The 66168-nt window shown below is 40.4% G+C and overlaps 1 protein-coding gene across 4 annotated transcripts; it reads right to left on the bottom strand.

Moving 5' to 3' along the window:
- Window positions 1-22109: 22109 nt before the first annotated feature.
- CTXN3 (cortexin 3) lies at window positions 22110-42831 on the bottom strand. 4 transcript variants are annotated; one of them, XM_029941844.1, is made up of 2 exons: window positions 42784-42831; window positions 22110-23349 (listed from the first exon to the last, which is right to left on the bottom strand). In XM_029941844.1, exon 2 carries the CDS (start codon window positions 23248-23250, stop codon window positions 23002-23004), a length of 249 nt encoding a protein of 82 aa, XP_029797704.1. In that variant the 5' UTR covers window positions 23251-23349; window positions 42784-42831; the 3' UTR covers window positions 22110-23001. The 4 variants fall into 4 exon arrangements, with proteins under 4 accessions (XP_029797704.1, XP_029797701.1, XP_029797702.1 ...); XM_029941841.1 differs by lacking the exon at window positions 42784-42831 and adding an exon at window positions 31422-31894; XM_029941842.1 differs by lacking the exon at window positions 42784-42831 and adding an exon at window positions 28023-28100.
- Between the last annotated feature and the right edge of the window lie 23337 nt (window positions 42832-66168).

The raw sequence follows: 66168 nt of genomic DNA, 5'->3' as shown, positions 1-66168 counted from the left end.
AACCCATGAACGTGAGATCTGACCTGAGTCAAAGCCGGAAGCTCAACCGACTGAGCCACCCAGGCGCCCCAAAGCCTTTTTAAAAAAATTTTTTTTAATGTTTATTTTTGAGACAGAGACCGAGTATGAACAAGGGAGGGGCAGAGAGAGAAGGAGACACAGAACCCGAAGCAGGCTCCAGGCTCTGAGCTAGCCGTCAGCACAGAGCCTGACGCGGGGCTCGAACCCACGAACGTGAGATCTGACCTGAGCTGAAGTCGGAGGCTTAACCAACTGAGCTACCTAGGCACCCCATAAATCACATTTTTTAAAAAAACCCTGAAAAACAACCAAGTAAATTTAAAGACTTAATTGGCTTTATTCAGCGATTCATGAATTGGGAAGCATCTCTGTCTAACCAGAAGGAGCTCTGAGGAGCTGTACAAAATAGAAGATTTTACTAGGCAGAAGGAGATGGAATAAGGAATGACTGATGAAGAATAGATTATTTCCTACAAGGTCACCTTCCTTCAGGGGACTGGAGGGGTCTATCTGGTGGATTACCTCTCTGTCACTGACCAGGAAATTCCAGACATACTTGTTAAGATTATATCCCTTGGACTGATACCAATAAGACAATGCATGAAGAATATGTGGTATATATATGCAATGAAATATTACTCAGCCATTAAAAAAATGAGATCTTGCGACAACATGGATGGACCTAGGGGGTACATACTAAATGAAATAAGTCAAAGAATGAAAAACAAATACAATATCATTTTACTTACATGTGGAATCTGAAAAGGAAAACAAATGAACAAACAAAAAGGAAACAGACTGTTAAACACAGAGAACAAACTGGTTGTTGCCAGAGGAGAGATGGATGGGGGGATGGGCAATGTATTAACAGGGCTTAAGAGGTACAAACTTCCAGTTATAAAATAATTAAGTCATGAAGATGAGAGGTACAGTCTAAGGAATATAGTCAGTAATGTTGTAAAACGTTGTATGGTGACAGATGGTGACTACACTTAACATGGTGAGCATTGAATAATGTATAGAACTGCCAAATCAGTATGTTGCACACCTGAAACTAATATAACATTTTATGTTAATTATACTTCGATAAAGAAAAGATTAAATTCCTTGCAGAAATTAGGTTAGGTGTTAAGTTTTGGTTTGAAGATGTGGCATTAGCACAAGTGACCCCATTTCTTGCCTCTTGTCTCTTTAACACTAACAGTTATGAAACAAATAATAAATAACTCAAAATAGAAGGAATTAAGTCTTAGCAAGTTACAAAAGAAAGATGCTTTGGAAAGATGTCATAAGGTGCTTAAAGCTGACCTTACGTCTTATAGATAAGATCCAGAAAAATAAAGGGAAGTTGTGAGCATGTAGAGACCTGTCAACAGAAGGGAATGCACATTTAATTATTAAAACCAGAATACTGGCCCGAGGAGAACTAGCGATGCTTTATCAGAGTAGTGTATGACATGCTAGAATCCTTTTTAGGGTGCCCTACAAATTACTGTCAGCAGAGGTATGATAGAAGGCAGGATTTCTTTTAGAGGCCAAGTTAAACCTAAACAGCATTCACTTGTCAGGGGAAGAATTTGAGATACCAATTTGTTCTTTCTTGCTGTATCCCTTCCGTGATGGATCTTGAGAGATGGGACTGCAGTTTATCTAGGATCTGATGGCGCTGGAGAACAGATTCCAAATTCATGGCTCCTAAATTCAAAAACAATGATGTGAGTGTAAAGTATGACCAAAAATATTTGAAAGGAAAAACAATCTGGTGAAGTACATCCATCCTCCTCTCCTCTCCCTATACCAGGAAACCATCCAAGCTGTGCAGGAAAGGAAACAAGTGTTGAAGAGAGTCGAGAACCTACAGACTTTTGTCTGTCATCGTGCCTTATCTTGAACTTCCCCATCACTCTCCCCACACCCAAAGGTTGGCGAGGATGTGATGGAAATATTACTTAAATTTTGGTTTCTGATGCCAAAAGGGAACCTCTCTTGCATCCTAGGTGAGGTTCAATGAAAGAGCAACTTCATGGAGAAGTCCCTGGCAACATAATGGTGGGAGAGAATATCTCACTGGTGCAGTCTGATTTCCAAGAGTTAGTCACCAAGTCATTGTTCTCTCTGAGAACAGAGTTTGCTTATAATAGAACAGAAATGGGTAAGAGTATAGGGACGGAATAAGAGCCTCTAAACATCCCTGAATCTTGAATCTCATGATTGGTGGGGATAAGAATTAGGCCAAGAGAAAGAAGAGCAAAAGAAACCTAGAAATTGGGCCAATGAAAATATAGCATGACAACCAGAGACCATGGCAACATCACAAACCTCTAAATGGATAAACCCTGGGCATAGGCTGATGAACAAATGACCACACTCCAACTGTGAAATTGTACGTTCTGGCGGATGCTAAAACATGAGGTGTGCCTGAAAAATCAAAGCAAATTAGTTACAGCTCAAAGGACATCTGCATAGGATCAAAACACATCAAAACTAAAAAGGAACTGGCTTCCTTCCCTATAATATTTCATGGCTTTTGAGCAAGTTTCTTTACCAACCTACCTTAATCCTCCAACTTAGACTCAAATCCATGGAGAAAAGGGAGAAAAGCCAAAGAAAAGGTTTTATCCAGAATGTGTTTGGATTATAATTATTATAATGTGCTAACATTGCCTGAGAAATCACTGTATTTTCAGTGACTTTACCTAGAATAAATTATGACTATGTTTGTGTGTTTGAGCAGATGAAGATGTGAAGGCTCAAAGTCAGAAAATGTATTCCATTGTGATTATAGGAAATTGTGTTATATTTTTGAACTCCATTCCATGCCCTTGAAATGCAGGCTTGCTGAATTTATCTTCAGGGTCCTTCAATTGCTGTTGACTTTTCTCTCCCCTTTGGCTTTCCCCACCCATCTTTCAGAGGACCAGGGTTCAGAATTATTTGACCCAAAAAATCAATAGTGCTGCTGTTGAGAAACACTGATATAATGAAATTCTTCTTATTTCCTGAGTGATAAAATGAACATATTAGTTCCACTTCTACTTGTGGGCAGAGAAAACAGAAATCATTTTGCTGGATTCATTCAAGTTTCTGCAGTGTTTGAGTTAAACCCTGAAACTTCCAAGATTCATCAAGCTACAATCGTTGCCCTTAAACCACAGAATTTGACTATTACCATGAAAATCTTTTCAACATTTTCCTTTTATCTGCCTAGTTACTCAGTGTCTTCATGGAACACCTGCTTGGATGTAGCCTGACATCATCACCATTATCTTGATATAAACAAAAGCCATTCACTGAATGCTTTCTCTCTGTCTTGCTTTTGATCTACATTTCTTCATAATAACTCTATGAAACAGGTTTTACTACACTAAACCAAGGATCAGAATTAATAATTATCATTCCAAAGCTCACATCACTGGTAACAGGCAGAGTCAGAAACTATTTGGTGATAAAAACTGTTCTAATGACTCTTCCATACTCTACTATCTCCTGCCTACCATTTTTCATTAATTATTATAACTAGCATATCATGTACCACACTCACAGCTGGCTGCACTGGATGGTTCATATTGTTCTAGCCCCTGTGATATGACTCCAATTTTGAATCGGGTCTGTCTACAAATGCCTTTATTTTTGCACCCTCACCAGATTGGACATGAGTGTATCCTTGAATGTCAGCACAATCTTCAACTACATGCAGTTTATACATTCCTGTAACGATCTAATTTGGAGAGCTCCATTTTCTGTTTCTGTCTCCCATCCACATTCCACACAAGTTTCCATCTTACCCTGCCCCTGGAAAACACAATCCTAAACCTGGATTTGTGGCCCAGGTATCCATTTTTCATGCCCATTCTTTGTTTTACTTTGTCTGATTTTGTATAAGACCGTGCTATAAACATTCTACTGACATAACAGCATTCCATTATCCAAACCTACAGAGATAAGACCTTTTCTGTTATACCATTCCTGCTTATTTGGGTATATCACATTATATCTTTATTGGTCTGCTGTTTAATAATTATGAACATAAGTGGTCTACAAATGAATAATTTATTCCAAATTTTATGCATGTTGAATTGGCATCTAAATGATAAGGATGGGAAAGACCTGTGTATCTTTACAAAAATATTTAGAAAAATAAGTAAAATGAGCAAAGTAATATAGATGCTCATTACTCAGTGTAGATCATAATTTCATGACCACGGTTAGGTTAATTTGGTGGCCTGAAATTTGGGATGGTAAGATTGGCTGTGATACATTCTGCCAATTACCTTGTTCTTCTGACAATTCCTGCACTACTGACCACTTCCTGCCCTCCTCTCTTAAGTCCTGGGTTTTCCCTGTAAGTACTTGTTGGCCAATATACTAATGTGCTAATATGCCTTTACCCAGATTTTCCATATTACTATACTATTGAAGAACCTACATATTTTGTTCAAATTTTTCTGGGTTTCTCTTAATGTCCATCTTTCTGGACTAGAATCTAATCCAGGACCTCATGTTGTATTTAGTTGTCACATCTCTTTTGTCTCCTTCAATATGGGATACTTTCTCAGGGTTTCTTTGTCTTTCATGACCTTGACTCTTTTGAAGAGCATTGGCTCATTGTTATATAAAGTTTCTCTCAATTTGGATTTGTTGGATGTTTCTTCATGATTAAATTCAGTTGTGCACTTTTGACAAAGATACCCAAGACATGATACTGTGTGCTTGGTGTAGAGATGAAGCCAAAGATGTCACTGCAAAATCTTTTATGACCTCAGGAGGATCAAAGCCAGTGCCTCACAGCCATAGAGAAGGTCCTTTGAGATTAACAGGTGTACGAAAAGGAAAGAAACGGTGTAAAAGTACAAAGAACCAGTTGGATCCCCAAAATGTCAGAAAATAGTCTGAGAAAACTACTCATTGGCAAATATATGAGCTCTTTCATGAAAAAGGAAAGATGACTCAGCAAGCAGAACCGAGAGCCCTGTTGTAGACTGAATTGTTTCCCCCAAAATTGATACATTGAAGTCCTAATCCTCAATGAGACTATACTTGGATATAGGGCTTTAAGAAGGTAGTCAAAGTTAAATGAGATTATAATAGTAGAGTCCTGATTGGATAGGACCAGCATCTTTCTTGGAAGAGGAAGGCACACCAGCTCTCTCTCTGCTCTCACTGCACTTGCATTAAGAGAGGAAAGGTCATGTGAGGACACAGTGAGAAGGTGACTATCTGCAAACCAGGATAAAAGATCTCATCAGACACCAACGCTGTTGCCCTTTGATATTCAACTTCTGGCCCCTAACTGTAAAAAAATAAATCTCTGTTGTTTAAGTCACCCAGCCTGTGGTATGGTTATGGCAGCCTGAGCTGACTAATACAAGACCAGAGAGCAGTGCCAAAAGCCATGAAGAATGATTGCTGGTCCCAATCGTGGAATTTCCAACATTCTGTCAGTTAGATTTAAGAATTGCCATGCACCAAAGTCTCCTTTGTGGCTACCATTTTCCTCATTTTTGAATGACAAAGGTTTATAATTGTTATCCTATATCTATTCCACCATTATGTGTTAAGTGTATCAGAAGCAGAAAACAAGGGCCTTTAGTTCCACAGGTCTGTATGTGAGAGAAACTGCACACAGAGTGCATTTTAGGAAGCTACACCTGAGAAACCTCATCTACACCTGGACTTGATTTAGATGATGAGACTCCAGACTTGGAGCTGCTCCCATAATGAAATGAGACTTTGGGGACCTTGGAAGATGGTGAATGTATTTTGAATAAGGAAGGTGGGTGAATTACTGGGGCCTAAAATGCATGTTGTAATAGTTAGCCTCTTTTATGGTCCCCATTGCTCCTCAGTTCCATGTATTTTCACCTTATGTAATCCTCTCTCTGGAGGGCTGGACTTAAGGATGTGCTTCTAACAAATAGAACATAGAAGTTGAAGCAAAGTCACATCATCTGAAACTGGGTTACAACAAGGCTGTAGCTTCTTAAGTTTCCTCTTCACTCACTCTCTAAAGAAAGCCACTACCATGTTATGGAGCTACCCAATGGAGAGAACCATGTGGACAAAGAACTGGTCTCTCCAGCCAACACCCAGTGAAGATCTGCGACCTATCAGGAGCTATATAAATGAGTTTGGAAGCAGATACTTAACCTAGTCAGGCCTTGAGATGTAAGCCCCAGTCGATAACTTAATTGCAGTCCTCTGACAAACCTTGGTCCAGAGACACCCAGGAAGCTTGTGCCCAGATTCCTTTCCCATGAGGCTTTAGGATAATAAATATTTATTGTTTTTAGCCACTAAATTTTGTTCTGATTTGTTGTGCACTGAAAGATAACTGATATATTTGTTATCACTGCACTTCTCCGTCTTAAAATATCCCCAGGGTACCTTTAAATTTTGTCTTTCATCTAAAGTTGCCTTAAGCCTCTAATTTTTAGTCAAGTAATCTTAGATTGGCTTATGTTAATTATATATAATTATATACAGTGCCATTAATTATATAACATATACTATTATTTATATATTATAGTATGTATTAACTAATTATATATAAATTAAATATTGTATGTATATGTGGTAGAACAAAATTAGTTATTATCAAGTGTTTAAAACGTATGGAAAAATAGAATGAAAAATACAGTGGACCACCCTGTACTTACCACCCCCCTTCAACAGTCATGGTCAATATTGACCCAACACAACAATACTGGTACAACAATTCATCATCAGCATTGTTTCATCTCTTCCTCTACCTATTCCTCTGCCCCAGATTATTTTGAAGCCAGGCCCAGACATATCATTTCTTCTTTAATATTTCCCATGTGTATCACCCTTTAAGTTTATGGATTATTTTAAGTTTATGAGTTAACCACACAAGTCATATCATGAAGTGTTTTGGTGACAAAGATGAAGTCTCCAGGGCAGAGCCTCGTATAGCCACTTTTGATGATATTCTTCCACTTGGAGATATAGATAAACTATTCTATAGAAGTGAACGGGAATTTGGAGGTTACAGATTAACAAGCCGAAGAGAGAAGGGAACCCAACAACATGATAGTAGAATGCAGCCAAAGTCAAATGTATAACCAGTGAAAACCAGCTGCAGTGGGAATGACCCAGTTTAAGAACAAGCCTGTCTAACATTGAAGGTTAGATTCCATAAAATATGCTACATATTTTATATAAGCCTCCTTTAGCCTAGCAGGCCTTCAGGAAAACCTAATACACACATAGCCTAGATCCAAAGGTATTTTGCTAGTGGAGAGACTCAGAGAGTGTAAAGCAGAGTGAAGTAGTGAGAAAGGCCTGACATACAGCAAATGAAAGGCTGAGAGGAGACTGAGAATTCGATAGAGCGAGAACCGGAAGTCAGAAGTCTTCAGGAAACATGTAAGCGACATCACTCACCAGTCAACCCCAACAAAAACCAATGTCACTGTTGGAAAATATGCTACATTTCCAACCACATGAGAGGGGTCCATGAACTTTTTGCCTAAATATCAAGGCAAAAGTAACTCTAGAAACCTAGAATATGTACGATTCCTCCAAGAGGCAAATGTCTTGTTTACACACCCAGACACAAAGACTCAGATACAGATGTACCTCCTGTTGTTAGAATCAGAAACAATACTATTACTGATTACTTTTATAACTTCTATAAATTCATAATGGGTTTTATAAAAGAAAACAGGAGAGAATCCATTTTTGCCACCTGGTTCCATCATGTTAGTGAACTCCCAGATAAGACAGTGCCCAAATAGAATTACCCAGTTGAGTACATCTGCAGAATACAAACATAGCTATTCCTTCACACATTGCTCACAGAGGGTTGTTAAAGATACAGTAACAGAACAAGAATGTCATACTCAATTGACATGAAATAAGATAGCTTTTAAATCCCAGTCTGTGTATTACAGTCGTTTTCAGTTCAATGGGAAGCAATATCTTTTTACCAGTTGTAAAACTCCTGTGGCAAATCAAATCCAATTTACTATGTCTCAGATTCTTAAAAAATAAAAGCAGAAATGTTGTTCCCTCTGTTTTACACAATTGAGGCAGCAGAGGATATTGTGAATTTTATATAAGAATTCCTAATCCTGGCCACAGAAAGTAGCTTTTTTAGTAACAGCATCCAGGATTCACAACTTTCCTTCAACCCATAAAACTGGAAATTTTCATCTCAGTCACCTAACTCACTGTACTGGAGGAATATTTTATTTTTCTTGGATTTTATTGCTGAACACAGAGGGATAATATTACAGAGCAATTTTCTTTCTATTGCTCATAGCAATGATGAACCAAAAAATGTGCACAAGTTAAGAGTCAAGTATGATGTCAATCAAAAAACAATTTTACCATATAAAGAGGTTTTTTTAAATGAAAATATCTTTCTAGTGTAAGTATTAGCCTGTTCTTGATTTCTGAAAGGAAGGTGGTTTTGCTGGATATTATTTCTCTCTCATATCCTCTCATTTTATGGGTTATCCACTGCAAATTTAAAGATTATAAATTGTCATCTCCCAGTGTTCTATCACATTTGAATTTGTCAGAAACATTTTAATACTTACATAAGACAAATATTATTTGTAGTTAAATCTATGTGCATATATCTATACATATGCTCATATGTACCCATAAGCATTTAGCAATGTGTATACAGAGAGTAAGGGAGTGAGGGAGAAAAGGAGAATGAGAGAAAGGGATGAAGAATAGCAATCACCATACATTCTCATTCCCGTCTGAGCTTCCATTCATCTTCATCTTGCTCTTCTTGACTGTCATATCCTTTCATCTCTTTTCCTAATCCAGCTTCTCTCTACCATTTAAGATCCTCTGTGAGTCTTTCCCAGCCCACACTGGCCCTCTACCTTCTCCCTCTGCTTTGTCCTTCTAGTATACAACTTAACACACCACATGACTGACCATGGAACTCACGCTTTTATTGCTCTCTGTTCCGTGTGTCATTTTGTCTCCCCTACTAAATTATAGATAACAAGGGCAAGGACTCTTTATGATCATTTTGCCTTAAAAGTTTATCTCAATGCACGTTGATATAATGAAATAACAGAATTTCCATTTAGTTTGTAAATTTGGTTAAGAAATTGTAATCCGTGCTTGGGACACCTGGGTGGCTCAGTTGGTTGAACATCCGACTTCGGCTCAGATCATGATCTTGCAGTTCACGAGTTTGAGTCCCAAGTCAGGCTCTCTGCTGACAGTTCAGAGCCTAGACCTGTTTCAGATTCTGTGTCTCCCTTTCTCTCTGCCACTCCCCCACTCGCAGTCTTTCTCTTTCTCAAAAATAAAGAAGAGTGACAAAACCTCATGCAGATATCAAGACATTCAGAATTGTCTTCTGAATGTCACAACAATGGGTGGAGCAGACTCCAAAGGTTTTGGTCCTGCCAACTGAAGTCTAATACTATTTTAATATTGGATGTCATTTTTATCATTAATATCATTCAAGGTAATCTGTTTGCTATTCAAGACCAAAGCCTATTGTTTCTTTCAACATGAACCCACACACATAGCTGCTCATCCCTATTAGTGCTCATTCCAGACCATCCTTACTAATCCCATGCCTTTTCAAAGCCAGGAGATGGTAATGCTGGGAGGGAAGTTGGAAAGCACCTAGCCTTTATTTTACAAATGGAGATGTGGAGGTCTTGAAGCTCAGGAAGTGGTTTCTAACAGTGGTCAGAACTCAGATCTGCCACTTTCCAGACTTGTGCCTCTTATATTGCATCATGCATTCTTTCTTCTGATTTTGACTACTGAAGTTTCACCTGCTCTTCAAGATCTAAGATAAATGGCACTCCCTTCATTATGACCAACCAGCCGAGACCCATCCTTCTTTGCCCATATGCAGTCTGCAGTCTCCTGGATATTTGTGATCCTTGGCTTTCTCCTTAGATTTTAAACATAACAAAGCCCATGATGCTGACACAATATATGCCCAGTAATATGCCTTCCACATAGGAAACTCTCCATGCATTTTTATCAAATAAATGACTGAACAAAGGAAAATGACATAGCAACTTGGAGCCTTGGCTATTAAGCTGATAATGAGAAAATAGATTCATGAGGAGCACCTGGGTGGCTCAGTCAGTTAAGTGTCCTACTTCAGATCAAGTCATTATCTCACAGTTTGTGGGTTCGAGCTCCACGTTGGGCTCTGTGCTGACAGCTCAGAGCCTGGAATCTCCTTTGAATTCTGTGTCTCCCTGTCTCTCTGCCCCTCCCCTGGTCATACTCTCTCTCTCTCTCTCTCTCTCTCTCTCTCTCTCTCTCTCTCTCTCTCTCTCTCTCCAAAACAAATAAACATTAAAAATTAAAAAAAAAATAGATGCATGAAAATGTAAAAAGTAGCAGCCATAATCCCATGAATTTTGATCTGCTTGAACAAAAAGGCTCCACATACATTTTAAAGTTTGCTATTGATTAAAAAAATAATTGCATCCCTCCTCCGTAAGCCTTCCCTTTCATTAGAACAAGCAGAAGGGAATTACTGAATTATGGCAGAGACCATAAGAGGTTTAAAGATTAAGTTTGAAAATCCGTGTGTCTCTTTAAAATATGAAGACTTCCAGCCCAGCTGAGTACAGAGAAGCTGCCAGCCAGAAAGATCTAGTCAAATTAAACTGAAAAAGAGTTGGTTAGTTTTTGCCAGTGGATGTTTAAATGTAAGATAATCTGTCACCCCAAATCTTCTGTCCTGGTATGTTTATTAAGTAAATGTTTATTATACTAAATTCCATTTCAAACTGGGGCCGGGGAATGACTTTTAAAAAGCAAAAATTTAATATAAGATGGGATTAGTTTAAAAGGGACAAAACCATCAATATATTTCTATTTTTAAAAATGTCCTTTACATAGGGCTCAAAGGATGGTGAGAAAGTAAAATGTATCCATAATGAAAATATATCTTGAGGAAGATCCCCACACAAAAGAACACAAAATTTCCTCACAGGGGGCCTAGTAGTAACTGCTTTTAATGGGAGGGAGTGGATAGAAAGAAAGAAAATGGCAGGAACGCGCCTTCCGTGTCTTCGATCTTAAGAGTCAGAGAGTGGAAGCTTATTACAGCCAGTATTGAGTGGCCACAGGGATAAGCAGACATTTGGGCACTTAACTAAGCTGGCTTCCATGCTCTTTGACAAATAATTATTGAACACTTGTTATATCGAACTCAGCATGCTGGCTGGGAAATACAAGAGAAATAAAGATGGTAACAGAAATCCCTATCCTTAAATTAATCAGAGCTTTCAGGCAGTGTGGATACCATTAATAAATCAGGTGGTCTGAATATCAACCCTTTCCCCATTTATAGACTTTAGCATTGGCTCCTTAGGGAAGAAGGGTTTACCTGGATAACTTGAACTGATCTAATTCAGTTTCCTAGAACTTATGACCCTTCATTTGGTCTAAATCTAAGGGTTTTCTTTAAATCCACCCAAAAGACATTTCCAGAAATGGAGCATTGGGTAGTTCTGGGATGTGAACACCTCATTCAAGACACTTACATATATCAGTCACATTTGCTCTTGTGTCATATTTTACTGAATTCTATAAAATGCTTTAAAAATATATCCATTGAAAACCTAACAGAGTAATTTGATTCTAGAAGGTAAATTAAAACGTAAATCTAATTCAATAGGCACCTTGGGCACAATTTTATCAAAATATTAGCTCCTTCAAAAATGATTAAGTAGTAAGTAGTCAGAATCTGAACCGTTTTCTGCTTCCCACCTAGAATGTATACTTCTCTAGAGTAGGTGCTCTGTATTTATCTCTGTAAATCTAACAAGGGCCTAGTATAGTGCCTGATACCCATTAGGTACTAGTGATATATGTTGATCAATGAATTTATAGATTCATGAAAATGTGATTTTGCATCATTCCGAATCTTTTGCTTCTTCAATTTAAATTCCCAAGAAAAGTAAATGAGGGTAAGAGAATGGATGCAGAACAACCCGAGAAAACAGGCAGGTGTTGCCCAGGGCACAAGGGAAAGGTTACATTGTGAGAAAATTCGCTGGGGTGTGATGGTGGTCGTGATTACAGCTGACCCCAAGAGCTACTCCATTCAGCCTCCCAACGGTACCCTATAGCATGCTCAGTTGTAGCTTTCTCCCCAGAGGTGTTTGCCCCATAGAGACCTCCCTACAAAAAACCATGGCCAATAACCTGATATCCTGGAAAACGGTCCAACGCACTGAGTGGAGCTATTCAATTTTAAAGAGTCAGCCAGAGTTACTGCCAAGAATTCCTTTGCAAAAGTTAGAGGACATATCATTCTCATATTCTGCCCTCCTTGGTGAGATATTTAAATAAACACATAGTTTCATTCCTGGGTATTCTTTGAAACTGTAGTTACAGATCACTCATAGGAACAGTGTGACCTCTGAGAAAGCTCGTCTTGGAACTCTATGGGGAGGGTAATCACAAGATTAATGTTTTCCCTATTTAAAACTAAAAATAGCTACAGCAGCCTTTACTTATTTTAGAGGGGGAGGCAGGCGGACAAGGGGCAGGGATCATCCTGCTAGAAAACGTCCATGATCAATTCTCCAGTGTTTCAGCATCAAATATGTTACTCAGGGACTATTAAGGAGAGTTTGTCACCTGTGCATTGTTCCTTCTTTTATGTATTTTTGGTTTTTTAATGTTTACTTTAGAGAAAGAGACAGAGACAAAGCACTAGTGGAGGAGGGTCAGAGAGAGAGGGAGACACCGAATCCGAAACGGGCTCCCTCTGCTGACAGCTCAGAGCCTGACATGAGGCTTGAACCCACGGACTGGGAGACCATGACCTGGACTGAAGTTGGCCATGTAACCAACTGAGCCACACAGGCACCCCAGTATTTCCTGTTTCATCATTAAAATGTGTGCTTAATTCATTCCTTTTTGGAACACAAACAGAACTTCATCATTTTTAAACATTGATATTTTGATATGTAATATTTTGGCAAGATTATAAGCACCCCCAAAAGATCTTTGATTTATCTGCTAAATCATACAACCCAGTACTATACTTCCAATTTATGAGGGACCGTGAAGGAATTCAATTGACTTTACCGAGGTCACCAGCAAAACAATGCTTAGAAACCTGAGAGAATCCTTTCTGCTTCCAAAGATTTTGCGAGTTGGCTCCTGTAAAGAAAAAAAATTTCTAATGAAAGAGTGCCTCTGGGGAATGAAAAAGAGAAGCCTTGTCTCTCAATGCCTAGAGGTCTATGCTAGTTCCAAAGTTAAAGCGTTTACATTTGGTGCAGAGCTGAAAGTCATGTTCACTTTAAATGGACATTTTCCTTCTTAAATACTGAACTTGGAAAAACAAATGAAATAATCACAAACGCATGACTTCATAAAATTTTCCTTTAATGGCCAAATTTTTAGTGGCAGAGTTTTGTGTTTGAGACACGTAGGTAAATGATGTAGTATCTTTGTGAGGCATGTGTATAAAAGGCCTCTCCCGCACTGTAGAGTCATGAAGCCCATGTTTGTTGAAAGCTTGCTAGTCAAGGACTGTTCTCATCTTCTCATTTAATACTTACTAAAACAAAACGGGGAGAGAGGAGATGCAAGTGATATCATGCCCATTTTACAGGTGAGAAAATGAGGTCGAAGAAAGTTAACTTGTTATCCCGAGGTCACAAGATTAGTGAGGGTGGGGAGGTTAAATGTAAACAGGCTGAGTACTCCAAACAAAACAAACGCCCCGTATTAAGAAAACCTTGAAGCCGTAACAAAGGACACGTGCTAGTCCATAAAACCTCTTTTCCAGGTTGTTCCTTAAGATTAACAATATTAACAACAAAAACCTCAGTAGAATGTTGATTCAATTTAGTATTTCTAGAAAACCCTATTTCTATTTCTGGAGTTTGTCTTATTTTTAGAACTTTCACCACTGGTTTGACTCTGAATGCTATTTTGTAGGTACGGAAGCATTCAGAGAAAACTGGATTCAAATTTTCACTTTGCCTCCCACTGGCCTTGTGACCTGGGGCATATTCTCTGAGTCTTTCAAGTCCCTTTCATATTGGTGTTCAGTAAGTGGTTCCCAAATTCCTAGCTATGAATTTTTTAAAGACTATTTTTTAATGTTTATGTATTTTTAAGAGAATAAAAGAGAGAGAGCATGGGAGGGGATGGGGCAGAGAAGGAGGCAGACAGAAAATGTGAAGCAGGCTCCAGGCTCTGAGCTGTCAGCACAGAGCCTGACGTGAGGCTCCAACTCATGAACTGAGAGATCATGACCTGAGCGGAAGCCAGACACAGCTGACTGAGCCACCCAGGCGCCACTAGCTATATACTTTTTTAAGAAGTAAAAGGGTATTTGGAGATTAAGTAGTCCAAACATCCCAGTTTACAAGTAAAGAACGTGAGGCCCAGAGGAATTAAGTGACTTTGAAAGGCTTCCCATGAGCTCCTTGTGGAACCAGTAAGCAACCCGAGCTGCCAGAAGGCCAGGCGTGTGCACTCTCACTATTCCGTGCTTCATCAGCTGGATTAACATGTGATTGATGGTCTCTGCCGCCCGGAGAAGTTTTCCTCAGGCCTACAGTTCATGATCGCCCTCGTGTATCAGCAGAGCGACAGTGCTGGGCAGAGAGGTGAGTGTAGCCAAGTCTTTTTCCCTGCCTCTAGTGAATGTGGATCGAGTCCCTTGTTGACATTTGTGTGACTCTCACTTGCCAATCTGGATGCCTAACATTTCAGCTGAGCTCCAAACATTACACAAACACCGCTCTGGGAGTTTCCCTGTCTCCTCCGGCTTTGCTGCACACTGAAACGAGTCCTCCTGCTCCGTGCGCGCCCCTCGGTGAGAATCGCCATGAGCTTCTGGGGGAAACAGTTGCTTACAATTACTGCTGCCAACTGGTGCCATAAACGCATCGAGACCTCTGTGGCATGGCCCCCGGCTCTCTCCCCGGCTCTCGTATGTGCAAAGTTTTCTCATTAACGTGGATAAATATACAGAGGGTTCGCACAGCCAACTTAGGGATAATGTAAGTTATCTTTATCTTATGGATAATCCTTATCTTAAGGATTAAGATGATGCACGCAATGAATATGATGATGAGGGAATCAAGTTATAAAAAGCCTACAATGATAGTCCAAATGGAATACAGTGAAATCCAAAAAAGGGAAAATTTAAATTCCTCGACTCAGGTGCAAAATTTAGAAATTGTACAAGAATGGGGAGGCACTGTCTCAGGCCCTCATGAGGTTTACAGAAGTCAGTACAGAGCACCTACTCTTAAGGGGAATACATTCTAGGTGGGAAGCAGAAAACGGTTCAGATTCTGACTACTTAATCATTTTTGAAGGAGCTAATATTTTGATAAAATTGTGCCCAAGGTGCCTATTGAATTAGATTTATGTTTTAATTTACCTTCTAGAATCAAATTACTCTGTTAGGTTTTCAATGGATATATTTTTAAAGCATTTTATAGAATTCAGTAAATTATGACATAAGAGCAAATGTGACTGATATATGTAAGTGTCTTGAATGAGGTGTTCACATCCCAGAACTACCCAATGCTCCATTTCTGGAAATGTCTTTTGGGTGGATTTAAAGAAAACCCTTGGATTTAACATCATCTTGGCCTATGTAAGCTTTTACCTTGGCATAGTTCAGAATGCTCCAGAGTTTAGGTTGACTGTGAATTTCATAGGAGTCAACAGCAAATGTGGCTGCCAAAGAGATCATTTCATCTTGGGCTGCCTTACAACATGAGGCTTTCAGAAGAAAGTAAATGAGAATTTGTTTCTACTCATTTTAGTCAGACCACATCTGGACCGTTATCTTCCTTTCTGTGCAGCAGAGACGTGGTTAAACTGAAGAGCATCCAAAATGTTTGATAAGAGCAAGAGTTGATTCGAAAGACATGACAGGATGAGGACTAGTTAAAGGAACTGGGATTTTTTTTTTTTTTTGTATCCTTGGGGAATAATGATATGTCAAGAGCAATGAAGGAGCCAAGGGTTTACCATACTTGCAAGCTGACAAGTTAGCCTGATATAGTCTCATGGGTGCGGGTAGAAGACATAAGACTCAGAGACACAGGACACCTCATTACAGCAGTCACGGCACCCAGCATCTCAGCTTTTTCTTGTGTCACTTCCTTCAGCTCCAGTCCCACAGTGCAACACAAGAAGAATCAGGTGATGCCTGTGCATAGTACATTGCACTATAAGAGAGGGACCCTGATTCGGAAATCCCAGTCTCCTAATAGCCTGCAAGCAAACCCATCTGACCAGTTTCCTATGGGACGGGAGATACTGTCTCTCAACAGCCATTTTTGAAAAGAACTAAAAGCTATCAGTGTTTCCGCTGGAAAGACAGGGCAGAAAGAGAAGCGATCCATCCATTGTTTTCAACAGTAACAACATTTTATCTTGTTAAAAAATATATTAGGAATCTGTCACTTCCAAGGAAAAAACAATGTCCTATTGGTGAAAATTACCAAAAGCCACGTTTGTGGTAGGTAGGGAAATATGTTTATAAAAAACGTAAGAGCCAAGAAGCAAGGCAAGCTGAAAATGCAAAGGACTCATCACAGAGGTAGACGTGGTCAGGCAGAAGCCCAGCGGCCATTTGTAGTGACTCTGAAAGATTATTAATATTCATATACTGGAGAAGTGTTGAATTTAATTTTACATTAAGCTTCTTCTAACACTCCATGTATCAGAAAACAGAGGGAAAGAAAGAAGTGAAGTAACTAGGAAAAAATGCACGACAAAAAAGGATAAAGGGTACTTTCAAACTTGAAATACTTCATTGTCTCTCTTCTGAAGCTCAGTGTGTGCCCCACGAGGATCCAGACATCTCTTTGATAAGCCAGAGATAGGGCTGTATCCAAAGCCTTTATGAACATTCTGTTGTAATCTCCCTTGTCTGCTTCTTCAGCTAAGAAAAACAGCTCAAAAGTCTATCTGGAAATAAAGAAACTTTGAGCTTTACCCTAGATTGATTATCCTGTGTTTGGAGAAACAGAATCTTTGCTGAGGAATCCTTTATAATCTACCTAGATGCTTCTGGTTGTCCAGATACTTAAACTGAAGCTTAGGAATACTTCAAAAGAAAATACATTATCCATAGGGTTGTTTTGTTTTGTTTTGTTTTTGTAAAGAAATGAAACATCTGATTCCCCGAGAGAGAGAGAGAGAGAGAGAGAGAGAGAGAGAGATTATTTAAGAATCACCATCATGACATTTAGCAAATGGACATGTTTTTGCTCCATGGATTTATCACCTTCCCATTCTGTGTGAATTCCTCCTGGCACCACTTACGTAAGGTGATGTGCAGAAATAAGCAGCGGTGGAGATGACAGAGTATGCCATTTGACCTCTTTGCTTCTCTCTTTCTTTACATGCAAAGGAGGGGGTTGAAATAGACACCAGCCGTGTTTCTTTCCAGCTTTTCAGACTCCAGAGAATCCAGGAAGAGCCACTTTCTTAAAAGCTGGCATAAATTTGGAGCTCTTAGGGACGGTAATAGGGCTTGGAAAAAAATGAGGCTGGAAATCACCTTTGAAAGATGGTTTAAAGGGAATCTCTCCTACCCTAAAGCATAGGAACATCAGTCAGGATATTGGGGAAGGCCATGGGATGGAGGGATAGAGTAATGTCCTGTGGTGCTTTGTGACAAGACATGAGGGTGGTTTATGGCAGGAACTTGGAAACAAAATGTCCATTCTATACTAAATCAGCCTGGAATGCTGTTCTAAATAATGACCTTGGAAAAGGCCGCAGACTGGCTGAAATGTTGGACCCTGGCTCATCGGGCCAGAGCACATTGTAGGATGGGGAGCCCTCCCTTCTGAAGAGGTAGGCTTCTGTCTGTAAATAATTTGTTGATTAAGATAGAAGAGATACAGGAGCATCTGGGTGGCTCACTCAGTAAAGCGTCTGACTTCAGCTCAAGTCATCATCTTGCCATTTGTGAGCTCAAGCCCTGAATCAGGCTCTGTGCTGACAGCTCAGAGCCTGGAGTCTGCTTGAGATTCTGTGTCTCCCTCTCTCTCTACCCCTCCCCCACTTGCATTCTGTCTTTCAAAAATGAATAAACATTTTAAAAACGTAAGAAAGAAATGAGATACAGTCCACTGTGTCCGTCTTTGATACCTCACAGCAAGCAAATGACTTTTTCTGGCATGGATTAGTTTGATCCCAGATAACATACACATTTAGTGATTTGGGCACTCTGGAGAAAAGGGCTCTACTCTCTACAACTTTGTGATTCCTCAACAATCGAGACTCCCCCTCCCCGTGCATAATTTGTCTCAGAAGACACACACCTCACATCTCACAAATCAGATCTCAGAATTTATTTAGGGTTTTTTAAATTAATATTTAACATATTTTTAAAATAATTGTGTTTCAATATGTTTTACATGTCAGTTTTAAAAGTTGACATCTTAACTGTATGTTTTTTTAATGATTTATGGTAGACAAATAAAATTTCTCATCTCACCAAATTCATCAGTACATTTACAATATGAAAGCTTCGGGGTTTTGATAAAACACGATGCAATGAAGCCAATAATAAGGGAACTTAAATGCATATTTTTTCCTACATACAGAAGCATCTGTTCCAACTTCTGCCTCCTAAAACTGTTGCTTATTTTGTTTCAGCTTTAACCCTTAAAAATAGTGAAAGAATGATCTGGCTTGGAATGTTCATTACTTTAACAGCAGGAGTCAAGTTAATCTGCTTCACACCCCGTGTTAGACTTACTTTACTCAGTGCTTAAGATATTTAAAAAAGGTCTCTTGGAGGGAGCACTGTTGATCTAGAACTTGGGGTCTCCTGGGGGCATTAACCCGGCAGAGCTTAGACTGACGGTGAGTGTGCCACATCTCTCTGAATCCAGAGGTCGCTCTCCTCTAGAGTGACCTTGGGGAAAGTAATGTTTTCATCCTGGGCTGTGGATACACAAGATAGAGGGCAGCTGCACTTGTTATAAATATCTTGTAAGGTAGGCAAAATGCTGCCCTGTAACTCCTGAAGCCAGAAAGCTGGGAAAGAGAGGGCTTATGTGACCTTTTGAGAATACGCTGTCCACCCCAAGGAGCCATGAGTAATTAAAACAGAGGGTTAGCGCTTCTCACAGAAGGGATCGATTTACTCTGAAAGTCCAAAGCTTTTGATCACTTGCTAGGGTACTCTTGCTCCGGCCAAGGGAGGGGAGGAGCAGGGGAGACCCAGTGAGGGCAGATTGAACAAGGAGCAGTAATCCGAGAAGGAAAAACAGAAGTGGGGAGAGCAGTGAAGGGAAGAAAGAAAGAAGAGCAGGCTTTGGGAGGCCCCGTGGCACTTACTGGCAACCCCGGGCTCAAAGCCGCAAAGGGCAGGTGGCTATTTCAAGTCTGTTCCCATTATAGAAGCCCATCCCGATGCTGCCTGAGGAAGGGTGCGGAAACTGGAATTGACAGCCACGCTCCGTGTCATTTTCTTTCTCGCCAATCTGCACTAACTCCCACACTTCATTTTGCTTTTAAGGACACTCTGTTGTTCCAGTCCACCTTTCTCCTTTCTACTCAAGCTCCAGCGACACCTCCTCCCCCCTTCCCAGCTCGTCTCCTCTCCAGCTGCAAGCTCAACACTAGCACCCCTCTTCCTTACTCTATTGTTTTCCCTCCTCTCCTCCTTTGCATATACCCCAAACATCTCCATCCTGTTAGGTCAAGATATAATTTATTTCATAACAATCACTCCCATTGAATAAAGGTTTATAGCCAACATAGAAACATGTACCATCACACTTGAGTCGTAATGTCTTAGGATATTTCCCTGATTATCTTGGCCCACGTCCGTCTGTCCCACATTCTGTTTCCTGAAGCATTTGTTCACTGAACCAGTTCTACAGAATCAACCTCTAGGGATGGAAGGCCATAATAATCTACATTTTCAACAAGTACCCCCTGGAAAAACTGGAGTTAGAGTAACCTAAGGAGGCAGAATTTTGACTATTAATATTTACTTTCTATTTCTCCATGATGTTTACACATTTTTTACAATGATCATGTACAACTTTTATAAGAACAATTAGTGTGGCAGGGCCTATATGTTTTGTAAAGTCTCAGATGAATTTGATAGTGTGGGAACCATAGGTCCATAGGAGTCATTTGAATGAGAATTCAGACACATGGCTTCTTTCATTTCTTAGGTACCCACCAAGGCTGAAAGTTACTCAAGAGCAAGAAATAGCCCTGTACTGTTCCTGTCTTTCCAGTGCTAGAAATGCCAGGCTCAAATAAATATTTGAATGGGTATTTTTTAAATGTTTATTTATTGTTGAGAGAGAGAGAGAGAGAGACAGAACACAAGCAAGGGAGGGGCAGAGAGAGAGAGGGAGACACAGAATCCAAATCAGGTTCCAGGTTCTGAGTTGTCAGCACAGAGCCCAGTGTGGGGCTTGAACCCACCAACTGCCAGATCACGACCTGAGCCAAAGTCAGACAGTTAACTGACTAAGCCACTCAAGTGCCCTGATACTTGCATGGGTTTAAATAGACTCCCAGTAAAATAGAAAATATTGACTTGGGACACATGTGACATGGTACATTTGAATTAAAAAAAATCTTTATAATTAGTTGGTTAAAGAAATATGTATTAGTAAAACAGAAAACATATTCAGGTAACACAACAGACCCTGGAATGACTACAGATCATTGTCAGTGTTTTACTTTAGATCTAAAAGCAAAGGATCTTTAGAGACATCAGTAAACTGGCAGCATGTAGATACCACAAGGTTGTTCTGTCTTTTTCATCAGACTCATTCCTAAAGTGGTGTGTTCAGTTATAAAGTCTACAGCTAAAGATGAAATTTAAGTAGTTGGAAAGAGTTAAGAAAAGAATCAAAAGTCCCATACATTGCTGGTGGGAATGTAAAATGATATAGCCACTCTGGGAAACAGTCTCAGATTCTTCAGAAAGGTAAACCACAGAGTTAACGTTTGACCCAGCAAATCCACTCCTAGGAGTATACTCTAGAGAACTGAAAACATAGGCTTGAAAACACACGAAGATTGTACACAATTGTTCACAGCATCATTTTTCAGACTAGCCAGTGGAGAACCATGATGGTGGATGGACCAACAAAACAAGGTACAGCTAAACCATGGACTATGATTTGGCCATGCAAAGGAACGCTGCAACATGAATCTGCCTTGAATATATGCTAAGTGAAAGAAACCAGACACAAAAGGCCACATATTCTATAATTCCACATATTAAAAAATGTCCAGAATCGGCAAATCCACAGAGATAGAAAGCGGATTCAAGATTGCCAGGGGCTGGGAGGAAGGGAATGGAAAGTCGTTGCTAGTGGGTATAGAATTCCAGAGTTGGAGAGTGGTAATGGCCACACGATTCTCGGAAGGTACTAAAAGCCTCTGAATTGGACACTTTAAAAGTGTAAACTTGATGGTATATAAATTATATTTCAACAAAGCCATTATTTATTTATTTATTTAAATTCAAGAGGGGTAGCTGGCTGGCTAATTTGGAGGAGCTGATCTTGGGGTTGTGAGTTCAAGACCCACGTTGGGTGTAGGAATTGTTTTAAAAAATTAAATTAATTAATTGATTTTCAAGTCAAGGGGAACATGGGGAGGGGAGAAATCTGCACAGCCAGCCCTCCAAAGAATGTTAGAAAAAGGCAGGGTGGGGGGACAGGGAGGCCATAAAGTAGTTTTCTTAAGGGCTGCCTTTTCAGGCATAGTTGACCTTTTTAACTCTTTTTTTAGTAATAAAAAAATAGGATGGCTAACTGAGGAGAAAATTAGATGCCATAGATTGTAAATACAGCTTGAAGAGTTTCATTTAGGTACAATGTTTTCCTACAACAGAAGTTGGAATAAGAGATTTTCTTACCCCTCTTTTACAGGGTCGTAAATAGTGCTGAATATAGGTTGCACACGGGCAGGATGATCTGTGGGAGCCCTTTCTGAAATGCGAGAGGGATGAACTCGATGACCTTGCAGCTTTTTCTGTCTCTCAGGGCACTGTCCGTCCTCCGCATTCCATGTCACAAACAGCCACCAGTGCATTTGTCTCAGCAAAATAGGAGACGAGATGCTACCATTTCTTGAAAAGTTTTATTTGGCTTCTCTATTCAGTCATAAACATACATTCCTCTTAAGACCGTGGAAGTCTTCTCTTCTAAACAATTAACTTCTTATTTAAAACCACGACTCATAGCTTCCCTTGCAACCCAGTATTTCAACCATGTGGGTGAGGAAAGTAAATTCATGTTATGTATCGCTACCTCTACACAGGTTATTAACACGAATACCTAGAATGTACTTGGCCTGGTAAGAGTTTTCAAGCCTCCACAAGCCTTTGAATTCAGCTGTACTTGAGAAATCAAATGAGCTCATCCTCACTGATCTTTTCTAGGGATGGAACTCTTTGTGCTAAGCGCCCCCCACCCTCTTGCTCCCCAAAGCTGCTTGCTTTATAGGAGAGAATAGGGGTCTCCTTTGGGTCGCTCAGCATGGTCTTCCTTACTCTCTGCCAGGGTCCTGGATTCCCATGAAAATAAAACAAACTGAGAGGCAGGCTCAGAGCAAAGAAGTCTCTTCGTGGCCCTGTGACCAGATTCATTTCCAAACCTTTCTCTTCTTTATTCTCTGGTTGGGTGGGAGAGCACTTCACTTTATGGCAAAGTTTGTGTCAGTGCTGATGCTCTTGCTTTCACCACCACACGCATTCAAGTATTCATTCATCGAGTAAACATAGAAATGCAAGCCTTCCTGTTTTGGGAGGGTGTTAGAAACCTTCACCCCACCCCACCCCCCGTACCCTCCAATGTTTTTTTAACCCAACGGCATGTTTAATAAGTGAGGGATTGTAGGACTACAACCAGGTGTCGTTGAAACTTGGTATGTTTAGAACATTGACTAAAGAGAATTCCTTGCCAAGTCATGTTGCACTTCACCTCCTCAGGAGGGGATCCTGCTTCCCCTCCTCTAAGCAAGAGCATGGTCAAACTGCCCCTTCTCCAGCCCTTCAAGTCCATCAGCCCAAGTCGAGGTCGGCATGCTCCGATATGGGTCCAGAAGAATCCGGAAGCACCTGACAATGAGGATGCCCAAGAAAATGAACAACAAAATCACAAAAACAAACGTGGTTTTCTGTTCCAGAGACATGCTAGAATCTGACGAGGTGTTCTCAAGGGGCAGGAGGGCTGAAGGGACGGGCTGTCCTCCATCCATCATCTAGGGAAGCTCGAGCACAGGATCTCCCAGTTTCCTTTTCTTCCATCATCAGTCTGCTGAGATCATGGTGGCTGCTGCACCTTGGAGAGGCTGAGTTATCTGCAAGAAGAAAGAAAGGGAAAGGAATGGGAATAAACTACAAAGAACAACTTTATTTCTGTGTTTACAGTCATGTTTTGCAGAGAGAAAAAGGAACCTCTAAACTTTTTCACCAGAGATGCTAAATTCTATGTAATTGCGAGGAAGAATGTTTTACTCTTGCATGAAATTACCAGATTGTCCTCAGACTAGCCACCTGGAGCCAGGAGGGATGGGCAGGGAAGACAACCAGAGTACAGACGACGAGAAACGTGCAAGGTAATGTTGACCTCAGGGTGTGCTGCCAACTTGACATCCAAAGCCCGTGTCCCCTGCCAAGTCCCTTCCAGGCTCCCTCCAATAATATGACTTTCACATCATTCTTATAATGATAACATTGAGGGAACACCAGCTATGTGCCAAGACTCTAACTAAACACAACATAGGCTAGCCTCTCCTACAAGCTCCGTGATCACAAGCCAAAACCTCTATAGCCTCAGCTGGAGGAAACTGAGGCTGGAAATGGTGCTTAGTATAGAAACTTCCAGGGAGTATTGAGTTCTGGGCTCCAGCCTCTGGCCTCCATTCTATTGCTAAATGCGTGTGGGACCTTACAGTCACTAAGCTGTAAAAATGGAATCAGAAATGCCTGTGTATCTCATGGTGCTATAATGAGGATGAATGTCTGTGAAAACCCACTGGTAAGTATACAAAGAAGATACACAAACAAAACCAAGAGTGGCTTCACTTAAGAACTGCCTATGGAAGCCAGCATGCTTCTTTCCTTGCTGTTGCCCGGGCTAAGGGGGAAAGGAGGCGTCTCAGACTCTCAGACCATCAAGTTCCTGCTGCTTGTCTTTTTTCATCAAACAACAAAGACAAGGTTCAATACTTGACCCTGAGAAGCACCTCGAGAAATGAGCTAGGGAAAGGGATTGATTGGCTGCATTTTCTAAAAAAGCTTTCCAGTAGCTTCCTACTGTTTAAGACCACTTGAAAAAGAGGAAGAGAAGGGAAAAGATAAGTTATCACTATTTCCATTTTACTGGTGGATAAATTAAGATATATGTATATTACTGTTTGTTTTTAAAGGCAAGTTGGAGGGGATGCCTGGGTGGCTCAGTTGGTTAAGCGTCTGACTTTGGCTCAGGTCATTATCCCATGGTTGGTGGGTTCGAGCCCCGCGTTGGCCTCTGTGCTGACAGCTCAGAGCCTGGAGCCTGCTTCCGATTCTGTGTCTCCCTCTCTCTCTGCCCCTCCCCTGCTCATACTCGGTCTCTCTCTCAAAAACAAACATTAAACACATATTTTTAATTAAAAAAAAGGCAAGTAGGAGCATCCACAAAGGCCATGAAAACCTCAGATATTTTGAACTAAATCTATATCTGAGTCTGTTATAAGAAAAATTGCAGAACATAGTAGTCAGCTATGGGAATTAACATGGATTTAAAATAATGATATTCAATGAAAATAAGCAACCAAACTGAAAATAGAAAATGATGACCTAAAGCTTGAATACAATATTTCTACAGTTATAATCGTTGCATTAGTGAACATAATAATGGGTTGCCTGTATGAGGACCCTTCAAAGTTCATAAAATCACAGTTTAAGACACAGTTTATAAAGAGATTTACAACCATTGTCTGGGAGGAAGGAGTTACCAGTTAGGAGGGAAAAATATTTTGCAATCCTATGATGATTTTTTTAAGGCTGGAGTCATTGCAGTAGATTCGTATATCATTCATTTTTATTTTGAAGTAAGATTATGATAAAAGTTGACAGTATTTCTTAAAAATATGCTCCTTAGGGATATAGAGGATGTTGATGGATTGGGTTTGGTTTGGTTTGCTTGTTTTTAGGCACCCTCCCAACATTGGATGTTAATTTCCAGTAGATCGCTGGGATGAGAGGAGGGGGCAGGACAGGGTGGCCAGAACTTCCTAGACAGCAGTCCTTAGTGCCACCAGTAACAGGACATCTGCGCTCCCAGAAAATATCCAAACTAGACTTATTCATACCAAGTATAAAATTCACTAAGTGGGGAGTGCCTGGGTGGTTCATTCGGTTGAGGGTCTGACTCTTGATTTCAGCTCAGGTCATGATCCAGGGTGGTGGGATTGAGCTCCACATCAGGCTCTGTGCTGGGCATGAAGCCTGCTTAAAATTAACTCTCTCTTTTCCTCTGGTCCCTCCCCTGCTTGTGTTCTCCCTCTCTCTCTCGCACACACCCTCATTCTGTCAAAAAATAAAAATTAAAAGTAAATCACCAAGGGCTGGGTCAAAAGAAAATCACATGCTGATAGAGGAAGAAATGCCTAAGCCATCCCTCCCATCGTCCCTCTTGTCTGTCTATGTCCTATGAGGACCCTCTCACTTTCACCCTGCCCTCTCCACTGACTTACTGCAATCCCACTCTCTGTCCATTTTCCTTCCAGCCCGAATGAGGCCAGGTCCATGCTCTTTGTCTGTTCTTAACACGGCTGAGGTAGGAAAGCATGTCCAGGAAATTCTTTATGAAAACATTATGTAATCCAGAAAGAAATACAGGAGAAGTGAAGGCCATTAACTTTGTACACCCACAACATGAAGATTTCTGGACCTGTGAAGCTCACTGAAAACAGTGAAGAACTAGACATAGAACCATTTGAGCCTGTGTTGATCCCCTCGCCACAAATCAGGGGGTATAATATATAATATAGCAATACCTTGGTCAGACCTTCCCTTCTCACCTCCGGTGTCCACTTGATGAGAGGCCACCTTGATGCCGTCTTCTCCAGCCTTGTCTTTCACACAAGGCAAAAGGCAACTTCTTTTCTCCTAGCTCCCCATCTCATACTTCCTAGGCTTCCTCCCTAACTCAGGCTTTCGAGCTGGTCCGCCGTTCGTTTGGGGGCTGCAGTGATGGGCAATCATTCCAAGAAGGCCCAGCAAGTTACCTAGTCATCCTGATTCACATTATCAGCTGCATTTCCCTCTTCTGTCTCCCTGTTGATAGTCTGGAGCTGGGCTTCTTCCCAGGGAAGCCAATGCTTAGGATGATCTAAAAATCAGTTTTAATTTGCAGTGTTATTACCCTATGCTGATTAAAGGCAGATGCAAGGATATGGTTAACCCTCGCTAGAGCCTTATCCCATGGTTTTGGAAAGCCTGCCAAAATATAAATATATATCCTCCAACCCCTTCGTCGCCAACCCCTTGCTGATAAACCAAATTGATGAGAAAACGGAGATGAAAGCATTTCAAGAACTCCACAGCCCTTTATAAATTGCAAGCCTCTCCACTCCCAGTATACTGCGATAACCCAGTTCCTATTAAAATAAATTCATCTGGCCAGATCATCAAGGCTTCTTATTAAACTGCAATATTTTACCAAGGAGGATGACACATGGACACATTAGCAGGAATTTGTCTAGGAAAACTGCTCTTACTTGAAGGAGGAAAAATGTGGTAGACAGAAAGGAGACTGCAGGGTCTTGCTGGAAGTGAGGGGCCACTGGGGTTGGGGGCAGCAGACATGAGGTGCTGGGGGCAGATGGCCCAGGAGGAAAGTCCTGGGGAGTGAGGGGGATGGTGGGTATAAACGAGATGATCCGGAGACAGTTTATCAGGGGACAGTGGGGCAGATACAGAGATCCAGGAAGAAAAGCCAGGTCTTACACAGCTTTGCTTGGGACAGATTGAAATCCCTGGTAGAGCCTGCTTGATTTTAAACCCGCAATCAGCTAATCAATAATTTATAAATTTGGAAAGCTCAACGACACATTTAAGTGAAAGGAAGCAGCAGATAGAGTAAGATGCAGAAAAAGAAATAAATGCAATCACTTGACTGCCACAGTAAAAAAAATATTCAAAGACATCAAAATCTTTTAAAATGCCTCCCTTAGAGTGAAATGTCCCTTATTGGCAAAAAAAAAAAAAAAAGATCCTTAGAAAATGTTCACCAGTGCTTTTACCTGAATAATGAAATCTTCCTTTGAGTTGAATAGAGAAATCTGGGCAAGTAAATCACTGCAAAGGATTCTGACACTATCATCCTAAGTGCTAACAATAACAAAAGGCAGTTGTTTTAAGTAGTGAGGGACCACGGCGACTCACAGCAGGGTTTTCATCCTAGCTGGCACCCCTGTCCATGGCACATCCACATCTTCCCTTGGCAGGCCCACTGGTGTGTGCTCCGGACACAGTAAAGTCTAATTTTAATACTGGACCAAGGAAGACTTAGTTAAAAGAAGCCATTCTCAAAAATCATATAACACATCCTTTTTCTTAAGTCACACTCCCTGGACTCTGTGGTGGTCACAAAGTGTAAAACCCCTGCATTCCTTATGATGCCCCAAATGAGCAGTTCATCCTAGCCTTCGTCATCATCCCTAGTAGCCCCTCGCTTTACTTAGAAAAATTTGCAAGGAGGCCTCTCTTTCTTTCCTCATGCTTCCGACATTCTGCGTCCAGAGTCTTCGTTCTCAGCTCAGATCAACACTTCTTCCCTGGAAAAACCTTTGGGCTCCAATGTCCAAGAACACTAACTGCCCCCTTACAGACCCGATACCCCTGTTTTCTAGACAGATTTTAGTTTATATTCTGCCAATGGAAGTTTGTAAGACATTAATTCATTTCTGTAAAAAGTTTCAAAAAGAACAAACATCAAATTGCATTTGGTCCAGAGTCAAATGACCAATAGGCACAAACTTACGTGTGACTGAGTGTGTAGACACCTGAGGACACGGTTCTCACTGGGTCTGCTCTGCAACTCCACCTAACACAGGCTGTTCTTTGAACTCCTCCACGTTTCCCACCTCTGAGCTTTTAGTCATGATGCTCTCTGCCTGATGCCCTCCTCTTCGCTCTATTCGTGCCTGAGGGTTTCGCTCCCTCCCTCAGGGATTGCACCAAATACCACCTCCTTGGTGGGGCCTCCGTCTCTCCCTTCCCCAGCGCGGCCAGGGTGCTTCCTGCCCCGTCCCCGGGAGCACCGCACCTGCATCCTGAGGTAGCACCTCTCACAGGACAAGTCTCCATGGTGTTCAACTCTGTCTTAGTAAACAGCAAGCTCCTTGAGGAATCCCTTGCTGCTGGGGTCACTGGCTTTTTAAATAGAGTCTGAATCAAACCTCCGGCCCCTCACCATCCAGGGAACTGAATTCGAACTTGGAGGTGTGAGGTGATACAAAGAAGGGGTAAAAAAGCACAGGTGGTCCAACCGGACTGGGATGTCACACTGTCGTGTCTGCAACAGATCTGATTTCAAAGAATACAGATAGATAGTCTGGGTCACAATGACACTTTATCAGTCTCGGATTTCATGATTTGAAAGCAGTTATTTGGCTTCATGCATCTTCCTTGGTTTCAGTGCTGATGGACAGGGTCCCATCAAACAGAAAAATTAGCACTTGCCTTTCTGTCTCAGGCCTCAAGCCTTTCTTAACTAATTGGCTTTGTTGGTGGGGAAGAGCAGCCATTTAAAATATCCTGAATCCCCGATGTCCTACCTGGAAACTATGAATGTTAACATGACCCTCCCTCAAGCTTGGATTCTTTGGACATTTCATGTTATTAGCATAGCATGATGTAATTTAACAATAAGGAAAATTATTCTATCTGTAGAAAATAGACCTTAAAGCAATGATATATTTCTTTTCTTATTTTTAAAGTGACAGCAACAGAATTAGTTAAGCGCATTTGGCACCTTACTCTGTGGACCATTTGATCCCACCATCTCACCTTTGTGGTGATCCGTTCCCAAACCCCCTCTCCCACCATGGGCTACAAATGATAATAGTTATAATAGATGCATGGCATGTGGAGTCCTGCCCGGCTCATAGCGAGCATTCAATAAATACGTGATGATGAATAGTCTTTCCTCTTTATGCCGTGTTTTTGCACAAAATGAGGTTTATTTCTAATTTCTAATATGCAAACATCCACACCAGGGAATGGAGATTATAAGTAAACTGCCCAAAATCATAAAAATCAGTTACCGGAGAAGAAGCATCTCTCAAAGATTGCTGACTCGCAAGTTTCTCTCCGGCATGTCAGAATGAGTAGAAAAGTCGCTCATTCCCCGGCTGCTAATGGTGGGCAGGGTGCAGATAGGCCATAGTGGCCCCATTTTTCTGTACCTCTAAACCACGTAAGCGCCGCACCTAATTTTTAAAACTTCTAAGCCAGAAACCTGGTTGTGTGACTCGACATGTTTTCCAAAAGTAGATGTAAAAACAGTGTGCCTCTGGAGCCAGCACGCTCACAGGTCTGTGCAGTTTACACTCACATGTAACGGACAGGACACTGTGCTACAAAGACATCCTATGCACCTTATTTATATTTATGTGGCAGACTCATGAGACCAGTCTGTAGACTAACATGAAGGGAATCGGCTGGGTAGGCAGGATTGCATTCAGGTGACCGGCTGAGGCAAACTTCCTCAAAGTGCTGCATTATCCGGCAACAGTTCTGAAACTGACTGTTGAAATGTTAACATGCCTTTGGGTGATTAACGTGATACATATCCTCAGGCTGAGGCTAAATAGAATCACCTGTACTTTTTTTGAGCTAAACAAAACCTCAGCTGCATTGCTGTGTGCCTAACTGGAGTCTCTGGAGAGACACTCCTCCCTCTGTCCCAGCCCACCCACCCCGGACGTGTAAACACCACAGTCAGCCGGATTATACACTTGCCCTACAGCCAACTGGGAGCCCTCCACAAGAGCCCCTCATCATCCAAGTAATCAAATCACTACAGAAACAGAAGTTATTCCCTATGAATCTTGTAGAAATTCTATGTAGGAACCCAGTGAACAGTCATTTGCATTCCAGGATATACACACTGGGATGCGAAACATTTCCTATAAATTCAGAGAACTCATGGCCCTCTTGGTGACCAGCCCAGAAATAAATTCAGGTAAAGATTTCCTGGCTCTTTCTAGGTACTTCATGTATTTTAACCAACATACACTCCCCTCTGCTCCCTGTTCTTTTTTTTTTTTTTTTTTTTGCTCATATAAATAAATGGCAACCTCCATATTTTTCTTTCCTGAATACCGACTTCTTGATCCAGTACAATAGCACTGATGTTTCACAATTCGCAGCATGACTAAGGACAGATATTATTTTACACACTGAACAAATAGACCCAAGTCTCCTAGAAAGCCCTGAAACAGTGACTTTAAATACACGTAAATGTGGTCAGTGACAAATGTCAACAGGCAGTTCTGGAACTGTCACGAGCCCCCACTGCTGCAATGAGAGGTCTGTTCCCTCTGACTGTCACTGCAAAGTCAGCCTGCGGGTGTCTGCTTGGGTTTGGGGGCAGAGCCTGTTGTTCCCGGCTCACCAGCTCTGGGTCAGAACAAAAGCTCTCTCCTCAGCCAGAGCCCTACCTCAGGTTTGCTTCTCCCCCGTCTTCATCTTCCTCCTAACATCTGCCAGAAGAGTTGTAAAGGGACTGCAGGGCAAGGCTGCAGCCTTGCTGAGAAAAATCCCACGTGAGTGCCCAGTCGGTACCCGGGGGTACCAGAAGGCACCAGTAGCAAACTGGAACTTTTAACCTCATACGAAAACCCGTTTTCATTCTCTTTCCTTGTGTGCTTCCTCATGCAAAAGGGTGCCTGCTGATACCTCACAGGGCTGAGGCTGCACAGGGCTCACCAGGCAGGGGCACCGGGGACGATCTGCATCATCATTATGAGTTGTTGAGTTGTGATGCTTTGTGAACAAATTAAAACATCCCTTTTACATTTTGGAAGGTTGGACGTTTTAGGTGAATGGAAAAAAAATACTATAATGGGCATATAGCTTGCGAGAATAATTTACTGCAGCTTAGCAAAAAAAAAAAGCCTATTTTACCACTCTCTTATCCAGTATCAGTAGCATCATCAACTTTAGCATGCTTTAAAAATAAAGGCAACGTGACATGCCCCCCACCCCCCCGTATTAACTTTACCCGGCAACTGTTTAATTAGACTTTATCTGACATCCCTATCTAAATTCAGAACTTGGATCCAAAGGCATCTATGTGATTATTGCTCATGCATGAATCGTAAAGTTAGAGAAAAGCATTAATTAGCCCATCAAAGACACAGTGTTGGTCAAGTACCTGGATCTGGCTGAACAAACACTTGATCCATTTCCTGGTGGAACAGTTACAGGTAGTTAGAAGCCTCTTTAGTTCCCATTCTTCCCGATCAAGCTGTGGTGAAGCAGTAGACAGTGGGAGCTGCAAGCAGCTGATGGCACACCCCAGCTCTAAAGCTGTTGTTTCAGGCTTAGAAACTTCCCATTAAAACCCCCGAGTTACAGGAGCATCGTCTTTCCGCGTGAGGCATCGTTAGCGGGCCAGTACGGCTGCTTCTTTGTGACGAGCCATGATTTCAGTTCTGCCTCAGCAACTCTTCTGAGGATTCTGCTTCAGTGAGTAGAGGCAGTATCCTAGCAGTGTGTCTGAAATCATCTTCAAGAAAGCATTAACATTCAAAAGGAGTCCGGGGGAAAACATCACAGGGCATTCCCAATACCTTTTCAAAATCAAAGCCATAAATCTACCAGCACTCTGTTCTTCTCTATCGATTGTTGACACAATTCCTCTTTGGGGATGTCAATTAGCACCTTGCAGCAACCAGCCTCCATATTGATTATGGTTTATGACCTTCGGGCCAACTTAATTAAGAGGAAGATTTCTAAGGAAGGGCATCAACATAGTGTTTGGGAAATGAAGGAAAGGCTCTTTTTCCCGAAGAAAACAAAACTGACCTTTTGGAAAAGTAGTAATTATAGGAGGCAAAGAGGAAAGAACAATTTTAAAAAATCATATTTTTACCACCTGTTTGTAAACTTCCTAGGCTGTAGTTTTTCAAGTCCAGCGTATCATTGGCCAGCCTGCATAATTGTGACCTTGGCCCTTACCCCACCCCACACAGACTGTCAGAGACTGTTGATAAATAGAGCTTTGGTGAGAGAAAGTTGTTCTAATTCTACAGATTCTAGTTACATGGCACAATACTTAAATTATTTTCCTTGGATTGAATGCCTAAATAAATTTGGAAAATGTTTTAGGATAAAATTCATCTTTAAAAAAAAAAAAAGCCTGCTTCTCTGGAAAAAATTCAACGCAGTCCTTAAGATGGAACGTCCTTGTTTTTTGGCAACTCACCACTTTCTTTGTTGAAGTGGAAACACAGTTAGCAACAACACCCACCCACCAAATGATGGGGTGCATGATATTTAAAGCTCTCTCTGACTGTGCCTGTCAGCTCTGCTGTCTCTTCGGCTCTTTGAGAAGCCGGCCATTACCCAGTAGCTGTAGGGGACTGGAACAGAGCTCATTTTCTAAGAAGAAAATTTCCATCTGCTAGCAACAGACAACAATCCTGGATAGACCTCAGACCCAGGAAAATGTCAATGCCAAATGTTATGATCTAATGTCAGAATCAAATGCTTGACATTAGAAGCTAACCCCACTAGAATACGAAGGTTCTCTCCACATGTGTTTTCAAGGTTTTTAACTGAATTTCCTTGCCAATTACTTTTTCTGACTGTCTTTTAACACACACACACATGCACGCGCGCGCACACACACACACACACAAAACAATGGGACAAATGAAATCCAACAAAGCACTATCATTCAATACTAACTGGTATCCTTTGTGCTTCTCAGCCGTCGGTGCTGGTAGAGGGAGGGACCTGTCTCTGTAATGCCAACAGAGCGTGATTCAGGGAACATTCTGACCCCACCCGCCTTATCATTCCATGTGAGAAAGCGCTCTAGTTAGAAATGAGCCTGCGTTACTGCGAGCTCACCCTGCCCACGAGGCCTCCTTGGATATTGTTTTACCCTATAGACTCATAGAGGTGGAAGGGAACATGAGAGGCCGTGGCTGCCCTTCAGCTTCCCCGCAGGCAGAAGCCAGCCCAGAGAGACGAGTGCCTGGCCTATTTTTAAAACTCTCCAGAGAATTAGATTCCATACCCTACTCTGACAACCTCTGTTTAAACTAATGTCTCCGTTGCTTACTTAGTCTAAATGGGATGGCATATTTTCTTTTCATTACATCCTAGCTGCAGAAAGTCCATTGTTATCTACCACACAATTTTGGGAGAATGCTCTTCTCTGAAGGAAGCTGAGCTAGGTACACCAAAGAACGTTTGGTGAAGATGCTACAGTGAAGTTTGGATATTTCTTTTATAAGATCCTTGTAATTGAAATTATAGGAGTGAGCCCTTCCCCCATGCAGCTACATTTTGTGACTCATCGTGAATTCTGAAACAGTGAATAAGGATTAATGAAATGTTGAGTTCTTTCAATATTTCATTGCAGGTCCTATTTCTCTATTCTTTAATACCCTTTTTATCTCTTCTCTGAATTCTCTTTCACATTTCTGCCTTCCAGCTTTAAATCGGGAACCTAGAAAGCTACACAAAGCTGTATAAAGCTCAGATTATCTGGATTTGTATTGAACAGAATGATCTCAAGCTATGCTTCTCTCATACATCCTGATCCCAGGGTTACTTCTTGGTGTTAATTCTGTCTTTCTTTTTAACCACATAACATCATGAGTCAATATTATTAGAAATCTACTTTTTAAAACTACTTATTTTTTGAGAGACAGAGAGAAAGAGAGAGCATGCATGTGAGTAGAGGAGAGGCAGAGAGCAGGAGAGAGACTCCCAAGCAGGCTGCGCACTGCCAGCGCAGAGCCCAACGTGGGGCTCCATGTCACGAGATGTGTGATCATGACCTGAGCCAAAACCAAGAGTCGGATGCTCAAGCGGCTGAGCCACCCAGGTACCCCTAGAAATCTATTTTAAGAACTTTTTCAGCACTGCAATTTCAAGTGTCACCTTGATTATTCTTTAGATTACAGTTCTTTCCTCAATGTTCCATGTTGCACGTTTTCATCAAGTAAAAGACAATGACTGTTAAAAAAAATGCTTCATGAGCCATCAGGCTTTATGCCAACACAAAACTGTTGTTATCAACATTATCATTATTGCGTTTCTTTCTGACTGCCAAATTCTCAGAATTGAATGGATTCTTGGTATAGTCTTCAAACTGATCTTCAAAACAGAAACATGACTTTCTTTTCACGTTCACCACTAGATTCTTTGTAAAAAAAAATCTATTTCCTTTCTTTGCAGACATCTTTCTTTCACATAGTCCAGAAGCATTCACTCAATTCATTCATCAAGCGTCCGGTGTGTTCTATGTTGGGTGTTGAAGGAAGGAAAAATGAGGAAGTCAGTTCGCGCGTGAGTTTGTTCTGGTGGTCACTGCATGTACCACTGGGAGGCTCCCCGGTGAGGAGCTGGAGGAGGTCGCTGTCCAGCAGAGTGGGTCACGCTTCTGGACGGACCACCCACCTTCACCGCTTCCCGCTCCCACACCTCTCCACACTGCTCAGCCAGCAGCCATCTGAATTATGTCCTCATTCCTCTACAGGACTTGGTTTCACAAGCTCATCTGCGGCTTCTCATTGTCTCCAGCGTTGCCCCCCTTGTGGCAGCATTGAACATAGCTGTCCACTCTCTTTAGGGAAGTTCTAGGTAAAAGGACACACGGAGTAAAGCTGACACAGAACTGATATCTCAACCCTCTTCCTTCTTGGTCTGCCCCTCTGCCCTGATGCCCCCTTGGCACCTCCTTCTCTCATCTCTCATCTGCCCTTAGAGACTAAAGCCAAGTTTAGCTCAGGGAACCGCCAACAAATATGAAATTAAGGAAGGAAAAGGAGGCGGGCGAGGATGCGTGTTAATGGCTTCACCACTTTTAATTCATAAAAGGACAAAAGTGAAAGTCAGTTTATGTATTATTTTTATATTTCTCTCTTCTTAGCTACAAAAGTAAATCAATACATCATATAATTTAATTTAATTTAATTTAATAAATTTAATTTAAAGGTTTTTAAAATCAAGATAGGCTCTGTTTCTAATAGGCCTCTGATTTGCCGGGTCTAAGTATAAGTTTATTTATCCACTCAGCTATCTTCACAGGTCAGTGAACATTCAAAGCACAAGGGAACAGTCGGGAAGGTGTAATAATATTCACACCAAGCCTATAAATTAGGATCTATATTCAGGCATTATTAAAAGCAAGCAGGTGAAAGTCCAGCCACAAATTGGCAGCCTCCTGGTTTGATCTTTTCTTGTATGCATCTTTGTACCCATCACATCTGTGATATGTTGAATGCTCAATTAGCAGCTAATGAATCTGGAACAGAGTAGTATTTGAAATGAAATGAGGAACAAACAATGCTGCAACTCAGTGAAAATGTATTTGTAAGAAACAAAACATTGATAGAATGTGATACCTGTGAGGATTTCAGACTTCCTGTAAAAAGAACAGGTTTTTCCCTTAATAAATTAAAATAAATAAATTTTAAAAAAAGGGGCGGGGGAGGCGCCTGGATGGCTCAGTCAGTCGAGCATCCAACTCAGCTCAGGTCATGATTTCACAGTTCGTGGGTTCCAGCCCTGCATCAGGCTCTGTGCTGACATCTCAGAACCTGGAGCCTGCTTCAGATTCTGTCTGTCTTTCTCAGCCCCTCCCCCGCTCACACTCTGTCTCTCTCTGTCAAAAATAAATAAGCATGAAAAAAAAAAAAAAAGTATCAACGAAGAAAATGCATCATGAAAATGCTGATGTCCAACCCTGTTCTATTTAGAGACAGTATTTGCAAACTTTCCGATATTAATTCTAATTACAACATGAAAGTATGAGAACATTACTATGGATTATTCACTGTTCAAAAGAAATTCATACTGAGAAGTTAGCAGCCTGGCGGGTAAATTCATTCTTTTTCAATGACTTGTACAATAATAACAGTTTTCTTAATGACTTTGAAATACTTAATGCCTTTCAAATGTCATATAAAGTGCCAATTAGAGTTTTATACAAACCGTCCCTCTAAGTTTTTATGCTCTCATTTTGACACTATTCTTTCTGTTCAGCAGCTGTACATTAGAAGGGACCTCTACTGCATGGAAAGTTTGAAGACTGACAGATTAAAACATTGAGATGATTTAGAAAATAGAATAGGCCTGAGAATTATTTCCGTTAGCCTGACTTGTATACCCGACGAAAGTCTGGAACTAAAAAATCTCACTGCTGAAAATCAATTTGAAAACAGGCATAGGAGAAAACTAATCATCCAAGGTAGTTTAAAACCGCTGGTTAAAAAAGTTTATGAAAAACCAATCTCAATTTCTGATATTTCAGCTTGTGGAAATGATGGGAAGGAAGCTGAAGAAATGGCCATAAACAGAAGTTATGATATGCGGTCACTGGGTGCAAATTTCACCTGCCTCAGTGGATGATGTCACCAATTGCTGCTTGAAAAATCATTTAACTTTACAAATGTTTCAAAATTTCAATGAGATCGATCCAAAGTTCTGGTCATGTGGCATATTATTTTAGAAGGCAGACATTAAGAGTACATCTTTCTTTTCCAATCCTACATTTCAAATTTTGATAAGCAGCTTACCATCTATAATTTTGCCTGCAAACAATATCTATTTTATATTTATATATATTAAGTGTGTAGATATTATCAGTCATCTGTATTTCTATTATATGTGATATTAGATTATCTCATAAGCTTGTTAAATGTCCATGCCCACTTTTTTTACTTTTTATAGACCCACATTTTTTTAAATTCATTAAGCCCAGGAGTCTGTAATTTGAATAAGAAACCGATATGACTAATGACATGCAGCATATGAAGTCTACCCTTGGAAAATGATAAAGTTAATTGGTTTTTTCCCCTCCTTGATTGGCCAAACTAGGCATTTTAGTTTCTTATTTTTTAATTGGAACATAGTTGGCATGCAATGTAACATTATTTTCAGCTGTATAACATAGTAATCCCACAACTCCATGCATACATTATGCTACGCTCACCACAAGATTAGGCATTTTAACTTCTTCAGGGAAGAGGTTAAGTTTAACACTGGGGGTATCCCAGGTTCTTTGATTAAATCCATGGGCCCATCACTAGAAATACGAATGTACTATATCCTGCTTACACAACTTCTGCCTGAAATTTCCTTTCAAAATACGTGCTTTTTCTCTTTCTTCCTCCCCATCTTATGTCCAATAAAGTGGTAGTGAACAGTGCCCACAATAAAAGCCCATAGCGACGAAGGCAGCAGGGTGGAACGCGAGGCAGAAAGGAGCCTGGTCTGTTTCAGGGACGGGAAATGAACACAGGGTTGACTGGGGAAGCAGCTCAGAAAACACGCAGAGGGGAGCTGCGGCTGGGACTGATGGGGACTGTCCGCAGGGGAGACTAAGCTCAGGAAGGAGAAAGGGGGCTACAGACAAGAAGAAGTCCAAGTTCTGGGGACAAGCGAGTAACCACCCTGTGCTTTGTGGTTGTACAGTCAGTACCCCCTGGGCACGGGGACCCTGATGTAATTATCAGGGGAGGTGGTGGTGAAGACTGAGCCAGATTGTCACTTAGGACAGCAGGGTAGGAGAAGAGAATGTCAGCATTGATAAAATAGGCAAGTTTGAGGTCAATTTGTTAATAAGAAAATAAGCAAGAGGCCTGAAAAGAGCAACCGTTAAAATTTTGTTCTGCCTGAGGTTAGACCTGAGAGGGGAGGGGAGGGCACAGAAGCACTACTTTTCATTATAAGCCTTCCTAAGCAATTTGTTTAACCATGTGCATATCATTTAACTATGTGCCATTTCCCTTTGCAAAAACTGTCAGAGTAATGTGGGCAAACCATTAAAAAAGAAAGAAAACCTTTGCTTGAAACCCAGGCAGTGAGTCTCTTTATGATGGCATTTTAGGGTCCAGCAGCAAATGAGTGGATAATTCTTTGGGGACCAGGGTTTCCCTGAACACCTGAATATTCCTGACTCAGGACTGTAGTCCTTTCTGCTGGGAAGTAAAACTAATCCTAGGCGCTCATCAAACATCTTGTACGCACTTAAAACGTGATTTCTTATAATCACATGCAATGCAATAAAATCTAAAGTATAGCCCTGATTTCCCCGTATCATTCAGACATCTATTTTTTATATGTGCTATTTCTCTAGCTTGCTAGCTAGCTAACTTGTGTTCAATTATTTGTTCATTAATTTATGTGTATATATTTATACCCTGTTAAATTTCAGAAATGTTTGAAGAAAGTGGTGAAGTAGATTATATGTCATCAGTAGTAGCAAAATACCACTTTTATGTATTCGGTGAATTTTCCCATTGTTGATCTAAAAACGGATGAATGTTTTCATATTATGAAAAATGAAATCTTTTTAGAATGATTTCTTGGCTGAAGCACTAGACACCATATTTAATCATCAAAAACTTTGTTTTTTGTAAACTTGATTTTGCAGGAATTACATATATAACAAATGCAATGACAGCCGTCAATAAGTTCAGTGTATGTTACTAATGGCAAGGTGAAAATGTTGTATGGGTCACTAGTAGAGATCGAATATTAATACAGGAGACATTTTCAAAGAGCTTGGGAAAAAGGCAACTCTTGATTTGAAATGCTGGAAAACAGCACCCTTAAAGTACCCGAGGCAGAGCAGATTGGAACTAAGTCTCACTTCCTTTTGCTTTCATCACCTTGAGAACGCCCTCCAGCCTCGCTATTAGGAAGGGTCCTTGCTCTTGTTCTCAACATTTTTCTTAATTCAAAAATGGATGTGGAGTCAATTGAGAAAAATGAACATTCAGTGTTGCCAATAGTCCTGCAATTGGTATTGCATATCATGGATATGGTTAGGGGCTTGGGTTAAATGCCAACATAATATTCAGTGGACTATGGATCACTAATGTATAAGCCCAGAAAAGCTGTGTTTGCAGATGAGAAGAGGATGAAGAAAAATCTCTACCGCTCCCTGCACATGCCCACATTTCTAGGCCAAGTCAGTGGCGGAATGGGCAATTCGTCATGAACAGTCAGCCTTTCCCTGGTCCCGCCTTTGAAAATTAGCCTCTGTGATCTCAGATGAGCTCTTGCTGGCTCTTGGAGCTCTGTCTTGATTTCCATCTAGGGATGGAGTCCAAGACTTGTCTATCTACCTGATTACAGCTCCTTACATCTATTTCCCCCCCAAACCTTTCTCATTCTGGAGTCCCATCGCTCCAGAACCACAGCTTTTCCTAAGGCATCTGTTTCTCTTAAATAACAAATTACCCTTCTTCCATCATTATGTCGTCCATTCAAAAGCTATGTGTCTCAGGAAACTAAATATGACTAAGAAAAACAATGGAACAGGTTTTTTTTTTTTGCAACTCCAATCAACAGCCACTCATTTTATATCTTATTATCTTACACCACAAAAGCAACAGTAAAATTATAATTAGAATAACAATAAAATTGCAATAATAAAATTCAGCAATCTTGTACCTTCAGTCTCCCTAGTCTTTAAACTCTTACAATGGCAAGAATTATACCCTTTTACTTATTTTATCCAGTGAAAGTAGGGTGTTTTCATGTGCGCGTGTAGATTTGTTTTCACTTTCTGATTAGACCAGAAAATACTTGAGAATAAAGGAGGCTGAGCCTTTTCTTAATTAATTTATTAATTTATTTGGACTAACTATGTTATTAACAGAAGTAACAAATTTACCCACAGACTACATTCTCTGTTACAAATTGTCCTAAATAAACATGATAGTTGTATTTTTTTCTACTTGTTTTCTCTTGTACCATTATTGCCATACTTTGCCAGCCAAAGTGGTAATGAGAAAAGAGAACCTACCAAAGCATGTCTTGGCTCTTAAGGCCTCTATAAGGTGGCTTAAATTACGTGGACAAAGTAAATCTCATGGCCGCATCTGAATTTCATAGGCTAAGTAGTCTAATTCTTCCCTAGGCAGGAACATGGGACACTGTCAAATGGTGTCATAGTCTACCACTACATTTAACTAGACTTTTACCCTTTACACAGTGACTTCCCATAGGTGATGCACCCCTGACAAACTTTCTTAAGCATCAACTGTCACTCATCTCAGTGTCCTTGAGTTTCATCCTCTACCAGCAGGAGCTCCCATCTTGTCCTTGTTCCAGTTCACCCTGACTTTGGTTGGATCTCCTGCCTCACCCCCCTCGTCTCCCCTTTCCTCCTAGCCTCCGATTGGATTTCAATGCCTGGGTTTCTTTAGCCTCTCCTCTCCTGGGTTCTCTTTTGGATAGTGTCCTGTCTCCTTTCTAGCTTGACAAAATAACACAGTCCATCCAGCATGCTGCCCTTCCAGTGCAGTTCCAAGACTCTTTGGCTCTTGTTTAGAGGGCAAAGTCACAGCCTGACATTTGTAGATCCCCTCCCATACCCAAACACCGTCCCTAATGGATCAAGTATCACAGCCAGTACCTCACAGGAGCCATATCATCCAAGATACTTAATATTATTATTCCAACTTTATAGCTACATAGACAAGATTTGGGGAGATGACATGATTTGCCCAAGAGCACAAAGATTGTATTTATAATATTTTTGCCTACCTCTTTTTTGTAGAGCCTCAGATAAATAGACATGGTGTCTCAGCATAACTCAAACTCTGATAGGGTACTCTGGAGAAATATTCAATGCGTAGTGGGCAGAGAAAGTAGATGTGGACACTACAGAGACTGCATCAGATCAGAGTTTGAGCACTGATCCTCTGGTCTGCAGAAATGTCTTGTGCCAGCAGAAGTAAGGAGGGAGCATGGCGTGGGTGAGACCAAGAGGCAGGTGGAGGGCAGTGAGCTGGATCTCCTTGATAAGGTAACCAACCATTTCTCAGCTTTGAGATACTTAGAGAAAAGTCATGTGGGTACTCCTTTTTCATATTTTTTGACCTACCTGCAGTGTTTCAAAAATAACCTTCTATTAATCAGATTGTTTTTGTCTTCCATGTTCTTTTTTATTGTTTTGTTGTTGTTTTTTTCCTAACCATACACCTCTCTGAAATCCTTGTAGCCACCCTGAACTTGGCCACAGCCTCTGCTGGAGACATGTAGAATCAGCATTCAAAAATAGCAGCCACATTTCTAATAAGGTGGAAGTTTAGTTCAGACTACTAAAGAGACTGTAAGGCATAAATATTGCTTAATGGTTTTGCTTCCTCTCTGTCCTCTGAGAACATAAGCCTGATGCCATCCTGAGTGCAGACACAAAACATTCCTCAGAGCTACTGAAACAAAACAAAACAAAACAAAACACCCTCACTTGATCTTGGTGTTATTGACAAGGACTGGCCCACTTACCTTCATGTGTAGACTTAAGAGGTAAATATGGGTCTTGAAGAGGCCACTGTGGCAAGACCACTAACCCAACTAGTGGACACCTGAGTTCCCTTGGACCTTTGCTACCTGTCCCCACCTCTCACACTGAGACACTTGAATTTGCTCTCAAGTTGAAATGTTGCATCATACATGGCTCCACTGAGTGTAGCACTGGGTCAGGGGTTGGTTGGGGGTATAGATCATCTAACTCATAAGTCCACAAAATATTTTAACTTGAGGGGCTCCTGGGTGGCTCAGTCAGTTAAGCATCCAACTTTGGCTCAGGTCATGATCTCATGGTTGGTGGTTTCGAGCACCACATTAGGCTCTGTGCTGACAGCTTGGAGCCTGGAGCCTGCTTCAGATTCTGTGTCTCCCTCTCTCTCTGCCCCTTCCCTGCTCATTCTCTCTCTCTCTCAAAAACAAATAAACATTAAAAAGTTTTAAAAAATATATCTTTATAAAAGAAGAAATTTCCATCAATATTTTTTATGTTTGTGTTTAGTAGTACAAAACCATTTCTCGTAACTGTACTCTAATTAGCTTGGCACCAAAAGAGAGCTCCTCGCTCCATCTCTGTGATGTTTTACTGCAGGGGGTATCAATAAATAAGGCAGTCAGAGTTCTGATAGCTTAAGAATACTGAGTTCCTTTATTTCGCAGAGAATTGTTTGAGTCTCTGGCTGTATATTATAACCAGATTGCAAACAAGCTGCAGTTTGGAGGGAATGTGATGCAGTTGTGCACATGGTAACTCATTCAGAGCAGTGTCATCGACCCCTGACAACATGAAGACTCCTAGATCCTTTGGGTTGGGACTCGTGGGATGTAAAGCAGTGCATGGAAGTTTGAAACTTGTATCCTGGATGGCAGCATGGTTCAGTCAGTTGATCATCTGACTTTAGCTCAAGTCATGATCGCATGGCTCACAACTTCATTGGGCTCTCTGCTTTCAGCATGGAGCCCACTTTGATCCTCTGATCCTTTCTCTCTGCTCCTCCCACTCGTTCTCTCCGTCTCTCTCAAAATAAGTCAGTAAACTTTAAAAAAAAGCAATTTGTATTCTTACAGTGGCTATGGGACAGTTATCCTAAGCAAGCTAGCCCTTGGGTCCCGCTTTCCTCAGCCACTAAATTAAGGAGGTGATAACTAGACCTAAAATGTTAGGATTCTATGTCTATCATATGCACACAAGAAAAATTTCATCCTGTCTTCCCAGGCTTGGGTGAGCTTACCTGAGCACACCACCATCTTCATCAGGAAGACTGAAGGGAGCACAAAGCCCTTCAAGAACTCCACTCTTCCAGGGTAGAATGGTTTCACCAACATTTCAGGAAGAAAATGAGAAGGTAGTTTTTATCTGGAGAACGAAAGCAATTTCTTGAGCATTCTTGGATATATTTCAGGCGGAAGGGGAATCTGCAGTATTGCCTTCACACTGCTTCTCTCAAAGAAAGCAGAAATGGTGGTAACTCTACATTACTATTTGCCTCAAGTCTTCACCTCCACAGGCAGAGGTCAGCTGTTGAAATCTGAGGAGTGAAGGCTCTGAAGCATGGCAGGAGGTGGGGAATCTTCTTTCCAGCTGCAGAAACTTCTACCTAGTTCTATCATGTGTGCTTGCCACCCTCTGGGGGGGCAGAAGAGACGATCAGGTCTCTTGTGGCTGAAGTACAGTAACAGTTTCCACACACAGTCCTGCCTCTCAAGGTGAAAACACCCAATATCCAGAAGTCTTTTCCACAATCCATTTGAGTATCAAAATAGCTCAATGTTGCCTGTAAACCAATCATATGGAATTATAGTGTTAGTCTAAAACGCTTGAGTTTTCTTCTTACTGATAAATGGTGAGAAAGAAAAATGCAACTCTACAAGCATGTTTTCATAAACACAAAGAAAACTAATTCAGATCCATCATGATTTGAGTAATTGGTTCAATTCAAACTTAGTCGCTGGTAACAGCACGAGCTATGTTCCCTTCAAAGCTACTATTTATAAAATGAAAATAAATTCAATGGATTTCAAGCAGAAGCATATTCTGTGAAGACCTAAATAAAGAGTCATTTCAGAGAGTAATTAGAAATCACGATGCTTTCATCTCTACTTTGAATGGAAATTTTCTCATGATGCTTTGCTAAATGAGTTTTTGCCTTTAAGATTCCCCCACAAAACAACTAAGCACCTATATGCCAGCATCTTTACCCTTTTGAAGTATGGTCATAATGAACCATAATGTAATTTCAGAATTATTTCTGTTGTTAGCAATTGTCATTTGTGTTAGCTTCTCCAATTCTCTGACCCATCTCAATCCTCTCCGGAAACCACTCATCCACCATAGCACATTCCTCACTTAGCTCGGGCCTGTCCCCAAATGACCCTCCATAAACTACACAGTCAGCAAAATCTTAATATAAATAATTCATAGACAAAATTTCACTTAAAATATTACACTAATATATTATAAACATATAAAAGAATGAGGTATAATGGAAGGCCAGGAGTTCATAGCTACCATCAATGTAAGACATAAAATGATTTAAATAATTGCATTGTCCTTCTTCTCTCTCAATTTCCCTGTGCCTCTATCCTTACATATGTAAAATGGGAATAATAACAGTGCTCACCTATCTCCTAGAGTTGCTGTGAGGATTAAGTGAATTATACTCATATAAAAGAGCTTAAAATCATTCCTGGCACATAGAAGTCTATGCTATTATGTAAGTACAAGCTATTATATAATCATACTATTGCTTTATCTTTTTTCTTTTGATTGCACCAATGATAATAGCACATCTTCCCATGATAAAGTGCATTATAATTTTTCATTTCATTTACAATATAAATCCAATAAATTCAAATGCAAGCATAATTTTAAAACCTACTGCCTGTGTTTCAGTTGGAATGGAAACTTTAAAGAAATAGTGAGATCTATTTTGAATCATTAACGTATATGTCATAGTTATTTTTTACCAAACTTTCGCTATATGCCAGGCCCTTGAAAGATGCTTTACATGTAACAGTCTATTTAATCCTCACAAATTAGGTATTGTCTTCCTGATTTTGCAGCTGAGACATAAGCTGGTTATGTGACCTGCCCAATATCACACAGGAGAAGGTGATGGAGGAGGGATTCAGACGGAGGCAGGTGGCCCTAGAGGCCGTTTGATTCCACTCTGTGCTGTTCTTCATATAGATGGAAAATTCCTCATCTCAGTTCCTGAAGTAGCAACGGCCTCTGTAACTTGGCAGAATTGCTCACATTTGGATCTTTTACAAGAGCCACAACTTTATTTAATGGACACATTTCTATAGAATGTATATCCTATCTCCCTAATCACATGTGAACCTCCATAAGAAGCCTTGTGTCCTCCAGAAAGTCAAGGATGGCTTACGGCTTGTAGGAAGCCCTCCATATATTTTTGGATATATATGATACTTTCCCATCTGATTGTAAGCCTTCCAAAATTCAGTTTGAATGACATGATTTCTCCACTTCTGTTTAAGGACTGGTTTCCCATGACAGTACTTCTCCCCCACACCATACATCTGGTCACTCTGCATCAAGTTCACTGAGGCAAGCTTTTTTTTTCATTCTTCTGAGAGCCATCTTCCTCTCTCTTGCTTTTAAAAGTTATCACTCAGCCCTTGATGTAAATTTGGAGCTCTCCAGACAAGGTTAGCTTAGGAGCTGAAGTTGCCAAGTGTGGGAATTCAAGACCTTCCCAGGGGTTCTGGTATAGGTAACACAGGTCATATCATGGATCTAAGGGAAATTTTCTTATGGGGATGCAGTGCTAAGTTGATATCTTTAAACTCTGTTGAATAGAGACAGCCAAATCTAGACATGCAGCTTCCATTCTATTCTACAACAGGGTAGTAGCCATGATATAGTAGAAGAAGCCTAAAATTTCTACTCGATAGTACAAATTCTAATTCTGCCAGTTCCGAAATTTTATACACTTGAGTAATTCACTAATGTTTCTGAGCCTCAGTTTTCTCAGATGTGAAATGAGGATAGGTGTGCTAACCATCCCCGTATGCTGCCCGTGACTGTGTTCTTGAGCTTTATTTATCTCCTGGGAACACTTCAATAGCTGAGTATGCCTTTTAAAAGGCATACTGTGTAAGGCGATAAAGAAGAATCTGGATCATCATTCTTGAAAGCTTCTTCTTTCTTCCCTTCCTCCCTGAATTTTTCCTCTTCTTAGCCAGGAGACAGGACTTTTGGAAACTTCACAGGGGAGTGGAGCAGAGCAGTGGAAATGTCCATCAGAAAGCTTGTACCCAACTAAATGGTGATTCAGACCTGCTAACCGAGTCTCTCCTCCCTCAAACTCCTGCCATTTGCAGCAATGCAGGTGGAACTGGAGAGTATTATGTCCAGTGAAATAAGTCAGTTAAAGACAGATACCATGTTTTCACTCATATGTGGAATTTGAGAAACTTACCAGAAGACCATGGGGGAAGGGAAGGGGAAACAATAGTTAAAAACATAGAGGGAGGGAGGCAAACCATAAGGCCCTCTTAAATACAGAGAACAAACTGAGGTTTGATGGGAGTCAGAGGAGAGGGGGAAATGGGTGATGGGCATTGAGGAGGGCACTTGTTGGGATGAACACTGAGTGTCATATGTAAGCAATGAATCACGGGAATCTACTCCCAAAATGAAGAGCACATTGTATACACTCTGTTAGCCAACTTGACAATAAATTATATTGTCACTGAACTGACAAGACTCTACTAGGGACAGTGGAAAGTTCTCCAATTCTGTTAGCAACACACATTTATTTATTGAAATTTAGAAGATTTTGGATATAAAGCAAATCTTTCCTTCTCCTATGGATTCAGTTTTTTTATTTACTCTGGAAGAAGACATTTTCTTCCAACTCACTGTAATTGTAGGGTCACCTCAGCTTGCATTGGCCATTATGGTTAAATACTCTCGGTGGGAATAAAAACTCCACAAATCTGAAATGTCTTGAAAATATTAAGTAGTAATAACTGATTAGGGAGAATGTAACCACCCCAGGCACTCAACTCATTTCCCCTCAGGGCATCACTTTCTACATTTTATTTATTATTATTTTATTGTGTCTACATTTTATTCACAATTATTTTTTTAATGTTCGTTTTTGAGAGACAGACAGAGCATAAGCAGGGGAGGGGCAAAGAGAGAGGGAGACACAGAATCCAAAGCAGCTCCAGGCTCTGAACTGTCAGCACAGAGTCTGACACCGGGGTCGAAGTCACAAACTGTGAGATCATGACCTGAGCCGAAGTCAGTTGCTTAACCCACTGACCCACTCAGATGCCTCTTCGTGTCTACATTTTAGAACTCTCTATCTTATGTTCTAAACCAGAGGTCAGCAGAGCCAGAGAGGAAGTATTTTCGGCTTTGTGGGCCAAGCAGTCTTGGTATTTACTACGGAATCCTGTTAGAGCAGGAAAGCAACCATAGATAATGCATAAACAAATGAGTGTGTCTGTGTTCCAATCAAACTTTATTTATGGACACTGAAATTTGGCTTTAGTATAATTTTTCATGTGTCACAATATATTATTTTTCATTTGATTTCTCCCCCCTTTATTCATATTTGCTTAGATTTGGGGGGGAGGGGCACAAAGAGAGACAAAGAGACAGAGAATCTTGAGCAGGCTCCATGCGGGTTCCACAACCCTGCGATCATGACCTGAGCCGAAATCAAGAGTCAGATGCTTGGGGTGCCTGGGTGGCTCCATCAGTTAAGCATCCTACTTATGCTCTGGTCATGATCTTGCAGTTCATGAGTTCCAACCCCAGCTGTCTGTGCTGACAGCTCTGAGCCTGGAGCCTGCTTCAGATTCTGTGCCTCTCTCTTTCTCTGCCCCTCCCCTGCTCATACTTTGTCTCTCTCTCTCTTTCTCAAAAATAAAACATTAAAAAAAAAAGAGTCAGATGCTTAACCAACTAAGCCACCCAGGTGCCTTTCCCACAATCATTTAAAAATGTAAACACATCCTTGCTCACAAGCCATTCAAAAACAGAGGTGCCAAATCTGACCCCCAGGCCATAGGTCCTCTACCGCTGTTTTAATTCATCTGTGAGTCCTTTGAAGGCAACCACCGTATTTTATTCAAGTAAATACATGAAAGTCAGGTTTTTCAATATCAGCAATAAATATTAATGCCAGGAATCACAGGAATGTGCAAACCAATACAAGGAAGGAAGAACAGGAAGAAAAGTAACTGAAACGTCACATCTTTAAGAAGAGATGCTCAAATTGGCCTGTGTTCCTGTGAAAACATTTCTGGATAAGTTATTTGGAAACATTACCTTTACTTTTTACTTTAGAATTCGAGTCACAGTTGAACATGGATTGCTCAGCAGTGCTTCAAGAGGCTGCGGGGGCCTTGCCGTGATTAGCATCAGAACTGAAAAGATAGGCTCTGAGCCATGATTTTAATGGAAGCAGCAGCTTCAGTCCATTATCATTCTGCATGACAGACAGGGAGAAAACAAATCCAAATAGAAAGAAAGAAATCTCAAGCTTGTTTATGTGTCTTGATGCTAGCCTTGGTGTTGAAGAGCATTTTCAGAATAATTGAAATAAGGCTACATCTCTCTGAACCTAGGGAAAATCTCAAGAGGAAGAGATTTCTTCAGAGTTGCATGGTACTTCTGCATTTATGAACTCTGCTGATAACTTGTGGTGTGAGTTTATCTGGAGAAGTGGGCTCAGTGCCAGTTCAGAAAGTTTCCCACTTGTTCCCATCCTGATCCCCACAAATACATTCTTTCCGAATGCATACCAAGATCCCTAGGAGAGCTAACGCAAGGCCTAAGGCAAAATCTTTTACTTTCAGATCTACATACTTTTCAAAAAAATATCAGACAACTGCAGCTAGGAATTCATACAAAAGAGTGCCTATGCCCGAGTCACAGGACCTCTAAAATTTGAACGACACCAAAGACAGAAAGTCTAGACTATTTTCATTCCAATGGGAAAAAATCTTAAAATTACCAGGTTGGAGTAAACTTTGGGTATCATGCAATGTACCTCAACAGGTATCAGAACAATGCTTAGGTCGCTTCAGTTAGAAGAAGACCCCAAGTACCCATCATACATACTAGATCTCCTACCCCACTACTTGTGGTCTCCCCGCAGTAGATATCATCCTTGTGCCTAATTCACACCCTGGAAGACAGTTCACCTGCTAGGCCTATTTTTCTGGAAACTCACTAATGATTATACTAGCCCACAACACCAACAGCTGAGGAAAGGACTTTGAAAATTTTGATGAATCTGTAAAAATTGTATGATGTTCTTTTCTCCCTCTGCATTGGTGATTAACAAATTTTGCTATATAGGAAAACTTGCTATGAGAATGACTCAGAAAAAGTCAATCAAAAAGTGTGGTCCTAGAACACTCCCCTAATCTCAAAACTGAAATGGAAAATAAATGTAGTGTGCTTGGTGTTATTTAGGGGTGACCAATTTTGAAACTGCAGCTCATTTTCTACTTTTCATAATTCGTCTCTCTTAGGCCAACCACTTCTATATTCTCTCTTCAAATATGCAGCTCCTCCCACAACATACATACCCTAAAATCTTGCTGGCTCCATCTAAAAAAATGTCGGGGTCTCTCCCAAATCGGCTTCCCCTGAATATGTATTCTCATGATTCTTAGTTTTACCTACTAGGATAAATAAATGTCTACTAAAATTGATAGATAAGGGACACCTGGGTGGCTTGAGTGTCTGACTTCAGCTTGGGTCATGATATCACCTTTCATGAGTTTGAGTCCCGCATAAGGCTTTCTGCTATCAGCACAGAGCCTGTTTCAGGTCCTCTGTCCCCCCTCTCCCTACCTCTCCCCTACTCATGCATGCTCACTCTCTCTCTCTCAAAACTAAATGAACATTAAAAAAAATAAACTAGATAGATTACATCATGCTTTGAATGTTATAAAGTAAATATTTATTTAGCAAATTGATTGAATGTTTAACATCTCTATCTGTATACAGATTTTATATCTTAGATTGAAATTTAGGGTCTTATGGGAACTGAATTTAACTTATTTTGGGTCCCAAAGTTGTTCCTAGACCTTGTCTACAGTGCTAACCTTTTGTTTTGTCAATTCATGTGCTGATTTGAAAAAGAGCTTTCTAAATTTCCCTGCATCAAAACTTACCAACTTCATTAGCACTCTGTTCTCAACTAGCTGTCCAAGAAGGAAGGAGTTTTGTGATCAATACAATGGCACTAATGGATATTAATGCCTTAACAAATGACTTTGTTATTTGGAATACTGTACTTTAATTAGGATTATATTGAAGAGAATCAAAATGGCAGGAATGAACGTATGTCAGAGATATAATTGTAGGCAAAGAGGGAGATATTTTCCAGCCCAAGAGCTTTCTCAACATTCTCATATACAAGGAGATAGGCGCCTCACTCCCCTCAAAGCTAGCCTAAATAGCCCAGCCCAGAGGAGCAATTAAAACACAGTCTTGATAGTAACGGCTATACACACAGATTTTAAGTGAAAAATATTCATGGTAAATAGTGTACATGGCAATATTTTAAGGTTATGATTGCAAGGGGCCTCTTAGCATTATAATTATAAATAATGAAAAACCTGGAATCTCTGTTGAACTTATTTAAATAATGCTGTAATTATCTGAACTTCATCATATTGGCCATATGCTTCAGCTCTGCATGGGCTTATGACTGTAATTAGTCAATTCATGAATTTCAACCCATTATACTTGTAATATCAAAAGTTAAGAAATTTTTCTTGTATAAGTGGCTCAGTCTCAGGTAGGTCATTAGCTGCAATGAGAAAGGGGGAAAAATACCAATTTGCCATTCGAGGAGCTTGTAGTGTAGTCAGGCTTAGTGAATGTTTCTGGTGTGGTCTCTAATAAAGGCATATGCAAATGTTTCTGTTTTCAATTTTTTTTAGATGTTTTTATTTATTTTTGAGAGACAGAGAGAGACAGTGTGAGCAGGGGAGGGGCAGAGAGAGAGGGAGATACAGAATCTGAAGCAGGCTCCAGGCTCTGAGCTAGCTGTCAGCACAGAGCCCGATGCGGGGCTCGAACCCACCAACTGTGAGATCGTGACGTGAGCTGAAGCCAGACGCTCAACTGGCTGAGCCACCCAGGCGCCCTGTAAATGTTTCTTAAATATGTGTCGCAGCCAAAGACAAGAGTGGTCAATGACCATATCAAGGAAAAGTAGTGAGATAAGTCTCAAATTACTGTTCCGTTTGTATTCCTGTGATTAAAAGAGCAAACAATTTTCTGGTTAAGCAAAAACGTTTGCTTTTATTATAAGTATAAATATTTGAGATAATTAACTGAATTTGTCACTGCTATTAAATTCCTATGACTACTCAAAATTTTAATGAAGACAGAATATTTTTAAATAAACAAATGATTAGCAATGAAAATAGATATATGTTTTAAATGTTTATTTATTTTGAGAGAGAGAGAATCTCATGAACGGTGAGATCATGGCCTAAGCTGAAGTCAAGAGTCAGACGCCTAACCAACTGAGCCATCCAGGATCCCCAAGAATAGATATTTAAATAGATCTTATGTTATAAATGCGTTTTTTTTCCTAGATGCAAGTAATAACAAGAATTCTCTTTTTTTTTTGCCATGCATAAATATATATTTATTTAAGCAAGCTTTCAGGAAGAATTTTGAAATGTATTTAGAAAAAGGGACATAGTGGCCATAAATACACTTCATAAATATATATCCAAAATATCTAAAGGGGTTGGTTCCTCACATTTTTAATTATATTCCCTGACTTTTCTGATGAGAGAAACTCTTTCTGCCAGAATTCACTATTTATTGCTTGAAATGTCTCATTTATTCTTGCAGATTCATTTAGAAGTCATTTATTTCAGTAATTACTTTGTAGCTGAGGTGGGAAATATAAGCCTCTCTCTCTCTCTCTCTCTCTCTCTCTCTCTCTCTCTCTCTCTCTCATTCTCTCTCTCTCTTCAGGTAAGAAGGTAAAATGATTTGCAGAGCAGAGAAGAAAATTTGACCCTTCTGCATGGCCATGTGATATTGAAATCTATCTGGAAACACTGCTTTGTGTCTAATTCTTTAGATACTTGCACCCATTCCGGCTCGGTTACTGTTGGTTAGGTGCATGTGGGGATCAACAAACAGGCCCTTGGATAGCTAACAGAAAAAAGAACACAAGCTTTAGCATGGTTGCATTCACAAGAACCCTTTCTATGCTATGGGAAATAGTGGTCCTGGTGAAGGGACCCAAACACCAGCACTGGCAACCAGTCATGGCACCCAGCCTCCTCCACGATATGAGTAATAGTAGCATAGGGACACCCCAATTTTCTTCACTCCTGGAGTAAAGGGACTCAACCTCCTTCAGAGATACTCTATCAAGTCTTCCAAAGCCCTGCCAGCTAGCTTCTGCAGTCACTCTAAATGTGCTAATGAAGCAGAGTGATTCAGTACGCCTATAACTTCCAAAATCCACACTCTTTCAGCAATAACAAATAAACCATTGGAGTTCTGATTGTTGGGAGAAAAAAAAAGCCCCTTTGCATAGAGTACTAATGATTTATATATTGATGCAAGGAAGGCAAAATTGGCATTCTGGAAAAGATGATGTTATTTCTGAAGGGTTTAGGTTCCAATAGGATGGCCAGAAATTCCCTGTCACCTGCAGGCCTCACTTTCTCCATGATTTTGCTCTTTAAAAAGTGCCATGAAGGCAGGACAGTGATGATAGTGTTCCCTTTCTCCTCCCTTGTGTATAATCAGGTGAAGAAAACTTGAAAGCCTGAGAGGTTGGGGTGTGGGGCAAGAGCGTGTGACCTCCTGACGCCAGACTTTCTGAGATTAGTTTAGAAGATGAGGCTCACAGCCCTTAGGGAATTTTCCACTGCAGCCCATTGGCTGTAGGCTTGCACGTGGTTGGGTTGTTTGGAGTCTTATTCTCTTTTATCTCTTTGTGTCCACTTTGCACACACAAGATAGGACAGAAGAGCACAAGGGTCACTCATGTTTGAGCCAGGCCACAGATCCTCAGAGGACACTGAAGACCTGAGGAGAGGCAGTGCTGAACGGACAGTAGGAGAGGCCGGGAAGGGGGGTGGTGCACAGCTCCCATTAGAAACACTTCTGGGGTGAGTGGGTGAGGTTGTACAAGTGTGAAATGAGAAGTGGGAAGACTCTAACACCTCCTTTATGGATTTCACAGCACTGCAATGGGGAAGTGACAAGATTATTCACAGGAGTCTCACCAAAGTTTTCTTCTAGACTCATGGTATTCCAAGAACATATCTCACCTAACTATCTTGAATAATGGGGAAAATGTTGGAATGGATAGCATTAATTGCTTTGTGTGAGTATATGACTTATACATACCTGTATAATCTTATAAAGTTTCAAACAAATATAGAGATATAAGTAAAAATGCTTTAAATCCAAACAATAGGAATACAGTGGGTATATTAATATGTAAAATCATATATGCCCATATGTATATAATATGTAAAATAATTGGTATGCATATGTATACCATATATATTAATATAGAGTTCTTTATTAATATGTAAATTCATGAATTCATATATGCATATATATATGGCCTGATTATTCAAAGCATCTCATCTTAACATTAATGGAGCCCTTCAGCCTCCCTCAGCAGTGTTTTTCCTTCCGTGACAAACCTAGAACTTTTTGACAAAAGGGCAACCAGGAACTTGACATCTCCTCAGCCGCCTTACATACTCTAGGATCTTTAAATTAGACGCACAGTCTGTATTCCAAAATATGTTTCATAAAATCATCCTTTCCAACCCGATCCAAAGTGGTAGTGCCATCAACAGAGTCATGCATTAAGCAGGGGTACCTGCTCCCCGAGTATTTACACACAGACCTACAGATACTCACCCGACCATGTGATATGCTCAAGTACCCTTTGCACATGGGGAGTAAAACCACATGACTCTCTCAGTCCCACCCCTGAACATCATTCAACCCTGCGAGAAGAAAGAGAATAAAAAGGAAGTGGAAATCCCAGATGTATTTACCAAAGACACTTGAGATCGAATCTATAAGTAGCACAGATTGCCTGAAAGTAACTGGATAAAAAAGTTCCTGCTATTTGGCTGAGTAAGAAACAGAAGCATTCTATTCTGAGTTCAGAATTAAAAAGTAAAGTTGCCTTTATTTTTCACACCTGAAGTATATGACTGTAAGTTACATAACCAACTGTATGATTTTTAACTTCATTCACATTGTAAGATTCAAAGCCGATATTCAGAAATTTAGAGACTACCAAATGGTACTCAAAATAGTGAGTAGTACATCAGATAGGCGTTTTACTGGGTTAATGCAAAGCAGATGGCACTAAAAGCTCTTACATCTTTAAAAGAAACTTCCAGGGGTACCTGGGTGGCTCACTTGGCTAAGTGGCTCACTTCGGCTCAGGCCATGATCTCACGGTTCGTGGGTTCAAGCCCCACGTGGGGATCTGTGCTGACAGCTAGCTCAGAGCCTGGAGTCTACTTTGGATTCTGTGTCTCCTCTCTCTGCCCCCTGCCCCACTCAGGTCTGTCTCTCTCAAAAATAAATAAACATTGAAAAAAAATTTTAAGTAATTTCCAATATATATTTTAATGCACATGCTTTATAACAGTTACTGTCCGATGGTATCACAATGGTCTAGTTTTCTTTGTTTATTATCAACTGAATATAAGTATTAGGTGGCATGTTTTCTAGATAAACCAGAGACACTATGCAGAATTGCTTATGACAAATACCATTTTCTTGAGGATAAACCACAGATGATATCAGCAATGAAATACAATTCTTTTTAAATCTAACGGTAGGATTAGGACCATAAAACATAAATGCAGAAATGACTTTGCAAGTTCTCCACATAAGCAATTAATTCAAGTAAACTGCAACTGAACTATTTCTGATCTATCCTAGTCACGTGAAAATAAACTGAAAACAATTTTTCCTTTAACAAAACAAAAATTGTCTTTGAACTTCATTAGTAACTTTTATAAACCAAAGTAAAGAACAGTCATTTTCATTTCAGTAATAACCATCTGTTATTGTTAGTTTATCTGTCAAATCATGGCACAAAAATTGAGGAGAGAAGACTTTAATGAATTGAATAGATGGATTCTGACAGCACTGTTCAAATTGTCTGAGGGAGAGCATGAGTCAAAATCAGTTAAGAAGACAGAATACTCGTGGTCACAGGTGTGGATTCGTGTTCTGCTTACAGGTCGCCCTTGTGGCTGATGGGGGCCATGACAGGTCCTCCCGATGGGACCTCACCGGCGACATTCTCAAAGACACTCCCTGCTGCAAATATCATCCCAAGCACGTACATACTCTAAACACGGGGCCATAGTTAAACTGAGTACCATTAATTTATAAAAAACAAAGCATACCAGAACAGTCTAATAACTGTATATTTCTTTGACAAAATCACTAGAATTCTGGATTTTTAAAATCATTTTTAATGGTTTTTTTTGAGAGAGAAAGAGGGACAGAGCACGAGTCGGGGAAGAGGCGGGGGAGAGGGGGATAGAATATGACAGGCTCCAGGCTCTGAGCCTCAGCACAGAGCCTGAAGTGGAGCTGGAACCCGTGAACTGTGAGATCATGACCTGAGCCAAAGCTGGACGCTTGACCGACTGAGCCCCCCAGGCGCCCCTAGAATTCTAGATCTTAAGATTAATAAACAAAAGACATGCTTTTGGAGTGCCCTGTGTGAGGAGTGACAGTCAGAAATCTCCCAGAATTGAATTGAAAATCAGAGTCACACAGAACACATCAGTTGTCAAAGTGAAAAACAATGTTTCTGTGTTCTTTGACATAGTTCTCCATGTAAACAACAGGGGATTCCTTAAAGTAGAACTGAGCTACAGACCTTGTCCTATTTTATAAGGAGCCTCTTCTCACCCGACTGCTCCATTAGGGGAAGATGTTCCCAGCCTTCCAGATCTCCTGACAGCATTGATTTTGATACAGTCCAGCTTCTAATATGCATAATTATTATGATCTCTCAAAATAAAAGGGGCAACCATCACAATCCCAGAAGGATACCCTCATCCCTAGAGAAACAGAGTAGAAGTCTGATGGATTGGATATAAGGGAGATTTATTCTTACTCAGGCAGAATTATGTTTTTTTCTTCATTCTTGTATATAGGAGCCACAAGCTCTTACCAAGATTTCAATTAAAAAAGTGACATCAATATTTCATGTAAACCATAATTTTTTAAATTAAAAATTTTTTTAACATTTATTTATTTTTGAAGGACAGAGAGAGACAAAGCACTAGTGGGGGAGTGCAAAGAGAGAGGGAGACACAGAATCCAAAGCAGGCTCCAGGCTCTGAGTTGTTAGCGCAGAGCCCGATGCGGGGCTTGAACGCACGAAATGTGAGATCATGACCTGAACCAAAGTCAGACGCTTAACCAACTGAGCCACCCAGATGCCCCAGAAACCATAATTTTTTATTATGTCATCATTCATTCTCAGTCATGGACCATCGTGGATCTTATCAGCCATTTCAGTGACTTTCCCTATACCTGTCTCTTCCCTCTGGGTTGGGGGAAGGTCCACTACAGAGAAAAGCACTCTGCACTGTCCTGGCTACAGATTTTCCATCTAAAGCTATGGCCTGTTTACCCTGTGTAATAGGTACAGAACATCCTTCTTGGAGTCCCTCCTCACTGTTGTCCCAAAGGTTCCTTTTCCCCTCTCTTCTGTGTTTCCTGCTTTCCCTGCTTTCTGTGGTCCACGTTTTTCTCCTGCTCCCTCAGTTTGGGTGAATCACATTTTCTGGAAAATGATGATATATATGATATCATCTGTACTTATCCTCTCCTTTGATTGATGCTTTTGCTCTGTATTCAATTCTACCTAGGAATAATAGTCTTTTTGAGTTTTGAAGGAATTCTCCATTTTTCTAGCTTACAAAGTTGATATGATATTTCACACTTTGTATATGATTTGTTTTTCCATCTGGACGCCTTGAGAATCTTTCCTGTACCCAGTTCTAAAATTTCACAATGATGTGCCTTATGTAGACCTACTGGCGTTTGGCATTTGGGCCATCTAGTAGCCCTTTTAATCCAGACATTCATGACCTTTAGTCCTGGAGAGATGCCTTCAATCATTTGCTTATGATTTCCTATCTTCCATTTTCTCTGTTCTTGTTCTTTTGCTTTTTTTTTTTAAAAAAAAATACAAGTTATTTATCTTTAAATACAAGCTATTTAATTTCTTTCAAGTTTTTTCTTTAAATTCAATTTAGTTAACATATAGCATAGTATTTGGTTTCAGGAATGGAATTGAGTGCTTCGTCACTTACATACAATACCTTCACAAGTGCCCTCCTGAATGCCTGTCACCCATTCACATCCCACAGTCCCCTCCCCTCCATCAACCTTCAGTTTGTTCTCTATCTTTAGGAGTCTTTGTGGCCTGCTTCCCTCTGTTTTTATCTTATTTTGTGTTTCTATCCCTTCCCCTATGTTCATCTGTTTTGTTTCTTAAATTCCGCATCTGAGTGAAATCATGTGGTATTTGTCTTTCTCTGACCAGTTTATTTTGCTAGCATACTAACACTCTAGTTCCATCTATATTGTTGCAAATGGCTCATTCTTGTTCCTTTTAAATTTCTTTTATTTTATATGTATTAGATTTTCTGGAATGTTTTCTAAATTTATTATCTCTTCTCACCTATTTTTGTTATTTTTGCTTTACTTTCTATTTCTCTAACTTTGTTTTCAACTCCTCACAAAGTTTTTCAGTTTTTAATCTCTAAAAATAAAACTTTTGGGGTGCCTGGGTGACTTGGTTGGTTGAGTTTTAGACTCTTGATTTCAGCTCAGGTCATGATCCCAGGGTTGTGAGATCAAGCCCCAAGTCAGGCTCCTCACTGAGCATGGAGCCTGCTTAAGATCCTCTCTCTCTTTCTCCTCCTATACCCCTCTCCCCCTGCTTGTGCTCTCTCTCCCTCTCTCCCTAAAATAAAAAATTTAAAAGAATCTTTTTTTTTCTGGATGTTATCTTTCTAGCATCTTGTTCTCAATTTCTCAGTTTCACTCTCTAAAATATTCATAATAGGATTTGGAAATTTTATTTTTCATCACCTGTTTCTTTTTCTGTCCAGTTGTTCTTTTCCCTGTCCTGGTTTTTATCTTCTGTCTTGGAGATTTTTCCCTGGGTGGAAGATCTGAACACCTGTGCAAGGCTTGTGAACTCTGAGCTTCACCATTGTGTGATCTGGGTGGGCTGTATTTCAGAAAACTATAACGTCAGTCACTTCAGGTGTTTTCTCTTACTCTGCTCAGATTCCCCAAAGAAAAACCTTCCTGTGTCTTCTCTGGGTGATGGAAGCCTAGTGGGACATCCAATCACTCTGCATCCAGTGTTCACCGGAGCCTGTTGTTCGCAGGGTGGATGGCATATCCTTCCACTGGAGACTGGTGGTCTAAACTCTCATTGCCGCCCCCTCCCTGACCTCCCCATTTTGCTGTGCACTCCATCTGAAGTTACTGCTTTAAAGCATTAAATGTAAGGAGTTTATTTCCACCTCATTGACCACATCTAGTCATTGACCCATTTGTTGTTTGGGTATGAAGGAAGGATACATAAAATGATTTCTATGTACAGATGTGAAAACTGTGACTTGGTGGTAACGTGGGGTCTTCTAACCAATAAACTGCCCTACTTACCTGAGAACCCTGATAATCCTCTTATTTCTCAGTATGTAACCCTCTTTCAAGTTCCAGTGTAGAGCCAGCAAAATGAAATGAAGCCCGTGTTTGTGAAAAGTAAGCACATAAAGCTCTGGCAAATGTTTAATGTAACCACAAGCTAAGTTTGCTCTTTCTCTTTAGGCTGTTGATTGACAATAGCCTTCTTTTCCTTAAAGAAATCAGCTAAGGGAAACAGTATGAAATGTAAGCACTGGTGACAGTCATAAGAAATTCTTGAATAGTTCTTGTCCTTCTGTCATTCATGCACTCCTTATGGCTTCCCCTTAGTCTCCATATTTTTATTTATTATGATTTTTCTCTTCTGTTTGGCGTTTTCTATTAGTGTCTTTTATTTCCCTTTCTTCTGCTTCTTCAACTCCTTTGTACCATAGTTTCTCTTTCCTGTTTACAGAGTCAACTCATGATCAGTGACATCTTCTAGCTAACAGAATTCTACAGTTATCAATAAATCAACAAATAAATGATTACCTGAATAGATAGATTGTGTGTGTGTGTGTGTGTGTGTGTGTGTGTGTGTGTGTGATGGAAGGATGTATAAACCCAGGAAATAAGGCATGAGAGGTATAAGAAGCCATATTCATGAATGTTCTATGGTTGCAAGGTTTTTCCATGCAAACCAGTTAGGCTAAATGTATATAAAATGTAACGTAAAAATGTGGAAGATGTATCCCTGATTAAATTTCCTCCAGCAATGTGCTTTGCCCCCACATTGACATTGCTGGGGATGATTGGCATTCCACAAAACCAAGTTCACAGGGTCAGTGGTTGTGCACTTGTCCAGATGAATAGAAAGTCATTCTGATCCTGTTAATATCATTAACAAAAAATAACATGCTGGCAAGATTTGGGTTTGAGCCTCTATCCTTTATCTGCCAAATTTCCATTTTAAATGTAATCAGAACCTACTTTTCATACCGAAAGCATCTCAGTAATAGCTGACATTTATTGAGCATTCACTACAAGCCATTCAGTGTACAAAGAACATGCATTATCATATTTCATCCCTTCAAATCTCTGTGAGGTCCTTGTGATTACTCTGCATACTTTACAAGTGGGAAAATTGGGTCTTAGATTAATAATGTGCTCACAGTCACACAGCTGGAAAAATGTAAAATCTAGCTTTCATGGTTCCAGTGTCCCTGCTTTTAACTACATTGCCTTAGTGTCTCCAATATTGAATAGGATAGTCTTTACACAATCCATTAGAAACTCAGGATAATTGTTTTCTGTATTTCTCCATGTCATTTTCTTTTTATTTTTTTTAATGTTTAGTCATTTTTTTGAGAAAGAAAAACAGAGTGCGGGTAAGCAAAGGACAGAAACAGAGGGAGACATAGAATCCAAAGCAGGCTCCAGGCTCTGAGCTGTCAGCACAGAGCCCAATGCAGGGCTTGAACCCACGAACTGTGAGATCATGACCTGAGCCGAAGTTGGAGGCTTAATTAACTGGTCCACCCAAGCGCCCCAGCTGCATGTCACTTTATTAAGAAAACATGATAGGTGATAATAAATAATGAAGTCATCCAATCCTATGAACCCTGAAGCATTCTTCATAGTCAAAATGGAGTAAGCATTTGTATCACTGTTTCTGTTACAAACGTTTTAGTCATATATTATTGCAGAATAGGAAAAGCATTCCCGTGTTTATTCTCCTCTACTAAACACTTTGGACACCAGCTGTGTGGGTTATCCACACCAAGCGACTCGGACACGAACTGCCGAGAGCTAGCACAGTCCCCACAGGTTAAGAGCACCAGGTCACCAGACTGCCCCCAGCTCAGATGCTAATCACAACTATTCTCAACTATTGTCCGACTCAGCCATATAACCAAGAGGTTCTACGACACGATAATGATGTTGAAACACCGGGAGTTCTGACTTGGTATAAAACCCTGGCCCTGCTGTTTCACAGCTCAGTAATTCAAGCCTGCAACTTAATCTGAATTGCAGTTTTATCATCTGTAAAGTGGATACTTACATTGCAGGTTTGTGGTGAAGATAATGTGGAACAGGGCATATGAAAGGACTCAACAAATGACTGGCATTCGATCAACATAGGTTGGCCTTTTTCTTTCACATAATTGGAAGAGACTGAGACCCTAAGACAGAGAAGAAATGCTATATGCTCCCAGCTTCCTTAAATTACCTGGCCTGCTCTCAATTATAGGACCTGGAAGAGATGGCTTGTCTTGTAAAAGCTACGTCTGGAATAACCAAGGGATAGCTATGTAAACAGAAAACTTCTCTGAACTTCTGGAAAGTTTATAGATAATGTTTAAATTAGCAGTTGATTCTACACCATATTCTACTATTTTCTAATGGTCTTTAAGAGAGAGTGTTTTCTCACTAAAATGTTTGTTAATACTTCAAGGAATATGCCTCAGGTTCTTCTGTGTTCTCTACTGTTACTAGTAGTTTCCAGCTACCATATGTTTTTATAAAAAACTGGGGCACGTAGCCTGACATACAAATGGGTTGTTAGAATATATTACTTTGTGAATTTTGCTACCATTATGTACCTGTGATTGCATTAGTTATACTTTTAATTGCCCCTATTCAAAAGAAAAAAAATCCACAAAAACTAAACTGATCGTACTCTGTGGCCTTGGTCCTCACAATCCCTGGTATAGTTCTGGGTCGTCTGCACCTCTTGCTTTTACCCAGAAATCACAGCTTCTTGGAATTAACTGGGGGTTCCAGTCTTGAGAGCTATAAAGTAGACTTGTAGGCTGGTGGAGAACTGGCGCCCTTTTGCTGAACGCTGGACTTCTCAACTCAGAAACAATCTAAGAGCCATTAAACAGCCATTTATTTCCTATCCCAACATTTTTATCTAAAGATAGTACAGCAAGCACATAGTAAAATGTATTCAAGATAGGAAAGCCAGACCTACAGAATCGATACTTAATAGTAAGAGCATAAAAGGAACACTGCCAAGACAAAAAAGCCCAACAAACCCAAAGGTTTTCTAATTAATGGCCTTAAATGTCTAAAAGGAAGTAATTAAATGGACACAGTGGACTGTGTGGAAACAGAAACACCAGGGCAGGAAGGGCTCACAGCCGCACTGGGGCTGTGGTGATTCCGGACGGTCCCAGGAGGAGGCTGCTACTTCTCAGGAAAAGGGCTTTGTTACAGAGATGTTTTCTTTTGAGGAAACTATGAGGCCCAGTTGTGTCCAAGTAAAAGTAATCCACACTTAGCCACTTTCTGCATTTCCATTTACCTCCCAATTACAGATGGGCTTTCCAATACTAGGAAAGAGGCACCCAAGATCCTAGATCCGATGTCCATCAAGACATTATAATAGTCATGAACATTTACACAACCAATCGCATTGCTTTAATATAAGTTGAGGCTGTTAGATATGCGGGGGAAATCAGCAAATCTAAAATGGTACTGAGAGAATTTAATATAAGTGTCTTAGAAACTGTTTAAGATAGTAAGGTCATAGCGGATTTGAAGTTTATCATAACAAGACTGAACGTTTAAGCCAGCCTTAACTGCAGTTTAAGCCAGTTAAGAAATAGAGAATATACATTATTTTCAGAAACCAATTAGAATGTCACAAAAATTAACATTGTTAGACCAAAATAATCTTCAGTAATCAAAAAGCAGAAATTACACAGACCACGTCCTTGAACTATGAAGCAATAACTTTATAAAATAGAAAAGCCTATGAAAATTGAAATTTAAAAAATGTTTTTCTTGGACCACCTGGATGGCTAGGTCAGTTGAGATTCGGACTCTTGATTTCGGCTCAGGTCATGATCCCAGAGTTGTGGGATCCATCCCCATGTCAGGCTCCACAGGGGGCATGGAGTCTGCTTAAGATTCTGTCTCTCCCTCTGCCCCTCTCCCTTACTCTCTTTCTCTTTCTAAAATAAAGAAAAATACTTTTCTCAATGATGCAAGTTAAAGAAAGAAATTAAAACTGAAGAGGATATGTCCCTCAAAATAAACTGTGATGTTTTAGTCAGAAAGCAGAAAAAATAGACCAAAAGAGCAAAGCCCAGAAGAAAGCACATGGGTTTTTGAGGCGGTGGGGGGAAGAATGTGTAATTCCAAATGGCTACCCATTTGGAAAAGGAAAGAAAGCTGTAGTTCCTTCTCACACTGTGTGTAAAAATTAAGTTTATCTGGATTACAAAGCTATTTTTTAAACTACAATAACATTAAAAAGAAATTTAGGGGACATATGTTATAATATCATAAAGAGGGTGGCCTTCTTTGGAAAGCTACACATTTTCAAAGTCATGAAGGAAAAGATCTGCTTATATAAAAATATAAAACAACAGTTTTAAAGATATGGAAAACAACAGTCTGGGAGAAAGTATGATTTGCAGTATACAACAGACAATGGGAACATATTCAGGATATGTAGAGTACCTATGAATAAATAATCATCTATAGTGAGAGACTCCATATACAGACTGAAAGGTTAATCCATAAATAAAAATAGAACTCTGTAGCGAACAGCCCAGGAAGTCACTTACCCTGGTAGCACTTGGTCCAAAACAGCCAAGACTTGATTATTTATTAACTGACAGCTCCCTAATTTAAAAAATAATTTTTTAAATGTTTATGCATTTTTGAGAGATAGAAAGAAACAGAGTATGAGCGGGGGGTGGGGGGGCAGGGGCAGAGAGAGAGGGAGAGACAGAATCTGAAGAAGGCTCCAGGCTCTGAGCCGTCAGCACACAGCCCGATGTGGGGCTCAGACCCACAAACCAGGATATCATGACCTGAGCCAAAGTTGAGTGCTTAACTGAGCCACCTAGGCGCCCCTAAACTTCCCTAATTTTAACCCTGCTTTCCCCCTTGGACCAATGGGGAAAGGCCAGATATGTACCCCCAAGCAATCATGCGATGGCCTGGTTCTGAATAGCCCACCTGCAGGTTCCCTTGCCAATAACCTCCAATCAGGGCTTCCCTCCTCTGCTGCAAGGATCCCCCTCTTCCTTGCCTGCCTTTGGGCTGGCTGAATGCAAGTCATGGTGTCCGGCTTCCTTGCTGTAGCAAATTCTGAATACATGGACTCTGCCTGTTCTCATTTGGGGGGTGTGGGGGAGGGTCTTCATTTATTTCCACAATGTCAGCTCTATTCATTAACTTTCTACGTATGTGAGTTTAGAGAAAAATCTCTATAAAGGCATATTCCCGACTACACATTGATTGAGGATGGTGGGAGGTGGTCTCAGAGATCAAGGGTTTTCACTTTTGTCTTAAACATGTCTGTGTGATTTCAAGAAGACCCACTCCAGTGCCTGGGTGGCTCAGTTGGTTAAGCGTCTGACTTCGGCTCAGGTCATGATCTCACGATTCGTGGGTCTGAGCTCCACATCAGGCTCTGTGCTGACAGCTCAGAGCCTGGAGCCTGCTTCAGATTCTGTCTCTCCCTCTCTCTCTCTGCCCCTCCTCCACTTGTGCATGTGCTCGCTCGCTCTCTCTATCTCAAAAATAATAAATAAATGTTAAAAAGTAAAGAAAAATCTATTTAACTATCAGCTAAACTTGAAGTGCCTCAGCCTCTCTTCCAGCCTCATGTCTTCATGCAGATTTTGCTCCATTCAGATCATTTATTCTGAGAAGCAAAAATGTTAGAGAACATATTCTAATTCCAAAAACATTATCACAGATGTCAGTGACAAAGTTACTAGGAAATAACTATAAATTCTTGGAAGGCAAACTTAAAGTAATTTATCTCCCATAGAATCTCGATGAGTTTCAGTTTGTAATTTATGAAGATGTTTTCCAGCATCAGGACATTGTAGTTTAGTGAATAATAACCCGGTAGCAAAAAAATATTGAAAAACAGATTACAAAATAGTGCAGAAAAGTACTTTTAGGACCTTTACAAGTAAAGGTGACTTGAAGAAGTTATGGAAACATTCCATGAAGCCCAGACAGATTTGTTCTTCTCTTTTTAATGTATTTCCAAAAATACAAATGCTTGACAAATCAATTACAATAATTTAGAAGTCTTGACTCCCAATTTCTGTATATAGCTTAAGACTACAGCTAGAACATGAAGTTTCCTTGGAGTTACTTCTAACTGAAAGTGTATGGTTGGAGTTCAGGATTTTTTTTTTTTTTTTTTACCTAAAAGATGTTTCTGACTTCATGAATCCACATTAGATAGTAGTCAAAGAATGACTTCTCTGTGATAAACATTCGCACTAATTGTAAAATATGTTCTTCCTCCTTTCTTCCAGACAAGTTTCAAACTTACTGCTGATAATTCTGTGTCTGATCTGATACTTCCAGATCTCATGTTTCCTAGAGGGGACAAGGCCTCCCTGGGAGCCGATCTGAGGACTACGGGCTCATATTATGTAACACTCATGTTTATATCATCCACCTGGAGGAGGGGGAGGAGACAGCCACCTGCAAACCAAGGAGAGAGGTTTCAGAAGAAATCACCCTTGCTGACATCTTGATCCCAAACTTCTAGCCTCTAGAATTAGAAGAAAACAAATTTCTGCTGTTAAAGCCACCAAGTCAGTGGCCCTTTGTTACGGCAGCCCTAGCTGACTAATACAGAGGCTAAGCCCTAGATGGATGGCCCAGATTTGCACTTTCCTTGGATGAATGACTTAAATCCTCCAAGTGTCAGGATATATATCCCCAAAGTAGACATAATGCTTTCATCAAAACCTCCTAACAGTTTTATGATTTTTAATTCTGTCTCTACATACTAAGTCTAAAAGTCTCTGTCCTGCTTTTTCGCTAAATCTGTACCTGTTGCCATCTGCCCTCTCACATCTCCACCAGCAGGTCTAACAGGCATCTCAGATTTCAAATCGCCAAAGCAGAACTGGTATTGTCCAAAAACAGAATTCTCTACAGTTGGTGGAAATTCTAACATTATGCTTGTTCAGGTCAAAATCTTAGAGTCATACCTGACTCTTCATTTTCTGAAGTCCCACATAAAATTCATCACCAAGTCCTATCATCTCTATCTTCAAAACACATCCAAGTTCACGAACTGAGAGAAAGATCAATGGAATTGACTAGAAGGTCCAGGAATTTATCTACTTTAAAACAAAAAACAACAGGAACAAAATCAAGACAAGTGACAAACTTCAAGACAATGTTTGCAACCTAGATCTCAGGGTGTGGGGGAAAGCCTATCATCCCAAATATACAATAAATGTTTTAAATGTTTATTTATTTTGAGAGAGAGGGAGGCAGGAGTAGGGGCAGTGAGAGAGGGAGAGAAAGAATTCCAAGCAGGCTCCATGCTGTCAGCACAAAACCTGACGTGGGGCTTGAACTCACGAACAATGGGACCATGACATGAGCGGAAATCAATAGCTGGGCGCTTAACTGACTGAGCCATCAAGTCTTCCCTACAATTAGCTTTTTTAATTGGAAGAAAATATTCTACAGAAAAATTGGCAAAGGACATGAACAGATGATTCACAAAAATGGATCTAAAAAATGTCTGTTAAAAACATATGAAAAGATATTCCATTTAGCAATCAGTGGAGTACAAATTAAAACTACACTGAGATACTATTTCTCACTCAGCAGACTGGCAAAAATTTCAGAGTGTGACAATACAATCTCTTGGTAAGGCTGTGCGGAAACAGGCCCTCTCCTATATTGCTGTTGGGAACATAAAATGATATCACCCCAATGGAGGGCAATTTGGCCTTACGTACCAAAGTTACAAGTGGATTTACTGTTGACCCAGAAGGTCTCCCTTCTAGGAATGTATCCTGAAGATACACATGCATCAGTACGAAAACACAGGTGCACAAAGTTACTCATTTGCAGCATTACTTATAAAAGTAAGACACTGTAACTTCCTAAATGTTCAAGTAAAGGAGAT

Source organism: Suricata suricatta, chromosome 6 (assembly GCF_006229205.1).
Source record: "Suricata suricatta isolate VVHF042 chromosome 6, meerkat_22Aug2017_6uvM2_HiC, whole genome shotgun sequence".
NCBI classification, from domain to species: domain Eukaryota; kingdom Metazoa; phylum Chordata; class Mammalia; order Carnivora; family Herpestidae; genus Suricata; species Suricata suricatta.
Note: the sequence above shows the minus strand (reverse complement) of the source record. Positions and strands in the feature narration are given on the sequence as shown.

What these genes read in the sequence shown, in the direction of transcription:
- CTXN3 (XM_029941844.1), bottom strand. Translation starts at nt 23,250, where the DNA reads ATGATGGATGGAGGACAGCCCGTCCCTTCAGCCCTCCTGCCCCTTGAG.